Source organism: Carassius auratus, chromosome 19, assembly GCF_003368295.1.
Source record: "Carassius auratus strain Wakin chromosome 19, ASM336829v1, whole genome shotgun sequence".
Taxonomy (NCBI): Eukaryota; Metazoa; Chordata; class Actinopteri; order Cypriniformes; family Cyprinidae; genus Carassius; species Carassius auratus.
The window spans coordinates 10,372,739-10,444,827 of NC_039261.1; the positions used below are offsets into that span (position 1 = coordinate 10,372,739).

The following is a 72,089-nucleotide window of genomic DNA, read 5'->3' on the forward strand; positions in this document are numbered from 1 at the left end:
CATCAGTGAATTTTAATGAAGAGCCTGAAATATTTCAGCAATTACAGAGGAACCAATGTCATCCTGCCTTTGATAATCATTTAACAACACAGTGTAATTATAATCTATTCATACAATAAGAGCATTATTTGCTTTGTTTCTGGGCATCACATTACAGCGTGGATTTTTCCAGTATGTGTTAATTATGCAAAGAAACAGACTGCAAGAGCCGCCTGCAGCCAGAAATCAACGACTACTTAAAGCCGAGCGCATTTTAATCTGTGGCACGTCTTGAATACCGGGCTGATCCTCCTCAGCCTCGGTTGTTTGCCTGCAGTGTCTGAGATCCTTGCAGGCTTTGGGCCCGGTTCCCTCCAAGTGACTTCCTGTGACTCATTTCCTACTGAAGCGAGAGTGGCTTTGGCAAACGCAAATACAGTTAATCAGATGATGAGGATTTTTCATTTCCTGTCATGCCAGTCTGGCCGCAGAACTGCATCCATATTAATAGGCTGGGAGTGATAATTCAATAACTTAATTCCAGAGTAATAGAGAGAGAAAGTCTTTACATCTCTGTCCAGCATCTTAGACATCTCATGTTTCAGAGTATTTTAAAAGCCCTAACCGGTTTGACTGGGCCACGTAGCATGAACTTTAACAAGATGAACCAAGAAGTTGGTCATGGGTTATCAAAAGTGGTTTTTAGATTTTTGAAATTGAAATTTTTGGATTTATAATCCAAAATCACTGCTCCCAACTGTGTGTAAATGTTGTGAACATCTGAATGTTTTGTGTTCTTTTAGACAAACTGATGACACTCCCATTTCATGATACAACTCAGTTATCTTTAAGATACTGAGGTTAAACTTATTTGGCTTGCTGTCCGCAGCGGAGGAGTTTTGGAAAGCAGCTTCAGCTCGAGCTCTGATAAACCCCCAGGGTCTCAGAAGATGCTTGGAAGAAATAAGTATGAATGGCAAAATACATAAATTATGATGGAGTTACTTATGTGCATCAGCAGTTTTAGGTATCATACTGTATGCAAATTCACTGTCGTATTCAGAAGCCATTCCGGGCGGATGACGTAAGATGTCGTAGCACATGCGCCAATGAGAACTGACATACGTGGAAGTGCAGAGGAGAGAGCAAATCGAAACACCGGTCACAAGTTAAAATACAAGATGGAGGATTTGTAAAGAAGAATGTAGGAGAATTTCAATGTAAGCCAAAGTAAGGTAACTGTTTCCTTTGCTCCCGTAAACAAACGTTGGTTCTCGCGAGACTAGCACATCCTCACCGGCGCATATGGTATGCATACAACCTACAACATCATCGGGTTATAATGTTTTCTCACAAAAACACATTGATTCACTACAGGATGCCTTTATTCACACCCCGGAGTCGTGTGAGGCACTTTCTCTTATGGATGGAAGGATACCTTGAGGGTGAGTAAATCAAGGGCTAATTTTTGGGTCAACCATCCCTTTAACTGAAAGATTAGATGTTTTGACTGCATTTAGGAATTTCATAAAATCTAATTAATTAGTTACATTTAAAAATAAATTTCTGTCCAGTCCATTTTCCTTTTGCTTATGGATTACTGGTAGTCTATCATGAGCACCAGTAGATAAGCTTAACCCTTTTATTAAATAATATCTTTTAGTGGCCAATTTGGGGCAAAGTTTCAGAGGAAATGATTGGTAATTGCTGATATATGTAAACTGAGCAGTTACTGAGATGAAAATAATACACGCATTCTGGATAGTGCTTTATTTCACTGCAACTACTAGCATCAAGAGGCATGTGTTCAAATAAGCACTTTCTGTTTCCTGATGAGAGATGGGAGGGGAAAACATGCAATTGATTCACACAGTGAAAAGAGGGGGAAAAAACAGATGCAAGGAAAACACAGTGTACTCAGCAGGATCTGGCAGCATCCAGCTGTCTGTTTTCTGGATATAAATGGCTGAAATTATTAGTATCACTGTCCGCTGATAAATGGGTTATTCACAGGACCCTCATGCTAGCTGGCTTCCTCTAGATATCCGAGCATCATCAGCAGTAACATGTCACTGGTTTTTATGCGTATGAGTACAAACAGAATGTTAAACAAAAGTGCAGAAATACAATATTTGGATGAATATAACATTGCTTTGAGGGATCAGTCCAAGTATATTTCACTTTGCAACATTAAGAATATTTCAAAATGACTAAATAAATTAAAATGACACAATATATAATAGCGCCTGGTATTTGACAAATTAAAATAAAAAACTGCTTTTAGACCAATATATGTAACTTGCACAATGGAGTGCTTATTGGACTAGACTGCTTTTATATTATGCACTTTTGTGTTGCTATAAAAGGTCTAATTTCTTTGATGGGAAAGAATTGTTCATCAGAAATATTGCTACCATCCTGTTCCCTCCCACGTCAGTGCAACCTACCTTTCTGCTGAAATAATTACAAGTGCTAACTAAATCCAGAGAATCCAGGTTATGGTGAAATTTGATAATAATGCCACTAAAGTTAATATGGTATGGAGTCATATTGAGTCTGAATTTGAAACCAGTGCCCTGTGCCTATAATTGCTGGAACACACTTCTGAAAACTGTATGAATGCAAATGCATACACATATTTCAGATCTAAATTTCTAGTCTTGTTTGTTCTTTTAATTTTTGTAATGTTTTATGCTTACCTAATGATCTGGTTTCCCTCAGTAATAAGATTAAGAGTTTTCAATCTCGAGGGGCTCAAAGTGATAGAAAATACATGCAGACAAACCGAAGCACATTTATAAAATTACTGCAGGCTTTGACCTTTCTAATAATTTCTTATTTCTTATGCTAGGCTGTCAGCACTCTCCAGTTTAAGATAAGACTGTCAGACATTTGAAACTACATTTACATATACTAAATCCATACATAAACACTATATTAGTCCAAAGCAGCTCATAAATAAGGAACACATCTGCATCAGTAATTGTAGCATGATATAAGCATGATACCCAACAAGACAATGTCAAAACCAAGAACTCACCAGAACGAGAATCAACCAAAATACAGGTGTGCAGTGTGCACAATTAACGTGCAACCAGCATTTACAATGACTCAAATATTCTTTCAAAATACAAGACACAACAAATTTCAAAACAAAAGCCTGGCTTAAACTAAAAGACTTCAAGTCTCTTAAAATTCTTATTTGATACCAAGTAGTTCAAATCTATTAACATATTTACTGATGTATAGCTTAAAACTTGATGTAAAAATTATTTTTTTGGAGTACTACTTGTATACAATGCACATTTCTTAATATTAAGCCTAAAGAGAGTTTTAATGTCACTATTGATGAGGATTGTATGATCTTTGAATGATATCGATCTTTAAATGCAATATATTTAAAGTGTACCTAGTTCACCCAAAAATGAAAAATTGTGTCATCAATTACTCACCCTCATGTCGTTTCAAACCCGTAAGACCTCTTTGGAACACAAATGAAGATACTTTAGATTAATTCTGAAAGCTTTCTGACTTACCAAGGACATTAGTAAATAATCCATGTGACATCAGTGGTTCAACCATCATTTTCCAAAGCTACGAGAATACTTTTTGTATGCAAAGAAAACAAAAATAATAACTTTAAACAATATGCCACCTCCCCGTCACCCTGGAACCATTTTGGAGAATATCCACTGAATGTAAACAGCGTATGCTGTTCTATGTCAGCTGTGCCACACCAAAACAACGTATCCACATGGCGCAGCTGACACAGAATAATAATAAGTAAAGAAAATAAAGCAGCACAGCATATTTAAAAATGTGTTTTGACCACCAAATCCATATATTATAATGATTCTGAAGGATCGCACGACACTAAAGACCGGAGTAAAGACTGTTGAAAATTCAGCTTGAAATTTCAAAACAGTGTAACAGAAATGAGTCGAACCAGACAAATTAAAGAGTCTATCAAAGCTGTATGCATTGAAACACGAGCTGAATTCCTCAGGAAGTCATAAATCAGTTCTAGTGCCACAAGAACCAAGCAAGATGACCAACCAACTTGTTCACACAACAGCTTTCAACACTAACACCACTAGAACAATTGTTTACAATTTCAATTCGAAGAAGAGAAATTTGGTGTCAAATGTGTTGTTCGTAATTGAAATGCAACGCTGGACATCACATGGAAACCCATGAGTTAAACACTTACATTGACTTCCCCCCAGACTGAAATTCCTAAGGGGGGGAAGGGCTTTAAACCTCTGTCTTCACAGAAAAGTCTTTTGTCATGAGAATGGCAAAGAAACTTCTTTCGTACAGATATATGGACCAGAATTAACTCAAAAAGACTCATAAATGAATCATTCCATCGCATCACTCCATATTCATTAATGTGTAACCCACACATTTGACTATCATGTTATAATCACTTATTGTGTATGTTTTTTTTTTTAATAACTATGGCATAGCTTAACGATTTATAATTGTGTTTGGTATGTGTGTGATCGAATCTTCTTGCTTGAATTAGCCCTGACAATAATTTATTTGTCCCATGTATCGTATTCGTGTTATAGGAATCATGTCCAAAATTAGACCCTGCGAGGCAGGAAAATTCAGACCACATGCTTGGTAAGATAAACAAATGATTTATGATACCCCCGAGCCAAGACAATATTTGATTGGTCAAGACAACATTTGAGGTGTGGCCAACAGGCCACTTTAAATACCTAGGACATCGTAAAATCTTTGCTTTTAGTCTGTTTTTAGTCTCCAGCTATGCTGCTGCTATTAGCCATGTCTGTTTCTGCTAGCTTGTAGCTCCTAGCCATGCTTTGTAGTCATCACTGTTCTTTGAGCGCGGTTCCAGCGTGCCTGCCTGCTGCTACTATCAAACTTTATTTCTTTTCTTTTCCGTTTGAGAGTTTCGTGTTCGGAGTTAAGTTTTGTAACGTCGACCTCGTCTGCGCGTTTCAACTTCAACCAGCCACACGATTCTGCATCTTCAGCCAACGCCCAAGCACGGACTTCCCAAGACGACACTTCAAGGACTACTGAACTTCCAGCCAATCAGCGACAACTTTCACAGGAGAGTACGCAAGTACACTCCAGACTGTGACCTTTACTGGTGTATCTAATATAATTTTAACCTCACTGAGGAACTCAATGCGAGCGCTAATTACGTGATTGATGGTTGTTCATGTCTATGCAATTTAACGTATTGCTGTAAACTTGGGATTCCATATTTCCATTCTCTTAAACTCATCTTTTCCTAACTTTCGATCTTCCTGCAACTTGTGTAAATGTGTGAGTGCGTGCGTTTATGTGTTAGATTAGTTTATATGTCTTAGATTTATCTAATAAAGCCTTATTCATATTGAAAAGAGAAGTATCTTGTGTTTTGTGCTTACAAGTTAATGTCTTAAACTGCCGATCTTGTTACTGTGCTAATTGATAGTGTTTCACTATAGTTTGGATATTAATATCCAGCGCAGATTTGATTTTAAACGGCTTGTTCAGTGAATCGCAGGGCGTCTCATTGATCAGCCGTGAAACAGTGATTCTGTTCAAATTCCCTTTAAATTATTAAATGATTCCCTTTGAGCTAAATTGACCTGTTTCCCTTACAACAGGAATAAATTACATTTTAAAGTATATTTAAATGCAATTTTAATCATCATTTTCAGCTTGTAGTGTATCGTTTTATTGTCAGTGTTTTTCCAGTATCCAGAGTAAATTCCAGTGAGAGAAAATTGAATAGTCTGTCATAGGTGGCTTATACAGTTTAAGGTCGGAGTTATAAATCGAGCACTAATATCAGTTAATTACTGTACCATTGCATCAGACTGTACTTCACTGGAGGAATAAGGTTCAACTTCTATCACACTTGCAGTCAGTTTTCATTATTAGTCATAAATGAAAGTGAATGCAGTGCTGCCATTCCAGTGGTCATAACCTCAGACTGCTGATTAAGGCCTCGCTGACACTTAATCTGAAATTGATGTGCTGCCGCTAGACTGAGCTAAACTCCATTGCTGGTTTTTACACTGCAAATACACAAGCTTTCTATTTTATCCATGTGAGTTCATATGGCTTTTTCACAGACACGTATACGACAGGGAGAAAAGCTTAAACCCATCTGCCAGTGGTCCTGGATTTATTAATTTCCAGAAAGTGTAAATTTCCTTAATGTGAAACATCCCATAACCACAGAGACTGAGGAAGCTTAATGAACCTTACAAATTACAGCCGCTATGGCCATAGAGTTACCTGGCCATACTGATACAGTATTACACGCAGGCTAACATCCCCAGTGAGACGGTTCAAGAAAAAGCAAAGCAGATGAAATACTTTCAATATGCAAAAATGTCTCCTTCAGGCATAAACAGGTAGAAAGGCATTATACCGTTATCTGCTAAAAAATGAAGCACTGAAGTCATTACGGTGCCGCCAATGGAGTAACATTTTAATAAACTAATGTTCTCCCTTCTGCTCCTCATTGGATTTTAATGTCCACAAGTCACAACAATAATACCACTAAAAGTAACACAAACTCTGTCCCAAATAAGAAAACAACAACAAATGGCATTACATGGTTCTGTATGGAATCCATTTTTGGTAATGATGCAAAAAATTCTGCTTCGAAAGTCAGCTTTGATTTTTCCTAATAAACTGTTTATCTGCACTCACAAGTGGATATTAAATTATGTTGTGGGATAATTTAATATATTCTAAATAAACTACAAACATTTAATTATATACATTTATTTTGACCTCACATTCTTTCTTGTAAGTCTTCCCTCTCATGTCGCGTTTCCACCGAAATTACCCAGAACATTTGTACCAGGAACTTTTTTTCCCAGGAACTCCCCCCCCCCCCCAAGACCTGTTGCTTTCTGCATTTCCACCGCGGTGTAAAGTACCGGGAAGATTAGACAAATAGACTGGTGACGTAGGTTTGCGCTCGTTTCTCAATACAAAGTACGCTGATTTTGGACAGGCATCCACATTAGATCAGACTATGTGAATTCGACTCAGGAGTGTGATGTCCGCAACGACGCGAATCCGGTAATTCTGCAAACAGCAGCGTACTTCATAACTTCAGTCAGCTGACCATGGCTACTGCAATTTTCCTCTCTGTATATTTACAATAAAACGGAATAAGATATCAAATACCACTGCCTGCTTTCATTTTCATTTAAACATAATAACAGCTGAAGAAATGTACTTAGTTCAGGGATATGTGTATATACAGCCATTACAATGAAACAAAATATTATATAAATTTGCCTTTTTTATTTTCATTTTAACATATAGATAAATTGAATACAGACCTAAGATAAGCTGTTAGATTTACCCAAAACAAATTATATTTTATGTTTAACCACTAAAGAGACATCAAAGCCAGCAGCACACATTAGAAGGTCTAGCCGAGGTGAGGCTGCTTCTTGGCGGATACATAAGCATCAGTGTTGGGAAAGTTCACTTTCTACATGAACTAGTTCAAAGTTCAATTCACAAATTTTAAAATGAACTAGTTCAGTTCATAATTCAAACTACAAAATTTTGAACTAAGTTCACTAATTTCCAAAAATGAACTAGTTCATAGTTTGTTTGTTTTTCCCATATGTTGCTGTGAGCTATTATTTTTCACAATTATTGCCACAGCCCATATAGAATCACAGACAACAATTATTTTATCAGTTTTAACAATGAAGCTATGCGTCAGATTTCATCTTCATATCCAATTTTGAATCCTTATCCAACCAGGGTTTACATTAGCATTGAGGGGACAGCATTTCCCCATTGTTGCTTTAATGCTTTGTCTCCCATTCTCACCGACCTTATCATAAACATCATAAAATTCTTTTTAATGATCATGCGCCTTCTTGCTACATGCTGCTGTCGCCTTTTTTTTTAAATCGATGACACTTTACGCATGCGGTGGACGGCGGTGCGACACTGGTGGTGTTGCCAGATTGGGTGTTTTTCCGCTACATAATAAGACCCGTTTACGGTGTGTTTTAGCCGCGTTTTCGCCTGGAAGGCTCTATAGAAATATGGCACCCTATTGAACGAAGTTAACCTGAGAGAGCGTCCCTAGTTCCTGGGTAAAGTTCCTGCGGTGGAAACGCGGCATCAGTGACACAACCTGACTGAAAGGCTCATTATGCAGCTCATTACATTTATGTGTTTTATTGTCTTATTCAAGTGATTTAACATTTTTAGTTTTTCACATTTTTCACATAACATTTTTTTCTCAAAAACACAGTCATGTACATACATGCTGCTCACATATTATTATAGCCCAGTTTGTGCTGATTACAGTGAGATTAGCTATTTAGATATTTATAAGAAACAAATGTCAGGGCATGACAAAACTTCTCCAGGCCCCAAAAATACCTTTAGACTCCAGAGGGTTAATGCAAGTTAGCATTTAACAAGCGTTAATGCTGCAGAGCTGCAAAATAATAGCATTTATGTATTTATGTACTTAATAAAAAATTAAATATCTTGCAATTGTACTTTTTGTATACTAAACTGGTATACTTAAAGTCTGCTAAATTGGAACAACTAATTTTGTGCACTTCAATTGTGCTGAAGTCTAAATAAAGATGTGCTGAAGTATATCTAATTGTAATGATATTACTGCACTAAAAAAAAAAAATAAATATATATATATATATATATATATATATATATATATATATATATATATATATATATATATATATATATATATATATATATATATATATATATATATATATATAATTTTTTATTATTTTTTTGTGCCATGAAAAAGATTTTCAAGATTTGTTTTTTAATTTTTCTTTTTACTTTATTTTAAAACATCTCTAAAATAGTTGTATGCTAAGTTAATATTATTATTATTTATTATTATTATTATTATTAATATTATAAATTTAACTTTTTATTGGTGTCAGTTCTTCATTATTCAGAATTTGAGAAGCTGTTCAGTCTCAAATCACAGTTGTGCCCAAAGGTGCTCAAAGAGATGGCTTCTAAATTGCTATGGATAACCAGATTATTACTAAATTACGATATAAAGAAGCCAGAGTCCACTGAAATCGCTGGGGAAATCTGTTGCTCTATTCATAACCTCTGATTCGGTAATTACAGTAGATCAATCTTTGACACAATTAAGTGTCAGAATCCAATAGAAAATGTTTCTAGATAGAAGAAATCAATCTTTGCGTAAATATCTGACACTGCTGACAGGCCATTTCCATCAAACAGATAGGAAATAAAATGCTAAGTGAGAGGTGCGGGTGATATAACATGAAAAATATCCATTTGAGCCTCAGAAGTAACAGTTACCAAAAACACCTCCTCTCAGTGTGGACTGTCCCCTCGTCGAACGACAGAGGGAGGCACAGAGAGAGAGAGACGGGGAAGTGAGACGCTTTGACAGGCTGTCATAGAACAATGTGTCAACTCCACGGCTGCTCTCTATTGATGTTAATTACAGGTGACAGGGCTAAGTACAAGGCTTTACACATGATAACGATGACTCAAGAGGAACTTCTTCATGGTCTCCTTTACAGCAAGGCTGACAGCTGCCATTATGCATGCTGGGATTTTGTCAGGATTCACTGATGAAGATGGCCACTCAAAGAAAAAGAGGAGTCAGGACATACAGTATCGCCTGATGTACGCAGACATCAAAAAGAAATAGAAAAGAATTTATTCATCATTACAACACTTACAAAAAATAATAACAATAACATTGCCACACACCTGAATATGATGTAATATTAAAATCAGACTGGGGATCTCTTTAATATGCATTTTTATCTTCCTAAATAACAGTATCATTCAATTAAGGAGAATCGAAAATAGCCATCATTACCATTTTTTTTTTATGGAAATTGGCCTACAAAAAAATTAAATAAAACATAATTGCTCATAACACACTACAAATCAATACAATATTTCAAATGTATGTTGCTCTTAAGCAAAATAAATAAAAATCATCAAAGTACACCACTATTAATGAAATTGTAGCAAATGTAATTGTGAAGATACCCCTATAATATATGTATCTGTCCCTTTGCTATTTATTACTGAACAAAAATTGTATGACAGAAGGGGGAGATTACAGAGGTGAAATTAATAGTATGTTTATTCTCTAGGCAGTTGATATAAGTAACATTTATTTCATTTAAATTTTTTGAGATGACCATTTTAAACAGGTTTAATCTCTTTAGTGTCTCAATATTTTCTCCCAATATGGCAGCAACTTTAGGCCGCACACATTCATTGGAGTGAACTATCATTTATTTCAGTTTTTTTTTTTTTTTTTTTTAAGATTGACATTTGAGAGAAATGGAGATACTATTACTTTACTCTCCTGCTTGACAGATAATCTTAAATGTGTCTCTTTTAGATTTCAATAATCTCTCATACTATGCTGAGTTTTTCCAAAATACCTACATTTCTGATCAAAACTCAAATAGTTCAGTTCAAGTTCAAACATCATGTCAAATTGTGTTCATATTTATAATTACCTCTATACTTTTACTGTAACTCTTTTGTTTGTATTTTCATTTATTCTTTTTCTAAAAGAAACATTTAAAAGTACAATTTGTAAGATATTTGCAGTAAAATATCCAAAAACCACTAGGCTGGTGTTATACATTTAGTCCAGCTGATTACTAACAATACCGCTAATGTTATCAACTACTTGTAAATCATGAGAAAATTCCCATTCTAAACATTGACACGGGGCAGTGCAGTCGCCTGTCAATGATGTTAATTACCCTTTGTTACCGCCTTTACTGACGTAGAGACCACAAGACAACAGTGTCGACGACAAATGCGGAAGTAGTGTCTAGCGTCCAGCAAACCACTAGCTTGCTTCAAGCAGTACCTTAATTCTTCTTGCACTTTTTATGTTGGATTGTGTTACTTATTTATGGAACATAATTACTGTTTACCGTCTGCCGCTGGTTCTGTCGACAAGGACAGCTCCCATGTACTGTATGCTATTATAACGATCAACAAGATTAGTATTATGGGGCATACATGCCAAACGCAGTCACTCCGCGTGAGGATGTGTCTGATCCATAGTCTGATCGCGTCTCTGCATTGACTTTGTATGTAATCTACTTACACAAATAGTTGAACTTGCGTTTGCTATATATGCCCAATTTTTGTGTTTGAATGATTAAAGTTTATGTAGGTGCAGTGTTTTTGCATTTGGTTATTTACTGATTTATTTACACTGCCTCATTTCACATGACAAGCTAAACAATGCAAATCAATCATTATTGCAAATGATATTGGTAAGTTCAAAATAACATATAATTATAATTGATTTGAACACTTGAAACTGTGCTGTGTTATCACACCATCAAATTAAATATTCTAACATCTATGATTAAAAATTGAGTTGTTAACCTTCCATTACTTGGGTCTAATTCAATATAATAAAATTATGACATCAAACACAACATTTAAAAAACTTCACCTCATCCGTTAGATCCATGATTTATCTTTCCGTCTGATTGATGGCCGTCATCGGTTGGGTAGAAGACAACAAATCCCATCATTCCAGGCTCCTTCTTAGCGTCATCAAACCACGCGACTGTTATTGTTTTGGTACTGCGCCCTCTCGTGGCAGGTCCTACAACCTGTACCTTTAAGAAAGCAAAAAGAGAAAGCAAGAGGTAATATACAGCAAATATCTACATTAATCGAGTATGCCGTCTATTTTGTCGGAGAGAACAAATAAGAAGTGGACATTCAAAATGTGCTGAGCTAAAAAAACATTTTAGTCAAGTTTCTGATTTCTGATAGTCAAGATCACAAACAGCTTTATTTGCGCATGAAATCTACTACATGCCAACAAACAAATGAGAACATAACTGGCAAAGATCTTCCAAAAAGTACCGTTGTTTGGCAAATTAATAATTTACGGATAGTTACATACTGTACGCATTTCCATCATTTCATTATGTAAGCTTTATATTAAACCTCAGTTACTGGAATATTTATAGTGATGTAAATATTTTGCTTGTCCCTGAGCTCATTCTTTCAAATGGCATGGATATGCTAGGCATTGATATCTGGTGAGCGAGAACATGGAAGTCTGAACAGTCAAGCAGAGGACAAATGTAGCAGCTACAAAAGCAACATGCCATATAAACAAGCATCATGCAACACACAGGTGTAAATGATGTAGCTGTACTCCATCAGTGTTATCAGTCAAAGTCAATGCTACTCCAGTTACCAGGGAGAAAAACGTGGGTGCACAACCCATGTTTGACATCTGATGACCAAAGGAGGCTTAGAAGTGTGTCAGATCATTTGTACAGAAAACCTAGTAGAAAAGCATTTGCTGAAAGGTTGCTCTCAGGACAAGAGTTGTAATACCATAATGTTAATCTAAAATTCCACTTTAATTCAAAAGGATAGTTCACCCAAAAATAAACATTTGCTGAAAGTTTACTCACTCTCAGGCCAACCAAGATGTAGATGAACATACAAACAAAAAGATTTTCACAATCCATGACGTTAACTGATGGACTAAAGTTAAAAATAAAGGTGCTTCACAATGCCAAAATGGTTCCATAAAGAACATTTTAAGGGGTCATATGTTGCTAAAAAGAAAATTATTTTGTGTATTTGGTGTAATGAAATGTGTTTATGTGGTTAGGTTCAAAAACACATTATTTTCCACATAGATACATACATTATTGTTGCTCCTCTATGCCGCGTCTTTCTGAAACACATCGATTTTTACAAGGCTCATCATTCTGAAAAGTGAGGTGTGCTCTGATTGGCCAACTATCTAGTGTATTGTGATTGACCAAATGTTTCAAGTGTCTGACAGAAATGTTACACCCCTCAACATATACTGTTATGGCGTGTCCCAGCCAGAACCCTGGCACGACAGGACAAAAATAATATAAACCATTACAAACGAGGCAGTTGTTGCATCCAGTAGGAACATAATTAATGATTATAATGACTTATACTGCCTTTTTACACGGTGCGTGGCATCGCACTGCTTAAACATAAAACCATTTCTGTTTTCGTGATCTGAGAAACGACAAACAACAGGTGCTGCTCTACACTCCTCAAAACTCACGTTTTAATCATCAGTAGCAAATCCTTTACATATGTAAACCTACTTACAGACCGTGAGTAAGAAGCGCCAGACTGTCCTTGCAAAGAGTGAGGAATGGCCAGTGGTTTGAGCAGCCAGCAGCTATAACGAGGAACGGCAGGCAGATTCGACGAAGGTGCGCCAACCACATGTGACATAGACATGTGGGGGCGTGTTTAAACAAGCTGTTTTAGGGGGACATGGACAAGTGTTAACTTTTGTAAAGAATATCTCTTTGGATTTGAGACTTTAGTCTTTGCAACTTTACAGATCTTCTTTATGCACCAAGAGCTTGTAACACTCATCATATGACCCCTTTAACATCTGAAGAACTTTTCTGTTTCACAAAAGGTTCTTTGTGGAGAAAGAAGGTTCTTCAGATTTTAAAGAACATTTGACTGAATGGTTCTTTGTAGAACCAAAAATACTTCTTCTATGGCATTGCTGTGAAGAACCTTTTAAGCACCTTTATTTTTAAGAGAGATTAGTGTATCATTGTTATGTTTTAACAGCCGCTTGCACCTTTTCACTGCAGATGATCCATTGGTGATTTATTGCTAAATTTCAGTTCCAATGAAGAAACTAATTAATCAACCTCTTGGATGGCCTGAGGGTGAGTACATTTTCAGCAATTTTACAATTTTAAATGAACTTCTCCTGAAGCTTTTATACCTGAAAAAATAAAAATGTTATTGCTTAAAGGGTGTTCTTTCATAAGTCAGGAGACTTAAAGAAGCTGTCTTATAGTATGGTACATTTTGCTGGAATAATAGATTTATATTGTAGCTTTGCCTATTATTACATAGATGTTTTGATAGAGTGTTATTTAGTAGTTTTATGTGTATTAAAAGTAAAAAGAGGGAGGGGGGAGGTCTTTAAAGGGGAACACTAATTAGATTGTACTTCATTATGTTATCAATGTTTATACCAAACAAAATTCATAATCTTACAACACTTAACTTGGGCAAAGATAATTTAGAAATTGCACTCTTTAATTACACAGCCAACAAATCCATTTATCTTTAATTGAATCTTCTTAAGTGCACTGGTCCTTTTGCCCCACTAGAAATTAACGGTACTAGAAATGTTGGTTCTGTCACCGAAAGAGCTGAAAGCTGCAGTCAGGAACACAGGGAATATTAGCATTTATAGGGTTTGCTCAACACCTGGCTCTAATAAGCAACTTATGCAGTTCCATTCTTTTTGTTTTTATTTGCGTATGATGGAGAAATTAGTTCCTGTCCATCAAACCCAATGGAGCTGTCACAACCAATGAAGTAGTCCATTTGTTAGTGGACATACTTGCACACTGCATTCTACACAACTAGTAAAACGGGGGGTGAGGTGGGCTATAAATCAATATACATTGGACACAGTCCACTTCCCACCCCAGCAGTTGTCTAAAGCTGTACTCTGTGAAATCAACCGATGGAAAAAAAAGTCACAGCAACCCAAAATAAGTTGCTGGATGTGTTTCAGCATAAGGAGGTCCATCATGTGTCATTACACTGAAATGATTGACAGGGCCTCCTAAATCAGCCTAACTTGATACAATTAAAAATGGAAATACACAAAGATGAAAAGGGGTTTCCAGGCATAACTCATCTTTAAATTTATTTGTTTATTTATTTTTATGTACATTAGAATGTGTCCTTTTTTTAAATTGTTATTTTCCTGAGCAAAAAAAATAATGACTATCATGCATGATTTACAAAATAAATATGCCATTTAGTGTGACAATAGTTTATAAATAATCTTGTCAGGCATATTGAGAGCAAGAATGATTTGATGCCATATTAAAAGACTCGATTTAAAGATCATAGTCCAGCCCCAAAACACTAATTAACTGCAATTTTTTATCTTTATACTATCCTTCAAACCACTGTGTTTTACCCATTTGTCTGCAAGTCTTTGTAAGGTCATTATAATTGTTTTATTTTAAATAAATATATCTATTACTCTGAAGTATGTTTTGCCAAAAGGGGAAATAATTTGTCATTGTTCCCATAATTCAAATGTTTTTATTATTAGCCTGTGATATTGTGAATTAGTCTCTTTGAATTTGTTTTAATAATAATCCTAAGTAAATGACAACAGAAGCAGATGTTGAAAATTAATAAGCATCTCATTCTACTGTTTGATTCTCCCTGCCCTTCCTGCAAAGCTCGTCACTTTGATTCTGATGTGTCTCGAACCACATATGACTGCTTGCAGCTATATTAATCAATACTTTCTGTTTGCCAGCATAAATGGCATTATCAGGATGGGTATTTAGGGTATTTTTTTTAGCTCTTAAACTGGTTAACCTTGACATAGTGAGGGGGGCTCTGTTGAGAAATACTGGTAAATTTGATTATTCTGACTGTTGAAATCTTCAAAATACCTTTTTGCTAAGAGTGCTTCTAGCTACTGGTTCAGCAATGACTTTTTGGCAGTGCCTAACAACTCTTTTTGCTCATGGACATCCAAATAAAAATAAATAATACACTACAAAAAAAATGCATTAAAATATTCATATTAATTAGGTTTCAAAGATGTGTCAGTGCTTAACATTCCTCATTTATCTGAAATATAATTACGTAAGATGCTAAAATTGTTATCTATACTGTCATTTAGTGTAACCAATGACACTTTGGTGAAACCGAGAATTTGCATTGCACTGAATGATAAAAGCATTATTAGCTTGTATTATTGTAGGCCACCTATATCAAACAATGATCATGAGCAGTAAATTTAAATCACAATTTTTGGCAACACTACTTATTAAAATAATAAATAAAGTGAGTGGAGGTCATACACCATGAAAAGATGACAGCACATGGTCTTTAAAGCACCTTTTGATGATGTCACAGAAAGTCAAATCAATCCTCATAACTTCAAAAACGAAAAACTTGTCTGAAAATGCAAAGAAATACTTTTTTTATATATATAATTTAGAACATTGTATTACCCACGATATTGACATTTTATTTTCACACACACACACACACACACACACAAATAAATAAATAAATAAATAAAACATTGAGGTAGACATGAATTTAAATGTTTCCTATGTATATAAAATCACTTTTGTACATTTTATTTGATGTGGTTACTGAAATTGTGATTGTCTTTGACCCAAAAGTGTTTTCTCTTAGAAATGAATATGTTGTGAGAGGGATGTTACTAATATTTTCATAGCAGTTAAAACACATACACATCTCCAGCCCGGCACTGATTTGGTCAGACTCCGCTGCTGATGATTGGAAAGTCTTGACAGAGATGACATGACACTCAGACAACCAGGAAAGAGCTGTAATTTCCTCTCTTCAGCATCTTTCCCTCACTATTGCATCCTTTACCTCTTAACTGCTTACTTACAAAGGTGAAAAATAAAGAGCCACAATTTACCTCACAGAGTATCTTTTTCCCCCCAGTCAAAAGACATCTAATTGCTAATCTATAATCCTTTTAATATGCTCTTGCCTGTTTTCGATTGATCCTCTGCCAGGCGGAACAGCATGGCTGGGGGCTATATTAATCTTATTAAGGGTGGGTTTAGGATGGGGCCGCAAATCCAGACATTGCTTTTACCCATACTATACTGCACACCCCTTTCTCTCTTCCTTTCTTTACCAATCCTCAATATATCTCAATGCCAGACTCACCTTGCTTTTGTTTATGAGTTACAAACTTGACAAGCCCAGCTACAAAAGGGCTTTGTTGAGTGATGTTTTTTCATTAATATTTATGTTTACTTACAGTGAGAGTGAATGATGATAACTGGCCGATATTTCTCTCTCTCTCTCTCTCTCTCTCTCTCTCTGTGGCGCACACACACTACGCACACACACACATGCACACACACACACACACATTGCAATACATCATCATACTCCTCCTATATTATTCAGACACCCCACTCGCTCAACTGTAATGTTGCCCTTCACTTTCTAAGATGGATCTATAGGTAACACTTGACTTATATTATCAAGGTCTATTCTTGGTTATGAAGGTCTTTGTTTGAGAATGCAGACATTTCTTGTCTAACTTTGAAACAGCTTTTTGTTTGTAGTTTTAGTTAACTTTGATGAACCTGGATGCAGTCAGGCTTTACTCTTTTGAGGTAATTAGCTACACTACCAAACTGCTCAGAAAAAGTTTTTGACAACACTAAGGCTAATTAAAGGTGCAACATCTTTTAAAATATAACTACAAACTGAAAGGTTTTTTTTTTTTTTTTTTTTTTTTTTTTTTTTTTTTTTTTAAATCAGACCAGTATTTATTTGGCACAAAAACAATATACAATATAATACAGAAAATGCTGTTTAACAAGGTAAACATTGCAAATGACAACATTTAGGCAATGTGTGCCCTGCAATTTTGATATTGAAATGCATGCAATTTCATTGTATGATTAAATGTTTGGACATTAATACAAATAATATCAATAGATGTTTAGGTAAGGCCATTTACTGCACAGTGCTGTGCTGTTTAATGATGCCATAGCTGACATTATCTGATATATCTTCAGAAATGAGCTACTCTGTTCACATAACCATGTTTTATACAAATACAGCAGGGAAAAGAAATTTAAAATCTTCACAATTTATCCTTTTTTTCATCCTACTGTGGCTTAGAGTGAAGTGGTATTTTCCCCCTGGATCACTTCATTACCTCTGATCCAGAGAACCAGCTGAGAAAAAGACAAGTGAAGCCATGTGGCAAACGGACACATGGTTAATTTTGCTCAGAATCTTTCTTCAGTAAGGATTTGTTTTACAGTAAGTTGTGTGTTGTATGTTGTATAGAGTAATAAAGCTTTAAACAGTTCGATTTAGTAACCATGGAAAATTATCAAGTGCTTTAACAAACTTTTCCTGGTGCTTTAAACTATGCAAACTGCCCGAGAATTTCCGCTATGAACAAAACAAAATAATTATATTGTAAAAAAATAAACCCAAATAACGTCTTAAATCAAAGTTATGAAAAATAGCCTAAAGTTAGCTTCTGTCATTTACTGCTACGTGGTATAAAAATAATGTTTAGTTATAAAATGCAGCATGCAAAATCAATATATCTTGAAAACCCATTTATTATCATTCACTACAGACTTGAAATCGTCACAACGCGTGCGTAATCTAGAATTCAGACAAATAGCAACTTTGCACTCCTATTTTTTCCGAATCTGACCTCATAACTTCAAAACTTCATAAGCGAATTATGCACGCCCCTTCTTTCTTCAGCAATATATTTACCTGCCCCACAGAAGCAAGATAAGCAACTGTTTTGAAGACCTCTGCTCATTCCAACGATGAAAAGCTGGACCGTCTTGACTTTTATTTTCTTTCACATTTCACATTTCGCGCCCAGTGCTTGTTGCCCATAAATGGAGTGCGCTCGGTAAACGCGCAGAATGACTGAGGCAGAAAACTCGTCAAAAGCCTTCTGATTGGCTACACCTAAAACCTAATACTTTTTTTTTCTTTTTTCTTTTTTTTTAATTGAGAGTTGATCTGAATAAATAAGCTTTCCATTAATGTCTGGTTTGTTAAGGTAGGACCATATTTGGCCGAGAATTAACTATTTGAAAATCTGAAATCTGAGGGAGCAAAAAAAAAAAAATCCTTGAAAATATTGAAATATTGAGAAAATCGCCTTTAAAGTTCTCCAAGTCATTAGCCATGCATATTACTAATTTAAAAAAATAAAATAAATAAAGACATTGACAAAATATCACAATGGAATATATGAATTTTATTTAATATCCTAATTAATTTTGGCATAATAGAAACATTTATTATTTTGACCCATATAATGTATTTTTGCCTGTTGCTACAAATACACCCATGCCAATGTTTTATTTTTATATTTTTAAGTTTAATTCCAATTTTATATAACCTCTCCTCTGACAACTTAAATGACCAACTTAAATCCATATGTGTTATTTATAAAAAAAAAGTTAAATAGTCATTTCTACAACCAAATTTTAATAAACTGCCATTTTATGATGAGGAAGAGCATTTCTAATAACAGAATGAACTCTTAAATTTAAAAAGACCAAAATAAAATTGATTGCAAATGATATGGCATTTATAATTCACTTTAAACTAGCCAGTGTGTGCAGGTGAGATAAATAAATAAATAAATAAATAAATAAATAAATAAATAAATTTAAATAAGCATGGCTCTGTGATCCTATATCCGGTAATTAATTACATCACTTTTATACAGTAGTTGTAGTCCAAACTCTAAAAAAGCAGAAAGTGGCTGAAACAACGCTGGAAATATCAGTACTGTTTGAAAATGTAGGAAAATGTTGTATTGTGTCTCAAATGACACTTCCATGCATAATGCCTAATGTGGCGTGCTAACCTTCTGGCTGCTGGAGAGGGAGATGAATCCAGACAGCATGCAGAAATGGTAATGGAGGTGCTTTAGCAAAGGTTACCATCTCTCCACAGACCCAGCCCGGGCCGCTCCCTCACCTTCTTGTATAAAAATCAAAGGAAATGTTACATCTGAATAAGCTGTAAATGCACAGAAAGTTCACACAGGTGACACACAGTGCTGCAATGAAAGCCGAGAACGCATTTTGGTAGGGAACCCTGAATGTGTTTACAGCCATAAAATGTGTTTTGATTTGTCATTAGGAGTGCAGAGGCTTACAAATTGTGCTCAAAAATGTTTTATCTTAAAAATAAAAAATAAAAAAATAAAAAGAATGAAGACGAAAGAAGACTAATCTTTTTTTTTAATGCTAGAGATTGTTCTGTCCTAATAGCCCATATTTTATGTTCTTTCCTCACATTTAATAAACATAAAGCGCAACGGCTATTTTGAAATTCCAGCGCTTTCCTGAAATGACCCCCTTGTAGTCATATAATATTGTGAGGGGGGAACGTGCCCACCGCTGTGGCAAACTTTCAGGAAATGATGAGTAACAATTTTAAGGAGGAGCTGTAATGGCGCGTTCGCTTTCACAGAAGCAGAGATTCAGGAGTGATTAATGAAAACAAATTTTTCATGGCAATTAAAATGATTAAAGCCTGAGGGCCTTTTTGCTGTTACCCTGAATTGCTCCAGGAACAAGGCGGCAACAAAGCTGCGAACCAAAATTGCATTAGTAGTGGAGGAGAACTGTATTAAAATGCAAATGTACAGCTGTTAATAGTTCTTCAAAAACCAATAATCCCCCACAGTCAGTCATGTGTCAGAATGGTTAATGGAAAAATATCCCAGAGGCACACAGGGTCCTTTTCCATTCCGCTTCTGATTAAAACAGAAATTCTGCAGAAGCAAAAGCAGAGATCGGAGTGGGATGTGATCGGCTGGGATGGCTTAATGTTGGGCAGGAGACCAAAACCCATTGTTCGGAATTTCCCTGACTTTAAGGCATGCTTTGTCCCCCCTGGGACGGCTGTGAAGAACTAAGCAGGGGAAGAAAGCTACTAAATCTGATCTGAAGGTATTAAAGCTATTTATCATGAAGGTGTTTAGCGCATAATCTGTATTAAGCAATATCTGAATTAAATACACATGATAGTCAGGTCCCTCCGTGCAACAGAAACGGGCTCAGCTGAAAAAAATCATGGGGTGCGGGCGTCATAATTGAATACATAATGCATTCGGTTATCCTGTCACTTAATTATGATTCTGCCGCAGGTTGTGTTATAGAGATCGAAGCGTTCTGACCCACCAGAGGGAGAAATGCTGTTCTGTCTCTCATTCCTGCGCAGGAGGGGAGCTGCCAGTGGACCAAACTAGTTGATTAAGAACATTATCATTTAATAGGTTTTTTTTTTGGGAACCAGCAAGAACATCTATATATCATCACATAACATGAACATGATTTTTTTTTTAAGTCCAGTTTAGTGGTTTTCAGTCATAACAAAGCTGTTTCAAAGGCCTAACAATCAAAGCAGTATAAAAATATCATACATATGGATTTGATGCACTGAAATATTGATATAATGCTTAATTTTCTTTGTTAAGACAGACAGACAGAGACAGACAAACAAACAGACAGACAGACAGACAGACAGAGACAGACAAACAAACAGACAGAGACAGACAGACAGACAGACAGACAGAGACAGACAGACAGACAGACAGACAGACAGACAGACAGACAGATAGACAGACAGATAGATAGATAGATAGATAGATAGATAGATAGATAGATAGATAGATAGATAGATAGATAGATAGATAGATAGATCACACAACCTCATCTTTTATGTTGATTAGAAAGAGAAAATTTAAGGCAAACTTCTGACAGCTCCAAAATGAGTCTGTCTGCAAAACCCCTGTAGACAGGTGATGAAGACACAAACCTAGCACCCTCTTTAATTACTGATGAGTTGTGAGCCAGTTAAACTCTTTGGATTGTTCCCGCCGGAGGCTCTAATCACTTTAAAGCAGACCGCTGATCCTAACTGCTGCATTGGAGTGTTCTGTGGCAGTGAAACAGACACTATCGGTCTGCTGGTCTCACCCGATCCCATTTCCTGCCGCTGAGACATAGGGCATCTGCAAATGAAAGATCTCCCTGGTCCTGCTGGGAAATGGGGAGCGGTTTTGTTTCGAGATAGTAAAAGAGATCGATTAACATTTCTGTAGTTTTAAATGGGCTTAGATATTTCACAGTTGTAATTTAGATTTCAATATCGTTCTCTATCCCTTCTCTGACACGTACAAATGGCAAATTAAAAAGATAACAAGTAGCAAAAAAAAAAAAAAAAGATTTTCATATCACATTCTGAGAAACACACAATAACAAAGACTCCACGTGATAAAACTTTCAGTATTTTATTCATTTGTACATCTCCACCCCTTGTTCCCCTGAAAGTAAACATGATCATACAGATGATAAGTACTTCTAATATATATTTTTGACAGTTTTACAGCCCCTGTACAAGAGCATGGATTTCATGGAGTTCACATCTACATCAGCAACATCAGTTTCTTTGTCCAAAGAACCGAGAACAAGCATATATGGGATTAGGAGCTGAGAGAGAGAGAGAGAGAGAGAGAGTGTAGGGTTTTGGGTTAACAGACAATGGCATATACAGAAGCAGCTCCATCAGGATCAACTATGTACAATACAAACCATTCATACAAATTAGGCTCTAGATATAGAATTCATTACATTACAGTGTATTATAAGTGACAATGAGCAAGCCCTCCAATCATTCCTGGATCTCATTAAACTACAGAACACAGCTCAGGCCGAACAATCCGCAATTATTACAGTACAGCTTCATTGTAATAGGTAGAAAACATGCCTGTAGTTAAGGCCTGCTCATAGCCAGCATAACAAAGCCATTCTCCTCATCCTTGGGCCTTCGGGCTGGGAGTAATAACTCAAGAACATGTAGGGACTCACAGGCTGTTCAAAAGTTTGTTGGTGGAGGGAACATTGAGATTCTGATCGCGAATAATTCTCCTGTGACATCGCTTCTGAGCGAACTACCAGCTAAACGAAAAAGTCCTACTGTATCTACACCTTCGTGGCCTTTTGGCAGTTCTAATAAACATGTACATACTTGTACAAATCAACTAATTAAACAAATATTCTGAAAATCAAACACTTCCACAATTCTAAATTAAAACAGAACATTACAAGACAAACTCAGAGTTTACATGGTCATACAAGAAACACTCCAGTGGTAAAATAATATTCTAAGAACATTAAAAGATATAAAGAATAAGTTAACAATAATATGTGCTTTAACTTAAAGGATACCAACTGAGTAAACAAAATCACTGTTATGCCCTCAAATGAAAGTTTCATGAAGTACTCGTGCAAATAGCCAATTTTTTCTCTTTTCAAGTCGATTTAATAAATCCGGGCCATGAGCGCATGGTATGGGCGGGGGAACATGTATTTGTTGTGGATGGGGAGAGAGCTCCATCCTTTGCCTCTCATTGTCCTTCGTGTGGGTGATGTCAACGGCTACGTTCAGCCAGAAGGGAAGTAAGGAGTATCGCTGTGGTAGTTATAATCTGGGCAGACTTTCTGCACAAGCTTGTAGTCGGTGCTGTAGAAGGAGATGTAAATGCAAATGACTTTGAAGGGCTTCGAGCAGAGCCAGGATACGTGGCTTTGCGTCTGCTCCTGGTAACATGTCTTGGATGGGTCGAAGTTGCAGAGCGTGTTCTTGGAGCCCCTCTCCACCTTCTCGTACTCAATGCGGCAGTTGAAGGATTTGGAATCCTTGGAGTCAATGACCGACTGCTGGGCCGTCAAGTCAAACTCCACGATTTTGCTGGGCGGGACAAGGCTGACGGACACGTTGCCCTGGCCCGTGGAGTTATGGCGGAAGAAGACGCTGAAGGTGCCATTGCCATGATCGACGATCTTTCCAGTGATCAGGAGGTTGAGCTTGACCGTTTTGATGTTGGAGTGGAAATCTCCCCAGCCGAACATTTTCTTGAACTTGCCTGTCTTGACCATTGGCCGCCGTTTGGCTCGAGGCCTGGAGTCCTGCAGGTCCGTGGTATTCCTCAGCCAGTCCCACAGATCCTGCTCTGAGTAAGGCTCCGGAGTGTCATAGTGCAGGTCCAGGGCTGTTGCGTTTTCCTTCCCATGGAGAGTCTGTGATAGAAGCCGACTGATGGACAAGTCCTTACTGCTTTCTGTCCATAAATGCTTTAGTGTTGACTTGGGGCTCCCTGATTTGAGCAGCTCCGACTTCCCCGGGATAGAACCGTGGGCACTTGAAACCTAAGAAACAAGATGGAGAGGACGTTATTGAGCCATCTTAACCTTAAAGAGCTACATAAGATGCATAATGCAAAGCAAGTGAGCATTTCATCCAGTGCCGCTTGACAGGAAAAAGGAATTAAATGGATAGTACTCTTGATTCGGGAGATATTGACCCCTAACCCCCTCACAATCATGTAGTCTCCTACTCAACAGACAGATCAAATGGATTAGGATGAGAGGGGGAAAAAGATAATCGATTGAGCCTGCAAGCTTCAATTTGCAAGGTGTTAGCTGACAGGTGCTGTCTGGGAAATAGAACGAAGCGTGGCGAATGAGAAAAAGAATACAACGATCAAACTCGCCACGTAGTGAGTTCAGGGAGTGGATCTCCGCCGGCCCTCCCTGATAATACCGGTGACTATTCTTTGAGTAAAGAGCAGACTATTAACCAGCCAGTGCTCCTTGAATTGATGATTGATGAACCACTGGGTTCTCTCCATTTAGTGCAGATGAGTGGAATTAGGTCCATACAGGGCCTGGCGGAGTGCTGTGACATTGATTGCCTGATTTCTACTGTAAGACCTGACAGCAGATCCGTCTTGCAGTGGTTTTTGCATCTCGAGGGCTACCCCTGGGATCGATAGTTAGAAAATAAGGTCTCGCTACCAATCTGCCCGACTCTTCATACAGAATTGCCTCACAGCATGTGCGAGAGCGAGGGCGATGCGAGTCCATTTTAAACACAGTGCTGGGTGGGAGCAGGGCCACGTGGCTCATTTAAGGATTTCATGTTGCGTACCTGAAAGGTAATCGATGTCTGACTTGAAGAGTGGTTCAAAATGCAAATGAAGAGAAGTTTAACTTAAAAACTTGGGAATTGCATGATAGCGGTCTACTCGTGTTCAGAACTCACATTAAATATTTGTAAAAAAGTAAAGAAATAAAAACGCACAACTCAACATGCACCTGACAAGCACCGACCCTAGTGATGAAGAACCCTGGGAAGAGAGTTCAAATATGTTTCCAATGAAATTAGCGATCATTTCTCTTCCTCATGTGTTAAGTAAGAGGCCTTGCCCTGTACTAAAAGAGAGTAATATGTTTTGTGCTCTGGGGGCATGATTAAAGAAAGAGCTATTATTTATTAATGGCTAATTGCTGAAGGGGCAATACAAACATTCCAAGGCTGAGCAAGTTTCAAGGAGCTATTTGTGTGAAGTTCACTGCAGCCTGACCGACTGGGAGGGCACTTGCATTGATAAATGGATCTTTATAATGCTTGTTTTAGCTAAATATTGAGGGAAAAACATGTTTTCATGTTTATGTATTCATCATTCCAATAGATTCTAGTGTAATGCAATAAAGCACTTGCAAAACATTTTAACAAGTGTCCTGGGTTATGTAACATTCAGTCAGTATATAGTCAGCTAGTCACAATCATATTAATATTACAATTATTATATAATAATTCTTACTACCACTACTACTAAACATTTTAATAATAATAATAATAATAATAATAATAATAATAATAATAATAATGATAATGATAATGATAATGATAATAATAATAATAATAATAATAATAATAATAATAATGTAAATAATTAATTTTACATTTAATTTAAAATGTAAATGTAATTGGTTTGCTTTATTTTATTTTTTAAAATGTTTTATGTTCTTTATTTTCTTATTTTATATTTATTTATTTTTCTTTTTTCTTTTTTTGTGTTGTATTCTATGACATTCATTCAGTATGTTTTCTGTAATGCACTTTATAAACACTCTTAAAAAGATGCTATAGAAATAAAGCTTTGTATACTAAACCCTAACAGAGTAATCAGGATCTTGTATCACCCTGAAAGTTTATTTGATAATGACCAGCTAACCTGCTTACTAGAAAGTTATTACCAAATAAATGGACACGAAATAAAGTTGAAATGATTTTACTGCAAAGAGATTTGTCAAATCTCAGGCATGCCGTTTAAAGGTCCTTATACCAAAATATTTGATGGCAGAATACTCCAACTTATCAATCAGAATAAAGCATTTCAGATATGCATTCCAATTGAGTCATTAATGAGTCTAAGAATTGTTAGAATTTTTAGCTCTTTCGTTTATAAACAGCCATTTAAAAGGTAAAGGTAAATCCTGATACTAGCATTCAGCTACTGAAAAACAAACAGTGGCTTACTCTTTGCCTATGGCTAGTCTGTATCTGTCCACCTTTGGTGACCTTAAAAAGCTCACACGTGGACAGCACAAAGAGTTAAACACTGGCCAGGAGTTCTCCTGGGCATAAAGCCTGCAAACATAGGTGATGTATGAACTCATGCCTTGGTCTGTCCAGTCGGTCTTGCCATGATGGGCTTGGATCCAGCCCGACTGCTGGAGCTTTACGGAGCCAGCTGCAGTGCTCACCTGAGGCAACAGTGCATCTGGTAAACACATTTGGGGGGAGTCACGGCCAAGCCCTTCCCACCTCACCCACTGACAGCCGGCCAGCCAGGCACAAACAGCTGGGCTCCCCCAGGGCCTGTGCTGCATCAGGTCAGCAAGAGCAGCATGTGTGCACCAATCATGTGCCTGGTGTGAGTCTTAATGAGTCTGCCTGCTTTAAGAGCTTCAAGGCTGACAGATCAAATCATATTGGTTACATTCTTAATCCCAACAACAAGCTGTACAACATCGAACATTATAAATATTAAAATGCTTTTACAAATGCAAACACTGTTCATTCCAACAATACAGGATTCAGGACATGTTGTTCATCAACACAGAGAGTAGTTAAAAGCAAATTTTGAAATGCAAACGGCTATTCTGGACTATTTTTAATTTAACACACATCTGAAAACATGAAAGCCATGATGGGACAAACAAAAACCAATGCAAGACACGAGACAACAGCCTAAGATGTCCATATGAATATTATTAATATTAGGGATGATTTTAAATATCTAACATTTTAAAGATCGTTTTATTATGCAAATATTCAAACAAGTAAAGCATGGCATCTATAATATAATATAATATAATATGGTTTATTATGTCATATATAATTGTTAAAAAATATGAGTAAAACAATACATAATTTTCACACTATATAGTTCAAAGAAATGTGAGGGCAAATTAAATTCAGCAACTCACCAAATAATTTTTTTTAGAACTATGAACAGTCGCTGTTGTGCCAGTGAATAACAGAAAAGCACACACTGCAACATGGCGAGGTAACAATGTATTTAATCTTGAAATACATGCTCTAAGTCTGCACTGTAGTACCAACTAATGGCAAGAATCAGACCCTGCTTGCCTAACATAAGCCGGAGCTACATTTGGTCCTAATTAATGATAGCAGATTAAATGGAATAATTACACAGGCTAATTCTGAAAATGCAATTATGTTATTGCCGCACATTTGTGTTTCTATTTGAATGTTAATTTGCACTAATTAAGGTATTAATATGCATCAATAAGTCAACTGCAGTGTTAGCTAGCATATTATTGACAAATTGATTACATTGCCAAGGCTGTTTACTTATTAAGTAAAACATTACAATGTGCTTGTTCCAAGCATTTCTGCAGGTGTCTATATCCTTAAAACTGTCCAGTTAAATGGAAAATCATAATCAGATTTGGCTTCGGGGGGTAACATATATATATATATATATATATATATATACACATATATACATATATATACATACAGTATATACTCAAATTTCCCATACTGATGTCTGCGTTATGGAGGGTAAGTACTCTGACTGTGTGAGGTAACTTCCTTTCATAGTCGTATTGTCTCTTTGACAGAGCTAGCGTAAGAAACAGCAGGTGGACTACAGGTCAGCCGATAATGACCATTGTTATAATAGCTTTTGTAAAACAACGGTAGTAAGAGAATGAGCAAAGGGAGCAGATAAAGCCCAGAGTAGAGGAAAAACAGTCTCAACTATGACCCTGAGACCCACATTTCACCACTTACCTTTACACTACAGAAATACACTAAACGCGAAGTGAGGGGAGAATTACAAAAACACGTCGGCCTGAGATAAACGTTGCAGAGAAAACACGGTCCTTATCAATAAAACCGCTAAGTCGAGGCCAAAACCTCCACCGTGCAAAACAATATGCCATAAAAATGTTCAGCGGATCATTCCGGTGCCTCACTTTAACAACCTCCCAAACAACGTTTACAGCCTGGGAGATGAGATAAAACGGTGCATATCTTCTTCCTCCTCTGCAATTCACTGCCATCCACAACCTAGACACTTAAACAAGGCACCTCATGCTGCGGCTGTCCTGAGAGAAATGAAAAAGAAAGGCAAAAATGAAGATGGATTTCAACTAAATCCACTTCTGCTAACAAAGCACTTGCAGGCTTTGCTAGCCCCCCTTTCCTCACTGCCTGCTGCATGCGTTTGGTTTGTAGGAGTGTGAGGCATTGCACAGGCCCATTAGCGGCATAACTAAGCACTGTGCTTTAGGATGGGCCGTTGGGGCAGGGGCACGTTTGCTGCAAGAATTGGACTGCTGCTAAGCAGCCATGGAATATCAGGCTGTGACCATGCACTAGAACTACCTAATGGTGTCATAAGAAGACCATTAGACGCACCATTAAAGCAGGCTGTCATGCTCGTTGTGTATTGCCAGTGTGTGTTTGTAACAATGGCCATGGACTCCCCAGATACAGTCAAGTAGGTATTGAACCCCAGACACAGTCAAGTAGGTATTTCACATCATCTGAGATGCCCGGTGTGAAAAGCATTTCCTGCATTTACGAATGTAATTATGATAGAACCAAATGAGAATATTAAAACACATGTCTGTTTCGGCATCACAGGAACTCATTTGAAAACAATGGCAGCAGAATGCGATCATCAGTCTAGGGGTCTTTATAAAAAAACGTGTTCTTGCATTTAAAACACAAGGCGCTTCACTGAGTTGTAAACAACATGTTTTTGAAAGTTTAACAGCATTTAAATGTTCTGCTATAGTGTGGATTTACATTGGTAAACTATTTAAGTTCAGCATAAACCGGAGCATTAAATGTGTTCTGTGTGAAAAAAAGGGCAAGACTAGAAATGTGTTTAGTATAATTTGACAATCAAACGTTTATTAAGTCTAACATGTTTACACAGAAAAACAATGGAAAGCAGTGCAGTAGAGTAGAATGCAAAAATGTGCTCGTTGTGAATGCTGTCAGTTTTCAGATTCATTTTAGGTAAACATGCTGTGTGAAACCAGCAAAACCAGTTTCAGATCTAGTCACATGACTCAAATGATATGCTCAACTCTCAGTTAAAAATAATCAAAAAGCATTCGAAGCTGCTCTCCGCTGATTCATATTTGACTAATTATCTTGGTCTTTCTAGGCTTTTGTCATATTAACTGTGCTAAGACTTTTATTTATTTTCTTGACATCTTTTGGTCACTACAGGTGAAATTCACCAAATGCGAGAACAAAAAAGGCACTTGTTCATACAGGTGCAAATAAAACAGCGTACTGTATAAACAGTAGGCTATAGTAAAACATTTGAGATTCACACCTGCTATTAAATATGATTCTCAATCCAAAACAGTGACTGGGTGAATGCTCTAACAAGGTCATTTAGAATCTTAAAATGACATAGTATGAATAAAGTGAACTAGGTTCTAATTTCAGCTCAACAGATCATGAGTAAAATAAAAAAATCTCATGCAAAAACTTGCCATTGAGATTCATTATTTTATGATTTATATATAATAATATAATAATATAACGTTAATAAAGTTTTTGAGGAAAAAAAACAAATATGCAGAAATAATTATTTTCAACTCTCATTCTGAAATTCTGACCCTCTGTCTGAAATGATTAGTTTCTTAAAGGGCCAGCTAATTTAAGGCTTGCCAGTAAACAACGACTGTTAGGATTGCTTAACATTGCATAGGAAACAGTATCAGCGGCCGCTGGTTTCTGCACATTACAGTTTTGAAAACATTATTTACATAAAACCGTCATTTTCAGACAATGCATGTAGCTTCTTTCAGATCCAAAACACTTGTCTGTTTCATCTTTAAGGAAAAGTTTCATTGCAAACTGTCCATCACACTATCCATTATTTACTAAATAATCTGTAGACAAATGTATGAACAAAGAAATAATTCTCTGAAGCGATCCGGAATGCCATTAAAAAGAAACCATTGACTTATTTCTGGTGCTGAGGTCTTTTTTAAGTTTGTACAGAGACACAAATGAGTTATTTAAACTGGACACATCAAAGCGAACACTCTTTGACTCTTCCATTTGTCCTGTCGTCACGAGTAACTCAAGCGCATGGATATAATATTTCACAAATTGAACAGGCATCTGTATACTCTATCCACTGTAGACAGCGACAGTGATTATAATGGCTTCTATTTAGATTTGACATCAACATGACGCTCGCATCCAGTGTAGACAAGTGTAACCGTCAACTGACTGAACCCTCTAGTGGGCGGGGCCTATGGTGTGATTATTTATAATTATTCTTACTGTGGAGGCAAAATGTCTTATTCAAAGGTATTTGCCTGTGTGACACCACAAATCCCACAATCAGGGGCATCACAGCTCGGGGGAACAGAGTGCACAGTGACGTGACATACAGCCAAGTATGGTGACGCATACTCAGAATTTGTGCTCCGCTTTTAACTCATCCAAAGTGCACACACACACACACACACACACCATGAACACGCACCCGTAGCAATGGGCAGCCATTTATGCTGCGGCGTCCAGGAAGCAGTTGGGGGTTCGGTGCCTTGGGTATTGCAGGACCGAGACTCAAACCCACAACCTTAGGGTTAGGAGTCAAACTCTCTAACCACTATGCCATGACTTCCCAGGGCCCAGAGGCTGAGAGGGGCGCAGAACGATGTCCACTAGGAGGCCGACTGAGATCGTCAGCTAAATCCCCCTCTCCTCCTGTGATGGACCCCACAGACCAATTCAGTATTTGCAAACAGTGATGACATTTTCTGTGGGCGGAGCTTATCTGCAGGCTTTATTTTGACAATTTCAAGATTCTATCTCACAATTCTGATAAGGAAAAACAACTTGTCATTCTGTCTTTTCCCCTCAGCTCGGAAACATGAGTTTATATCCCTGACATGGCTTTTTTTTTTTTTCTCTCTGAGTTGACAAACTCGCTATCATTGAGTTAATACAAAGACCTCTTATATGTCAATAGATCAAAGCAAAAGTGATTTCTTATGTTATGACTCCTTAAAGGGACTCTTTAGAGTGTGAAATTGATTTAAATTAGTCCCTGTCAGTTGACATCGATGTCACAGCTTAAGACAGACACTCAGCAGCAGAATCGAGCACCCATGCTGTTAACCACCATTAACTAACATTATACAAATAAGAAAAAGGCTACAAAACCGTGGCTCCTTTAAAACAGTACCCCAAAATGTAACAGTGAAATTCCAACATCATCTCAATACTATTCCCAAGGAGGAACCCACAGTTCTCTTCCTGAGCAATGCAGATTTTGTTGAGCAAACTCTGCTGCTGAGCGCTGATATTTACAGTGGAAATCTTGAGCCTAATGTGGCCTGAGGCTCCATAAATCAAAGCAGGCTTCCCTTTGTCAGCACCGCAGATGGCCCCGCCGCCCAATCACCCCAATTAAGAGCCGAGAAAGCGAGAGAAGAACACAGACGCAGCAAGACGCAGAGAGGAAAAGTGAACGTGTGAGAAGAGAGCTAGAGGAAGAGAGGGCACCTGTCCCGCTGTCATATTTGGGGGGCCTCCTCTGATCAGTGATTCGGGGCCTTCCTCTTAGCCACTTCAGCGCAGAATTAATGATGGCAAACAAAAGCCAGCGCATCGCTCCTCACAGCTATTTGTGGGAGACTTCTCTCTCTACTCCTTTCCCTCTGAACTAATCCTCAATGTCACACTTAATGAGATTTTAGGTTGGAATAATAAACTGAAGCTGTGCTGCTCTTCTTCAAATGATTTCTTCTACTCCTATTCTTTATTTATTTTCCTTTTTTGCAGACCTGGATCTATACCATGCCATTAGACACCTGTGCTAGTTTCTGCTGCTACATCTGCAGCAGAAAGATAAATTGAAAGGAGCTGCATAAATGTCATATACTTTTTATAGTTTGTTACATCATGAATCTGTATAAATGATTAATAGGGTGTTCAAAAAATTAAGTTTTAATTTAGTTCCACTATTTGGATGAATGCTGTATATGCTGTATGTTTATTCTATGTGTGTCTGTTAAATTAGTTTATAACTAATTTGGTGACAAAAGTAATTGAATATCAATTTAGTTTCAATATAACATGCCGTATGTTTATGTGTATGCGTGTTTTACTAGAAGGACTCAGGTTGTTTCTGGGGCTAACAATAAAAAATGGCTTGGACCGACAAACTCAAAAGGTCTCAAAAATTTATTTTTTTACTGCAAGTAATTTTTACCATGAATTGGCAAATAATCCATTGATTTAAATGTGAAATTTAGACAGAACGTCTGAAAAAAATGTTTCCTTCTAATATGTACAGTAATAATAATAATAATTTAAAATTGTATTAATTTATTTATTATTTATTAATATTTAAAAACTAGTTTTTGTCCAGTCAATTTTGTAGTGAAATCCAGTACACAAAGTTTATTATTAACCTCCAAAATCCAATTTTAACCCTTACACAAACACATAATCTATAGATTGGTAATACACACACACACACACACACACACACATATATATATATATATATACAAAGAAAAAAATATCCTAGTATCTCTCCAAGAGAATTAAGAGGCTTCACATTTCAGAAAATATTGGGGGTTTTCTGCAGTGCCAAGTGTATTTATACATGTGTGTTTTGTTCTTTCGGGTGAAGTGGTAGGAGGGTTCAAGAGTCAGGTAAAGAAGAGTGCTCTCCAGGGAGGCTGCCATTATAATGCACGCTCGTCGCTCAAAATCAAATTAAGCCTGTAATCCAATAAACTGCCATTTCTGCCGCAAGTGACCTCACAGGACCTCATTTCAAATCCGTGACAAGCTTTAATCAATATGATTTAGTGGTTGAGGACACAAATAATTCAGCTGAGGAGAAACCAAGCGCTGTTCTGCCACTGTCTCCACACTGGAAATCTGCAGTGCTGTTTTATAGACGGCCTGTGGTGTGTTACAGTGACGCATTGATTTGCGGATGCAATGTGATGAGAAAGACAGGGGCTGCTATTATGAGACCCCCTCAAGGAGCATTTAACTGAAAGTCAGAGATCAATATGCTCATGTCCATCGGAGCGGGCCATTGACAGGACTACTTACGGGTTACAGTATCTGCCATTGCCACTTTAACCTGCCAATGGGCTCTTTGCTTCCTGATTAAAAACAGCCTGGTTTCATCTCACTCTCATCTGTTTGGTGACAGGTAAACCAGAAGCAATCATATCTAGATAATGCTATACTGGCTTCTCTGATAGAAGGCTGATGCTTTATTTGCCCATGTAAACATTATGAATACACAATGCAATCACTGATGTTTGAGCTGGATTTGTACAGGTTTTCAGTTTTTTTTATGTATTTATTTATTTTATTTTTTTTGTACTGTGCACTGAACAATATGATTAAAATTGAAATGAAGAGCAAACAACAAGATGTGCATTTGAGCCTAAATTCCCGTCACTTTGATTTGTGCCATTTCATTCAGGGGAAACATACAAGGAATGCTAATATCAAAAATGACTTTACTTTGGAAGCTAGAGTTCAAACATATCCTAGTAAAAAAAAAAAAAAAAAAAGATATTTAAATTAAATATAAAGTTCAGATCTATTCACATATTTACTGACATACTGATTTAAAAACCATAGTTTTATAACTTTATTTGGAGTACTACTTTTCTACGTTTCTTAATATTAAGCCTAAAAATTGTGGTAACGTCACAATCGATGAGTTAAAGTGTATCTTGTAAAAATACAAGATATTTAAAGTGTACCTGAAGTAGACAGTACTTGCAATAGTTCCACTTTAGCACAGTGTATCTTTACTTGGACTTCAGCTCTTCTGCACAATTAAAGTGCATCAACCACAAAATGTATTGTTCCAATTTAGTAGACTTTAAGTATACAAGTTTAGTATAACAAAAGTACAGTTATAATATATTTCAAATACTTTTTAGTACATTTATATTTCAGGAGGGCATACTAAATGTGGCTGCAAAGGCCAGACAGTTAATGGTATTTGACAATTAATTGCAAAAACACTTGCATAATCTTAAAGGAGTTTGGTTTGCAACAATGACCCTTATAGACTGTCAATTAAAATGTGATTACATACCTATAGGGACATGGTGATAAAAAAAATGAGATGTGGATTTCTATATTTTTATGCAATTAGAGCAATTATTACAACTTTATAGCTATATTCATAAAATAAATAAATAAATAAAACCAACCTTTTTACTCTGTAATACTCCATTCCAAGCAAAATGAATTCAATGCCAAAGTTACGGTCTCTGAAATGACATCGGCATATTCCAAACATGGACAATGTGCATCTGCAAAACACCTACCAAGAATAGACGGACATTCTACAGGATGCTACAACTGAATTACATCAGCAGTAGCCCTGTCTGCAGTTTGAAAGCATCTTGAGTCTAACATCAGTGCCAGAAAAGTTATACTGCATTAGGAATCATCTTCCACGCTATTTCCTGCAGGGTTTACATCTGGAGAAATCCTGCGGATGCTTCAACCCACAACGTCTGCTGTCAGCTTGTAAAACATGGTGGGGGATCCGTAATGATACGAGCAACCATTTCACGACAGTGATTAGATCCAAAGATTGCTGTGCATGCTCTTAAAATGCCTAAGGAATATGAGGCGCTCTTATAAGACCAGGTGCACCCTGTAATGCAAACACCATTTTCACATAACATTCCCATATTCTAGGAAGATAATACTTACATATTCTCAAAAGGTAGAATTGAATGCCTTCCAATGGACCTTTTTTGCATTTCCAGCTGAATCCATCTTAGTTTTGTAAACTTTTATTTTGAACAGAAACTACAAGAAACATTGTGGTGAATGGAACCTACATGTATATAACATATATAATGCCACGGACAAAAACACAAAGTATAGTGTCATAAATGTAGTTTATATCTTTGGTAGATCTGCAATGGTAATAACTGTGGAAACGCATCATCACTATCTGTGAAAAGAGTTCATCACTATATTTAAATATCAGTAAGCTTTCGCAGGAAGTTCTGGAGCATAAAGTGCCAGGAAGACTTTATCCCTCAAAGAACTAACTTCTCTTATTGATTAATGACTCAATATCTCAGCGCACAGTTCAGTGCTTGTATGATACCTACAAAGAAGACTAAAGCTGTCCTTAAGGCAAAGGATGGACTTACTTCTTATTAGGTCCTTGATCCTGATATATTACTCAGTGTCTTGGTTATAGTTTATCAGAGCCCTGAGGTTAAAACATGGAAATGAGGGCCAAGACAGGACAACTTTCCTTTCAATTCTGGTCAATTGTAAAACGGGCTGTTAATGTAATTGTACGTTAGTTTTAAACCGACTACAGCACATGATGTAATCAAAACCAGATCTTCAAGAATATCTCTGAATGCTTTATTTAATTGCTGGTACAACTATCATCATTTTAATTAAGTTGAACATAACAGATTACTTGAGTGCCTGCATTTGACTGTTGAAAAGAAATTGAGAGTCAGTGTTCTCCAGAAACATGAATATTTCATTCATCCTATAAAAGAAGGGAGGAACATAAAGCGAGGTAAAGGAAAATTCACAAGGTGTTTGGTTTAAGAGAAGGGAATCATCTACAAAGGCACTCATGAACACTCATAAACACTTTAGCAATTTCACACTGGAAGAGCCTTTCCAAAAAAAAAAATTACTCCCTAATGAAATTTAAGCAATGAATCCTGAGACAGCCAGGCTTATCACTTCTCTTCAATTACCCTCCACCAAATTGCTTTCCATTCAAGGCATGTTGCCCGATTGCACTTTCTTAAACAGAGCACAGTCTAAAGTTCATTTTCAACTGCATGAAGACTGGCTCTGGAGTACCTGACTGCGTATGAGCCCGGGTTCATAGACACTAAGGGCATGAAATGCCTCATATTAAAACCTCCTGAAATACAAGCTACATGAAAGGCTGTGGGCTAAACAAAGCCAGGCACAGACAAATTGTATGCATACATAAGTTGACTTCTGTTTCTCAGAAGCAGCTGAGATGGTATATGGTTAACAGACACTTCATGCACAGCTGCATCATGCACTCCAGCTTTACTGAAAGCCAACTTGAAAGGAATTAACATCATATCGATGTTACCTTTTAGATAATTTTTGGGATTGACAATTAGGGTTATGCTCCATTCAAAAATGAAAATCCCTGAGTGAAAAAAAAGGCTTTTAAATCCTTATTCCAATTTAAAAGTATAAAGGAATACAATAAAACAGAATTTAAAATGTTAAAACCTCAGAAGCAAAACTCTGGCCAATCTCAAATTGTGTGATAAGTGTTCAAGGACAGTAAAGATGCTTTTATAAACTTTGGGTGTCCACCAGTGGAAATCTACCATCTTGATTTATGCCAACCACAGCCTGAAAACCCACTTTTCATTCTACTAGTACAGAGATGTATCCTTAATTCCAGGTTTTGATTTTATAATAATTTATTCAATTAATAATTGTATCCATAAATTCTCTAAATATAATATAATATAATATAATATAATATAATTTAATATAATATAATATAATATAATATAATATAATATAATATAATATAATATAATATAATATAATATAATAATGTTTATATTAATTAATGTTTCAGTTTACATTGACTTTATTTTTTAATAAAATGTCTCTCTGCAACCCTAATCATATTATCATATAATATCATAAAAATGAGTTTCTAGTTCCTGAGTTTATGCAAATAAAACCAGTACTGCTGCATTTAGATCCACTTTATTCATCATTATTTACAACCAGCTGTGACAATAATAAAATATGTTAATATAACATTTTATATAATTATAAAAAATAATTTGGAAAAATTATAATTTTCATATGTTTTATACTATAATATTTTTATAAGATAGTATTACAAATAACTAAGAAAATTTTGTCTCTAATGAAAATGCATTTTCTTCAGTCAAAATGTTGAAAGGAAGGATAAAAGAAGAAAATGCTCATAAGAATCATTAATAATTACAAAGAATAATCAGTATATACCTAGTGTCAAATATGTCAAATGTCAAAAGTCAAATGTCAATTTGTTGCTCTCTGCCTTTCTGCTAATATATTCTTGAATTAAATAAAGAATATTAAGAATATTAATATTAAGAAAATAAAGAAATATTAGTTACAAAAAAAAAGTAAAAGTTCAAGACGTTTTAAAAAGTTGATCCCACTCAGCATAAATAAACATAATATATTATGATTAAAAAATATTTAATATAATAAAGTGTCTGAACCTTGACAGGATGGGCTGCAAACAGATACTTCCCATGATGCACCACAGAATGAGGAATCCATAAATGGCCAGATTACTTTCTGGGTTATTTAGAGCTGTGTTTCAATGATTCATATTCTCTCTCTCACAGACACAAACACAAACAGATGGAGGAGAAGAAAGCGCGAGAGTGTGTGCAGTGTGTGTGTGATTGAGAATGCAGGAGAGAGGGGAAGCAGAAAAGATTAATTCAAAATGACTTGCTTTTGCGCTGGTGCAAGAAAGCAGCAGCATTACAAATGAAAGTGGATTTTGTATGCTAGATTTAACCTTAAATGGTTTCGCCACGCGTCGCTATCATCTCTGACAATTTCACAGCGAGGGTCAACGCCTAGTCTCCTTTCTCCCAACAGGAAATTTCATTCTCCATAGACAAATTTTCCTCATGTACATGTCCTTAATAGCACTTCTCAGGTGACCCCTATTCCTCATGTCCTACTCTACGATAACAGAGAGAAAATGCATCTAGAACCAGAGTATATTGTGCATTTAAAGGGACAGATCACCCAAAAATGAAATTTCTGTCAATATTTCTGGACACTCACCATTCGAAACCTAAATGACTTCCATTCTTCTGCAGAAAAAAGATAAATTGAAAAAAATTGGCACGTTTTTTTTTTTTTTTTTCTACACTAAAAGTCAGTGGGGTGTAATGTTGTTTTGGACCCCTTTGTCTTTAATTACATGTGTAACATGTTTACATATTTAATAACATTGCATTGATCTGAAACTTAATCAACTTAAAAACTTAAACTTGTTTTCCATAGAGTAATGAATGTCATAAAGGTGATATCATTTTCATTTTAGGGGGAACCAACCCTTTTTAGATATGATTTCTCATATAGTGCAATGTAGCACCTACAATACATTTTGAAAGCATGTTAAAGTAGAGGAGACGCAACCTCACAGAACATTACAGTTGAAGTAGGCTGTGAATATAAAGTTGATGTGAAAGAAAAATTTGTTTTTAATAAAATCATACCAGATAGGAACATATTATTTATCTTATTTTTGCTGTTGTCTACGTTATTCCCTGTTGTGGTGGTTATTACATGTTTACAAGCTCTTAATATATGTGTGTGTTTGCGTGCATGTTTGTGTGTGTCTGTGTCAAGTGGAGATTATGAGACTAATTTCAGAAACCTCCTTCTGGGTTATACACTACTCTGATTACTATGTATTCCTTGCTGAGACTCGCTGTCCCGTTGCTCTAATGCACTTTCACAGACTAATAACACATCAAAGTAAAGCCCTGAAGATACTCAGAAAGTAGAGTGCGCCGTTCTCCATTTCCTATACCAGAGGACATCTTCGGATTCTCAGTGTGTTTGTCTATGAGCATGTACCTGCATTTATGATCAAGCACATTTGTGCAGTTTTCCTAATCTAAAATAATGTTTTTTTTTTTTTTTTTTTTAAAGAAATGTTGATGCTTTTATATTACTGTAGATACAATGTTCGTAACATCCATGTTATAGTTAAATGCACAGACATACATTTATTTTCTCTTTCTCTCTGCCTGTCTTACAGATACATGCACATATGGTTTCACTGATATTAGTAATAAATGTTTCACTTCAAATCAGCATATTAGATTTTATTTTTATTTTTGGAAAATTATCATATTTTTGATAGAGCATAAGTGTAAATATATTTAATTCTCATCTGAACTAAAGACAGATTTGCAAAAAAGTTAATTTACTCAGAAAATAATATGTAAATTAGGCAGTTTACAAACAAAATAGTGTTAAAAGAAACACCTTAATAAAAATGCCTTATTTCAAAAACACATTAAATTAACCGGGGAGCTTTTAGTTTAATAGTCTGAGCAATTACTTGGAAACTTTGAATAGTTTTCACATTTCTGCAGGCAAGCAGGAAACGGAAGACTGGTGGAGAGGTGGAAATTACAGAATAACATCAATTTAATAAGTGCTAATCAAAAAAGTTACCAAATCATAGGGCATTTCTCTAAATAAAATAGATATGATGATTAAAAAAAATTAAATTAAAGTTAAATAATAGTTAAATAATCAATATGATAAATGTGACCTTGGACCACAAAACAGTCATAAGGGTATTAGGGTTGTAAGATTTATGCATCATCTGAGAGCTTTTCACTGATGTATGATTTGTTAGGATAGGACAATATTTCGCTGAGATATAGATATTTGAAAATCTGGAATCTGAAAATGCAAAAAAAAAAAAAAAAAAAAATATTACAATACTGAGAAAATCCCCTTATAAAGTTGTCCAAATGAAGTTCTTAGCAATGCATACTACTAATCAAAAATAGAGTTTTGATATATTGATGGTAGCAAATTTACAAAATATCTTCATGGAAAGTTATCTTTATTAATATCCTAATGATTTTTGGCATTTAAAGAAAAATCGATAATTTTGACCCATACAATGTATTGTTGGCTATTGCTACAAATATACCCGTGCGACTTAAAGACTAGTTTTGTGGTCCAGGATCACAAATCATCATGTCTAGATCAATAATAATAAATAAAATATGGCAAAATATGGCAACCGAAAGTCCCATGGCCTAATCAAAAACACCAGAGTAAAAACTGCAGCCCAGTACCAGAGATGTGTGTCCACTAAAATATACCAACCAACATGAGCTAAAGGCATAATCTGAGTCTAAAGCTACTGTAACACTGATTTTGAGACATGTGTTTCATCTATTGTCTGTTTCTACTATAATTCAGAAAAGCAGTAGTCTTAAAACAATATAAAGACAATTGAAGAAGTCAGTGAGCCTCAAATGATCCAAAACTAATTTAAACAACTGTCTGAAATTTGATTTCGCATCACACCATGTGGTCTCGAAACGCTGTCACAAAGACAATTACATTTGAACACAGGCTAGCGTCATCTACATTTGCAGAAATAATGCCTTTTCCAGTAGAATCAAATTAAATCAAACTAAATAGAACTGAATGACATTCAGCCGAGACGAGGGAGTAACACATATCATAACACACAGGATGTTCAGGTGTGGGCGTGCTGTCAGTCAACGCTCTCACACACACACACACCTCGCGCTCCGCAGCCACGTCCCTCAGGAGCAGTGTAAGGAGAATCGTGCTTACCTGTCTGTCTGTGGTTGAGTGGCTGCTGCTGTGGGGCCGGGCTAATGTTTTAAGTAATGGCTTTTGAGAGCTGACAGATCGCTGGTGTTCAGGCTGCTCTGGGAGAACAGAGCACATCCATCACCTCGCCATAATGCGCCCACCCTTCAGTCACTATCACAAGGCACCGCTATTAGCTTTACAAAACCTGGGAAATACTTTGACAGAAATGACATTCCCACATGTCAATTAATTACAAGGATTTTTCTCTGTCTAATTAAGACGATGGCTGGAGGATTGTGGGCATTACAGGGTGAATCTTGCCATTCCAGATCAGAAATGCAAGAAAAAGTAATAAAAGCTTCAGGAAGTTAAGAAAATGTTCTTAAAATAAAAAACATTTTTGAACTATGAAGCTTCATCAAAAGCTGTTTTCTTCCTTTACCGTGTCAAGTGTCATGCATTTTTCTTGTTTCTTTGTCACATATCTGAATATTTAGCAAGTTTAGAAGTTTTATTATTATTATTATTACTTTTTTAATATATAGTTTACATACTAGAACAAATGTTCAGGGGGGAAAAAAAGCTGTGAATAGACCTAGTGTTTACCACAGCTGGAATTCATTTAAGTACTCCTTTAAAAATATGATAATACAAATAATAATAATAAATAACATTTGGGCTTTTTTAACTTTTTTGTGTTTTTAAACGAATATGTAAACAAATAAATAATAATAAGGTTAATTAATAAACACATTAAGCAATTGTGAAAATGAATGAATGAATAAATGAAAGATCTGCTATTCAATAATTATAAGAGGGACACTAATAATAAGAGCACTTACTAATAAATAAATCAATCAATTAATGAATGAATTATATTCAATAAATAATCGATAAGTATAAGAACACCAATAACATGCTAATGAATAAATAAATCATGGAAATAAATAAACAAATAAATTGATAAATAATAATAATACAAATAATAATAATAATAGGCTAATGATGGTGTTTGAGGAGATTCTGCCTTCTATGTAAAGCCCAGAAAAGCACTATATAAATGTAACAAATTATTATTATTATTATTATTATTATTATTATTATTATTATTATTATTTATGAATAAATGAAACAATTATGAAAATAAATAAGTCAATAAATAAAATTTTAGATTAATAATAATACATTTAATTAAATAATAAATATATTTTAACCATTCTGGAAACAAACAGACATTTTTTTGCCATCTGTGCACTCTTTCAATGGTCTCTTTCTTTTACACTTTCTCTCTCACTCTCTCTCTTTCTCTCTCTCTCTCTCTCTCTCTCTCTCTTTGCCTTTCACATAGAACAGACAGATTTTGAATGAGTAGTGTCAATCCCAGAATAAACTGAAGTGTACAGGTAGCTGTAGAATGAAACGTGATGACAACAGATAATTTGAGCATAAAATAAAAGAAGCTGGATTGTTCTAAATAAATAAATAATTTAATAATCAAACAAATAAATAAATGTTTCTAAACAGAATGAATCTTAGCCAGACACGTTTAAAACTTTCAGTGAGGAGGCCTCAGCCCCAGAATCTACTGTATTGCCTCCACGCTCAAAATCTGAAGCATATCTTCTCTTTTTTTCTCGTCAGTGATTTTTCTCGACACGTCACATTGGCTGCTTGCCCACACAGGCTGAGGAATAATTGTGACTCTGAAAATCAATAGAAGTGAAATCCAGCAGGTCTCAGTCATGTAATGCAATACTGTTATTCACTGCAGGAAGAGTGATAAGCGCTCTGATTGGTCCGTTCCTCTGGTTAGCAGTCATGATGCGTTCTCATGCACCTGCCACGCACAATCCTTCTCATCTCATCCCGTTTTACTTTCTCTCTCCACTTAATTCTACAATTAAGAATGAGGATTGTTGTGTAAAAAAAATATATTACCTATTGATTGATAGCGTTAAAATAAGTAAAACTAATTCCCAAAGCAGAAATTCAACTGTTGCTCAATAAAATAATCTAGACTGACACACACACACACACACACACACAGACAGACTGCAGTTAGTTAGCATATTATGCAGTAGAGTGATGAGCCACCTAATGCAAAGCAGCTGAACCTGACACAGAGTGTAGCTTTGTGTCAAGATTATTGTATTTATTTCCATATAGTACAGAAACTGCATCCACATGCCAGCTAATTAACTTCAATAATTACACAAAGGCAACATAAGCAACTGTAATGTCCAAACTAAATCTTCTCTTGAATTTGAATTAGCTTAAGATGTAGCACTGCAGATCTTTCCTGTGACACAGGTTTACTATTTTTCAAAACACCAAGGTTAAATAATTGTAAATATATATATTTGACTGCATTTATTTAATCAAAACAGTAAAAACAGTAATATTGGGAAATATTATAGCAAACGAAAAAATAATCTATTTTAATATATTGTAAATGTAATTTATTTATGTGATGGCAAAGCTGCATTTTCAGCAGCCATTATTACACTCCAGTCTTCAGTGTCACATGATCCTTCATATTCAGATCTGCTTAAGAAACATTTCTTATTATTATACATTTTGAAACCAGTTGTGCGTGTAATGTGTCCTTGCTCAACAACAATATAAAATTAAATAAAAACATTAATTGGCTTCACTACAGAAAACAAAAGTTATTTCCTCACTAAGAGGAAGAAGTTGGAGCACAAGAATTGGCGCGAAAAGAATGCAACATGACGTTAAGAATGCATTAATGAAAAGGAACACTTACACACCAAATATGTCAATAAAATGCTCTGTTTTTATCTCATAGACACTCATTCTACCCTCAAAAGCATCTTGAACTTGTGACAGTGCTCCACCTGTAGGCAAAAACAGGTAATTCCTTTGAAGGCAGTAATTGTCCACAAATAAAACCAGCATATGCTGAGCACTGGTTGTCATCTTACAACAAAAACGGTCATTTTATCATCTGATATTCAATCACAGGAGGAGAAAGACACTGTCTGCAGCTGAGCTGTTGTTCCTGCTTTACTGTTCATAAATCAGCCAGAAGCAACACGCTTTTATATACAGTAATACGTAAACATCTCTTGTTTTGCCATACTTCAGTTCAGCGGCATTCTTTCAGAAACGGTGGCAGACTTGCATCCAAACACAGTCTGGAAGTGCTTTTGCTGTAATCCATGACTATTGTTGTCTGACTGACGTTTATGGCTCAGAGATTTCTTTCATCTCTCTAATTCCAGCCTCTTTAATGCATGAAAGAAACTTCAGAGACCCACAGCATTTTAAGATAGAAGGGAGGTAGGCTGGGGTTATCTGGTCCTTCCTGCCTCTCCGCGGGCTTTGCATGGAGTATTTAGAAATGTTTCTTTCAGCAGACCACACAGCTCAGTGGGGATGCGATTGGGGAGGATGTTTCTATATATAGAGAGAAGGGAAAACAGCCCACTGGGGTTCAGGTCAGTCTGGGGTATAATTTTCCAGATCCAATGCCCTTCTGAGGTTGCGTCTAAAGCTGACCTCTGACCTGTGTGGGTGACTGAAATTCGGGAGCAGTTTGTGGAGAGAAGAATGGAGACTGTGGTAATAAATCAAACCAACCTTGTCCTGTCTCCACCCCGTGATGTGTCCTTAGCTTGACACTGTGTGTTTGTGTGTGTGGTTGTGTGTGTGTGTGTGTGTGTGTGTGTGTGTGTGTTTGTGTGTGTGTGTGTGTGTGTGTGTGTGTGTGTGTGTGTGTGTGTGTGTGTGTGTGTGTGTGTGGAGGGTCAGAAGAGGAACTGGTTTAAAAGTAAAATGTGCTAAAGCCTATGCAGGGCCAAAGACAGGTTAGGATAGACACTTAAAAGGCATGACTGTGGACAAATAAAGAGCACCCTAGTGCTAATTAACAAAGACATGACTGCATTTTGAATGGATGTCAGTGGAAGGGAGGTGGAAGTATGATAGAGAAACTGCTGGGAGGAAAATGCTTATCAAATATCATTTCTATGGTATACGCAAACAGTTATTGACTCTCGTACAACTCTAGGCTATTGGTTATCAATGAACACAAGATGCATGGCTATTTACAACTTCCTGTTTTGAACCGTAACACTTTCTTCAGTGGAACTGCTTTTCTTCAAAACAGCAGCTTTTCTCCAAAAAGAGCTACAGATGCTGGTATCTCCCCATAATAATAATAATAATAATCTTAATAAATATAAATAATAATACTTTATACTTTATATTTACTACGATTTAAAGTTTTATATATATATTTTTAAGGGTTTGTTCCTTTTCTTGGTGTACGAATTCAATTGGCCACGCCTCACAAAAAGTTACACTGGAATTTAAATTGCCAATGCATTCTGGGAAATAAAGTGTTAATCCTCCCTGATCCAATTTATTTATTAATACATTTTTATAACAAAATACAGTATTTATCAGTCTAAGAAATCAAATAAAAATATACACATTGATACAGATAGATAATGTGAACAATGTTTGAACCTGGTCAGTCTTGCTTCTCAAATTCTCAGCCATTCTTTCTCATCAAAAAATGAGCTTTTCCATTCATTGCCGTCAAATGGCTAGCTCATCATGGTAACTAAGAAGTGGTTTGTGTCATGGTGCTTGCTGTTAGAAAGCAGTTGGGAAAGAGCAATGCCCTTGGCACAGGTTTAAAACACTTGCTGAATTAAGGTCACCTTCAGACATCAATCCTACAAAGACGATTCATCATTCACCGCCCCCGTGCTGCTATCACCACACACACAGGCATAACTACACACCCTCAAGAGTCAAAGGTCATTCCAAATCACATTCTGACTGCCAAAGGGGTCAGTCATGCAGTGTTGGTTGCATTCCATTGCACGTTCAGCTCATCTCAGCTGTGATTACGGCACAATGTCCTCAGAAAATCCTGTTTCTCCAATTATCTGGTGCAGAACTGCTGATGGTACCATTTACCTACAGAGGTGCATTAACATAATGCAGATATCCTTAACTGCAATACGGAGGCACTTCATGAAACTCATAGAGTTGGGATAAATGGACTGTGGCACTGATGTGAACACATGTCTATTAAACAGCGGATATGAGTGTGTGCGCCATGGGAGGAGGGCAGATTACATTGCTTTGCACACTAACTATACAGCCCTGGGCTCCCTCTCTCTCTAACATACAGACCATACTCCTCTTCATCACTTCAGAGCTTAACATCACTCAGCCTTAACACACTTCACTGACACTAACTCACCACCCAAAAATCAAAGCCTATCCTGAAGGGGAAACATTCACAAATATATATATAAACAGACACACATTCCTTATTTCAGATTCAACCGGGGACTCAATTTTAATGCATTTTAATGCAACAAACTAGAACAGAGAAGCTGCGTTCGTAAGATAGGTCACACTTCAGTCGAGTGCTAACGTAATGTTTTATCATAACAGGACAATCTTGATTGTATCGCTTAAGTTCTTATTAATTTAAGGCCCTCGAGAGGGTGATTAAAGGCCATTTTTGTTTAACCCGTTTAAAGAGACTGACAGGCAGTGTGTCAAAACGTCTCCGTTGGGACCCAGGGCAGGTGACTAACGGGTTTTCTAGTGTCTTCTGAAGCATAGGTGAGGTTTAATAGACTAAGGGCTGAGGATTTTTACTTGAACTATTTCACGGCGTCTCTCCGCCGATCATTAGACACAAGAGGTTAAGCTCAGACCTTGAACATAGCTTTCCTCTGGAGTCTTAAATGGAGTGGATGTAGTTGGCTGAGCAGCTTCTACAACACACTCATCGGGGTTAAAAACCGCTGAGCCGACTGAGGAGCGTTCCATCCTCAAGTGTATTAATAACAAGGTACATCTGCGCGGCTTGTGAAGATAATGAATCTGTACATCTATACAGTTCCAGAGAACAATGTATATATATGCAGTTGTCCTAGAAATGTAAAGTGCACTTAGAAGAGCACGTCTGGACGTTTCATGCGTGTACTTTACAAACGCTGCAACTTCTTTCTAGGCATTGTGGTGTTTTAAATATACTGCCCAATCGGTGCAATGCTGGATGCTTAAAATGTGATCACTGTTTCAGACTGTGCTAATCAATTGAATTTTTTCATTGAGATGCATGTAATTTTAAAGGAAAAGGAATATAAAACCATACACTAAAAATGGTTATTTAATGCAAGTTACTTGACCAAATATGCTCCAGAAAATATATTTAAAAAAAAAAACACAATAAATGTAGTTTTACTGTAACATACTGTAAAAATTTAGTAAAAGTATTAACTACCTTATAATTTGAAGAGTAAATTAATTTAACCCTGATAGGGTTTCGTGTTTGTGTTGTGTTATTAATTGCTGGAGAGACCAATTATTTATCTTTAAATTATCACGTGACCTTAAGATATACAGATGGGGCCTTAAGTGCTCATCTATATTATTGTTATTAACAGAAGCAAACGAATTTGAACGTAAACAGTTTAGCACATTATATAATTCTAAACGCACCTTTATGTAGTTAAGAACTATAATATGTCGTATGTGCATTTTTTTACGTTAAAGTTCCGGCAACAGCTGTTTTACGGTAATGCATGCGTATTATTAATATATTTGTTTTTATTTTATTTTTATCAGGAAAAAATTAATCTAAAGGATAGCGAAAAATACTAGGCTAATAAAAGCAATGTGTTTGTACAGACACATGTAAAGACGGTCTTGTTTAACAGGCTGGTGTCGTTCGCTCACACACAGCCGCGCTGTTCTGCTGTTATCAGGGTCAGGACGAACTGACAAACACAAGAGGCTTAAACATGAAATACAGCAGCCAAGTTCAACACTAATACTCGAAGCTGCGGACAGGACGATGGAAATCCACAGCCACGGGCTTCAATTCTCTCTTAAACTGTCACATTTTAGGCCATCAAGTTATTATGCATGATGATTTAGAGAATTATTCTAAAATTCTGTTATGGAAAAGGACAACAGAACAAAGGATCCTGTGTTCAAAACGCAGAATATACGTAGTCTGTATGAACATGTATATACACATTGTTTGTGGCCTGTAAAACACAGTTGAGGTAAATACATCATAAAGGTAGCCAACATGTTAATAGAGGTTTTTTATTTATTTATTTATTTTTTTTAATAAAAAGTCAAGATGTAGATATGATGTACAAAGAGTGAGTGTGAATGATAAGCGCTGGAGGCCGGGCTGCGCTGTCCATGGTCCTGAACTGCCTTTAGAACACCAGTAGACTCGCACTTCACAAAATTAAGAGTGTGTTACTGTTGTTTGGTCTCTATAAAATACAACACGAAGAAAAGTATAAGAAAAACACACGGAGACAATCTGTTGTCATCTGATCAATCAATCTGATCAAATGAAAAATAAAGGCGCTTTTCAAACATGCCTGTAGCATATTTAAAAAGATACAACTCGATTTTAAATAGCAAATGTTTAGTTTTAAATCTCATTTGTAAATGTAAAAAAAAATAATAATAAACAATGAAGCTTAAATGACATTCATTTTGTTAAAATAATAACTGTTCTGAAATAAATCTGCTGGACATACTAATAATAACTAAAAATGTCGTGTAACCAGTTTTAAAATGATTAAAATTATACAGCACACTAACCAGGACAAAAGTTATGCGTACTTTATGAGAAGAATTGCGGTTGATATATTGATTTACAGCTGAAATTTAAGAAACAAATCAGTCTTTTGTGTTAAACAGGCCATTCTGACGAAAAATAAACAAATTAGAACGGCACAGGTGTACACATATTTGAAAACCACATCATTTGATATTTTTTTTCCTTTTCAGATGCAGATGCTCAAATTATATTTTCTTAATGTAAGTGATGATAAAAACTCTTTTTTTTTTTTTTAGTTGTGTGTACATCTGTGTGTGCGCTCAAGGCATCTCTAAAACATTTAAAACTGGAAAAACATAACATATGAATGTTTAAAACATAAATATTTATTTAATAGGCATATTTAAAAAAAAAAAAAAAAAAAAACACCACACACAAAACACTAAGTATTAGACAAATGCAAGATTAAAATGCAAAGCATATATGTAGCGGTTTTAATTTACGTACATTTAAAATGTAACAAGATTATCAAATGTAATTGTGTGGTCACAGTACATCCTTTAAATACGTCTTAGTCTATTCTCCTTTCTTGATTTATTTTCAATAAAGTAATTAGCCAATTTGTAGAATGTAGCTTGAGACATGGCTTGAGTGTGTAGTGAATAGTGGAAATCAAAGAGACTCTCATCAGGGTGCAGGGCTGTCACTGACGCTTCGTTTACGCAGCTATTTTCATTTGTTTTGGCGCCCCCGTGAGGCCGGACAGAGAAACGCATTCTCTCGCAACTGGATGTCGATTCCAGAAACAGAGAAAGGTTTTGTATGCGCTTTTTGAAATAGAATCATTTTATTAAGTAAACTCACGCCGTCCGAAAATTTTATACACAACTTAAAACGCGTTTAAAAGTCTCAAAATTACAAAAATAAAGGCATAAAAGTTTATTTTTCCCGACCCTCAAACCATAGTTATAAAGTGAAGAGCATCGCATACTGCTACAACACTCCTGTCATTCCGAAGTGCCACGGTTTCATCTGATTCTCATTTAGACACACGAGCATATTTTACATGTAAATGAGTAATACAAGTAAAAATGAGAGACACTTACCAGGTAGACAGCCGGAGTGAGGAGAAACACTGCACACCAACACGTCGCCCGCATCCTCCCTTATCTCAAACTTCCACTAATTTCCCTGCGCTGTTTCTTTTGACTGTAAGGAACATAGATCCACTTGGTATCCGCTTTAGACCTTTAGCCTAGGCAAAAATGACACTATAGACCCCATGACCACAGAATAGGCTTTAAACTTGGACACAGATAAGGGAGGGAGAGCAAATGAACGTTTACACAGGCATTAATCCAGTCAAGGAGTGAAGCACAGTCATATTTCATTAAGATGTCATGGGAGATGGTCGCTGGTCTTGCTGCCTGGAGTGACTGCGGCGTAAGTCCTCTTAGAAAGAAGGACAGAGGCTTTTCACGCGCGCTGTCACTCAGCGGTGCCTTTATATCGCGCGCTGGGAGCCACGCGCGCCGTACAACATCCGGAGAGAAGCTCAGAGGGGGTGGGACGAGAGGAGAGTGGTAAAAAAGATTAGAGAACAGGACGAGATTGGTCCGAGAGACGCCGGGATCACACGATAGCGACGACTTAAAAGAGACTCGCAGCCCACCAGAGAAGCTTCTTGCGTGATTTCGTGCGCGCCAGACGACGCAGTTCGAGGAGCGCGACACAACTCTACACGGACATTGTGCGCTTTTGTCCTGTCAAATTGAACGCAACTGTGATTTTTGAGTTCAATTTGACAAAGTATATTGTGATAGAAAAAAAAAAATAGTGTGAATTTGCGTCAAAAGAAAATAATTGTACATCTTAAATGCACCTGGTTAATTTGAATTGCATTTCAGAATCATTTCTCTCAATTTTTTAAGTTATAGGTGTTATTCTGCTGTCTGTTAGTAAAGTAACATTTACACCTTTCAGTTTCCATCCATATCACAAATACATCAAAATGACTCAAATAAGTCAATATGGACCCACATGGCACATCCATCACAGATACATACATAAATAAATAAATAAATAAATAAAAATCCACTCGTTCCCATTTTTACCAAACAATTTTTCATTTAAGCATTAGTGATTTTTCGAGCTGCTAGATCATAAAAATGTCAACTTTGATTCACGGATTAACTAAAACTTTTAAAAGATGCATAAGATTCAGAAAGATCAAAGGTGAAAGGTCATTAAAGATTGATCTGACTTATACAGTAAACATCAAAGATGGTTTGTGTATATATATATATATATATATATATATATATATATATATATATATATATATATATATATATATATATATATATATATATATATATTTATTTATTTTTTTATTTATTGTATTTCTTTAGATATTTTGACAAGTCACAAGATCTATTCAAATACTAAAACGATCAGCAATTTATAGTGTATTCTTTACCAAATCCAGGTCAAAACAGGTGATCTAGATAACATTGCTGCTTATTGTTTGATATTGGTAAGGAAGATTCAATCATATCTTATTTTGGGGGGGCCTGAGGCTCTCATGAATAGTCTTGAAATGCCTGTGTAAAAAAACTATGAACCAGCAAATGCTGACAGTGTGGATTGTTTTACACAGCTGTTGCTATGCATGCATGTAAAAAGCAACGGGGTCTATAAATCTGTGTAGGTCTCATTGCTACAGCGCGGCGGCAGTCTCAAGTGTCACTCAGGCAGTAACTCAGGCACCGGCTGAAATGGGAGGAGGCTGTGAATGGCCGTGGTGGCCTTCACAGTCATAGCATGCATCAAATGGGTCTGCAGGGATGTATCATCCAGGCCCAGCACAGCTCTACAGAGATGCAGTACAGAGCATGGGTGAGAGCACATTGCTCACAACCAGCATTTGGAGCAGAATGCAGAGCATATGGTCTACTGATGTTAAAGCCCAGGGTTAATAACTTCAAATAACCCGAGAATGCTGAAGGCCACATTACTGAGGCCTGTAAAAGACCTGCAGTATATACTTGAACTCTCTGCTCAGTCAAATCCATGACTTGAGGGTCCATTCAATGTTAAATTCATTTCTTACTCATCATTTCTGGTGATCAGCTTTTGAAACAAAGCCCTTATGTAATTTTAGCACTTGTTGAAGTCAAGTACTTTTATTGCAGGTCTTCAGATCTGAGGCACCTCAAAATGTATTTGTGACTTTACATCTCACCAAAATAATTTAATTTTTCATAACTGTGATTTTACATCTCACCAATTTTCAACTTCATATCAGAAACGTGACTTTATATCTCACAGTTGCAATTATATGTCTTACAATTACTAATTTATCTCATGTAAATGCATCTTTGTCACAAGTCTCACAAATGCAACTTCATATTTAACAAATGCAATTTAACATCTCATAAGTGCAATTTTACATCTGAAAATTGACTTTTTATCTTATAGATATAACTTTATATCTCTAAATTGCAGTTTTATTTCACTGTTGTGGCTTATCTCACAAATGTGACTTAATATCTCATAAATTCGACTTTATCTCACAATTCCAATTTTACGACTTTATATCTCATGAATGCAGTTTTTAGGTCTCAAAACTGCAGCTTTGTATCTCGCATATAACTTGGGTATCTTCCAACTCCAAAATATATCTCTGTTGTAACTTCATGTCTCACAAAAGCAACTTTACATCTTGCGAATATGAGATTACAACTGATTAAATGCAACTTAACATTTTATAGCTACATTTTTTTTTAATCTCATAATTGCGATTTGTAAATAAATCTCACAAATGCAACTTTATATTTTATAAATGTGATTTTATGTTTTATAATTGCAGCTTTGTGTCTTGCTAATACAACTATATATCAGTTGCAATTTCCTATCTCTGCTGCTATTTATCTCACAAATGCAACTTTTTATCTAACAAATTTCAATTTCTTTATCTCATAATTGCTACACAATCCCTCTCAGGATGTGACGTCTAATGCAACTTCATTCATTTCCATTTTTTTTTTTACTATTTTTCCGCTTTTAATGTGTACTAGAGGATCCATACAGGTCGGGTTATCTCAACAAATTTTGAAGTCTTAAGTTTGATAAAAACAGACAGACGGGGTTAATGCACAAGACTTTGACGCTCAAAACCGTCAGAGGGGACACCTGCTCACAATACACACTCTCCCTTCCGTCTAATCATGAGGTCAAGTGGGTTTAATTTAACACAGCCTACCTTTGGTCCTCTCTCACTCTCATTCACATTCACTCAAACCATGTAATCTACCACAGAGAACAGCAGATTATAGGGTAGAGACTTCCATTTCCGAACGGTTCAGTGGAAAAGAAGCGAGGACAGATAAAGAAAAGGAGGAAGAGGAAGATTGAGCCAGCTGAGTGACGCTGGCAATACACTGCTGTGGCATGGCTCAGCTGGCATGGCTGAATGCCTGATTGTGTGGGCAGATGTTTCAGAGAGAAGGGAGCAGACCCCATAGGGGCTGTGGTGACACAATAGGGAGGCTTTCAATTAGGCCAAACTCAGGCGCTCTTATGCCAGGTGCCAGCGGCCAGGTGTTATCTTGCACCATAAACCGTCGCTCGTGCCTTTTTATACATTACAGACATACAGTATATTCATCCCATAAGCTGCAGTACGGATTTGAAGGGGGTGCGTGTGTGTGTTTGTGAGAAACCGAGAGATAGAGAGAAAGAGAGACTTTTCATGTCGAGCTAAGTTGGTGCAGGCTGGTGGTGGCTGCCAGCATGGCTCATATGAGTGCTGGAGCGGGCGGACCCCGAAGGCACTGACAGAGACAAATGCGGGATCAGAGCACCGGTCGCAGGATGCAGCTGGCGCGCATCAAGTGCTTCCGCATGGCAATTAAACTGACGGCTGGACTCGAAGACACGGCCAGACTGATACTCATACACAAAGTCCACTGCATCTGCATCTCAGAACGCCCGTACACAATCAAGGAGGGTTTATGAATCAGATTACGGTGAATTACAAACTCGACTCTTTAAACAATAACAAATGTCTCACTGCTGCAGACGGCAAATGTTTTTATTTTTTTATTATTTCAATATGCTCTCGGGTTTTTCCATTTCATCTGCAGGGGCCTTTTGATGAAGCTTCAAAAACTTTCCTGAGAAAAAAAAAGCATTTAAGGAAGTTTTGCATCTCTGGAGTCTTTCTTAAAGGGGAAGTTCACCCATATATGTTCTAGGGTAGGGTGCTTCATGAGGCCATAAAAGAACCTTTTTGTGTGTAAACGGTTCCATAAAGAACCTTAAAGATCTGAAAACCTTTCTGTTTCACAAAAGGTTCCTTGTTGCAAAAAAAAAAAAAAAAACATCGCCATGTCCCTTTATGGGTTCTACAAAGAACAAAATCTGAAGACCATTTTTGTACATGCATTGAGAGTCACTGGGGACATTAGATCCAATTGTCCTGCACTGAATAGCAATATAAAAAAAAAAAAAAAAAGTGAGGCATTTTTACAAAATACCTTCTACAGAAAGTGTGTAATGACATGGGGCTAAATAAAACATGACAACTGTGAACTGTCTCTTTAAGCTTCACCCCAGCGTTTTAACATTTGCCACAGCGACCGCAGCGTCTTCAAATGAATCATGTGCTGTAGTTTTAATACTCCCTAAAGTGAAACTTAATGATGTAATGGAGTCGGAGCTTGATTTATCTGCTGAAGGTTATCACTGTCCCACAATCTTGGACCAAAAGCGAGCTTCCTTTCTTCAATTTGGAACTGATATTCCAGGAATGCTTTCCTGTACCTGATGTCGGTCCTGCTTAATCAAATTTGCGCTCCATTTGGATAACTCAGAGGTTGGGACAAAGTCATCGGATTGAAGTAGCCTTGCACTGGGACTTTAATTGATTAGGTCAGTCTGTAAAGCCCCTTTCACACTGCCATTCCGGCAAATACAGCGGTAAAGTGTTCCTGTAATTGTTCCCTGGTCGCTAGATTTGGCACTTTCACACAGCCAGTGATGACCCGGTATATGTGCGTGCTTTCACACACAACCCCTGAAGATCCCGTAATGACACGTGACATCAGCGCGTGACGTGTAATGTACGAGTCGACAACGCTTGGCACGTTATACTTTAACTGAAGCAAGCAAACGATCTCTGCGTCAGCGCGGAAAGTGAGGAACTAACTGATCTCTGCTTCATTACAGTTTGCACATGTGTTTTCGTCGCGAATGTTGATCTTCCTTCAAAACAGCCGGTAAAAGAGTCGCGCGATAACGCGCGTCATCATTTCGATACCGAATTAGATCTGGCTTTTGTTCACACAGCGCTCGTTCCGGATCGATTACCGCAATGTTACTATGTCCCAGACCCGGGTTCGATTCGGTAATCAATTCCGGGACGTGGTTGCTTTCACACAGAAGGCGACCAGGCAATGTTACGGGAATATTGCGGGTCCGACGTGCAGTGTGAAAGGGGCTTAAGTCTTCCTGCTTTTAGCGGAGGAATTCAATTGGAATGAGGGCCAAGAGACATGATTGTGATAATTACTGATTGGGTAATGAGGACTGAAGCCACCCAGAGGCCTCAAGCCATGATTATAATCATAGAAGCATTGTGACCTTGTTGATTAAAGCCAGATATGACTTTAACAAGCTGAGGGCAGCAGGGTGACTCTACTATTAAAACATAAGAACATCCTAGACTGTAGGCACTGTCACTTTACGTCCAACTCTATGGGACGACCTCCAAAAGTGAGGTCTACTGAATCTTTCCTCTGATTATGTGCAATTGTACTGTCCCAAATTATACAGCTGAATCATGTGATGTTAGTGAATGCAAACATCATGTCTTCAAGAAAACTTTTTTTAGGATTTGAATATTTTAAACCATCTGGAGCACTTTAATTCATTACCAAACATTTCTACATTGGTGGAAAAACATTTCTGCTTGTCGGGCATTGAAAGAATTCAGACACTGTCTTGTAGCGACTTCTAGTGGTGTACATCAACAGTGAGCAACCCAGGAAAAGATCGCAGGAGGCTGGATTTGACATTTTATATGCTTAATGACAGGTATGCTCTCATACATATATCATATTAAAATATTCTTGATGATTAATAACGTGTTACAATCTTATATCACTTGTCAGTGTAGTAAATTAACGGAATAAATCTCGCAGCCCTATTCCATCCAACATAATTCTCACCTGTGCGCGAAAGAACTCCATCCTCTACGCATTCATTATGACAAATTCATATTCATGTCCCCGTCGTTTATTTTGGATGCATCGATATATCCCTAAATTTGAAAGTTCTTCTTCACCTGTTGTTATTAGGATGGATGACGCAGTAAAGTTACACTGAAAGTTGATTGGTTTGAGTGGTTGCTGATGATCATGATTGGTTATAGATGGGCGAAAATACGCAAATTTTAACGTTGCGTCATTTGAATCTTAATTTTGATTGGTGTGTATTGAGTATTGAGAATAGTTGTGCTGCTAAATGATTTTGTGGAAATACAAGAATTTTCTAAGTATTTTATACATCATTTTATTTATATGTTATTGTTTTCAGGATTCTTTGATGAAAAGTAAAAAAGAAAAATAAACAGTTTTTCGTATTATTAAACCTTCAGACATCTTGCAGCAGTAACTGTGGCACTAAAGTAAATTTTAAGAGCATACTGGCATTTTTATGTGACAGACCCACCAGGGACCCCCCTAAATATTTTTATGTTAAACAGCTATTTGGGTTTACATTTTACCATAAACTTGCTGCCAATATCATTAGTGTCTTTGTTATTATTATTATATTGTACACTGTTGAATGTATCCACTCAAAAACAGGAAGTCAAAACTTAGATGATCTTAAAGAAAATCTCATTTGTTTGCACAAAATATTTACAATATTAAACCTCCTCAACATGATCTTACAAAGCAATGTGCATTTTTTTCTAAAACTGAATGCAACAATTGGCAAGCTAAAATCAAATGAAAACTAAAATGAGCCACATATACAGCAATGTTTTTCTTGTTTATTATCAGCAATTCATCAGACACATATAAACAACCTGTAGGAAAAGAAGAAAGCGACATTTTCACACAGTAACTTGGTTCTCCCCAGCGAAGATCAGTAACAACAGACTCTCTCTCTCTCTCTCTCTCTCTCTCTCTCTCTCTCACACACACACACACACACACACACACACTCCCACCACATACCGTCAAACACACTTTGAGAGGTTTAAATTAAACACTCTGTGTGGTAAAAAAAAAAAAAAAGTAATGGACAATTTATATATAATAAAGAAATCATTAAATAAAAGATCATTCGTTTATTTACAAATTAACAAAATAAGTATTAACACAATTAAACATTCCTTTCACCCATCGCATTTGAAAGCAAACTCAATGATATGCCATTAGAGATCAATAGCGCCCATAGTTCATTCACTGCAGATATATTTTTTGGAAAAAGTGGCCCTAAACTACTCATTTGTGCTTTTGTACCCGATTTTTAGAAGTTTGGTGACACTGATGACCATTTCAGTCATATCTTAATCCACATCTCTTCGTTAACGATTCTGTTGGTGTGTGATTACTTATACATAGGTTCATGGCATGGTGATAAATAACGTGCACTCTTATAAAATAAATAAATAAATAAATAATAATAATAAAAACAAGAATAAAAATTATTTAAAAAAAAAAAATAATAATAATAAAAAATTTTTTTTCCTGTATTCCTTTGAAAACTGAACATCACAAGCACTTATTACACGGCTCTCTGGAATAATCTAGTTCTGGTCGATCATTTATGGCAGCACTGTACACACGGATCTATATTCTTTCAGTATATCAGTGACTGTGCATCAGATTAGCGGCATTTTCAGGTCAAACGCATCTGGCGCCATCTAGTGTCTCAGTTAATGTATCACATTAAATGTCTCCAGTTTAAATAATACTGTAATGTTGCAGTGTTGTCTTCTTGATGCTAGGCTGATTGTTCCATATTTTGTAAATAACTTTTTTTTTTTATTAGCTAAGATTAACAATAAAATAAAAGTAAAGTTATTTAAATTGAAAACAATTTTCAATGTCAGTCTGTGTTTGCCAAATAACCGTGTAATAAGCAGGAAAGTGTACAGTAAGCTGGCCATTTTCACCAGTGTAATTTTAGTATTATTAATTTAACTATTAATATTTTAATTATCTTAGTTTGAGTAATTTTGGTATGTACTTGCCATTTTTAAGCGTCTATATAACTTAAATTTTTATTTCAGTTTAAGTTTTAATTTTAGCATTTGATGAGTGTTCATTGATGACAATAATAATGATGATGATGGTTATGTTATACCTGACCATGAGGGGGCAGTGTGGATACAGAAATGGGCTACAATATTTGCCTAATGTATATTAAAACATGTTTTCTAATCAATAATAATCACATTTTCCAGTTATAATACCTACAAATTCTTTAAAAAAAGATAAAAACATTTACATGAGAAGCATGTGCATTATGATGTGATTTAACAGAATAAGTTACCGTACATGATTTATGATGATACATAAATACATGACGAAATTATAAATGCCATAGAATGTTCAATTTTATCTTTTTTTTTCATTTCAAGTCAGTTGCAAAGGCAACATTCCGTTTTTTCTCTATTATTCATATTATAAATCTCCCTGTCAGGGTATATTTTGCAATAATAACCAGCTCACTGTACGTCATCCCTTTCATAAAATCTCAGCTGCAGCATTTCTTCATTCTAATGAATGAGCTGAGCTTTTTTCAACCTCAAACCAGGTTCGTATTAGGTAATAATGTCAAACGAATGTTTCCACAAGTAATCCTTCAGTATGAGAGTACTGGTTCTTCCGAATCTAGCTGATATGAAACGGCATGCTGTTATTGTGTCAGACAGTCACGTTATATAAACTGCAAACAGAACTGGTTCACACAGACACAGTAGGATCAGTAAATCAAACATCGTACTGTTAAAAGTGCTCTAATTATTAAAACAGAGCCCTTGGAATCAGAGACGAAAGACTGAAACACATGGAAAACTTCACCGACCTGGATCTCTAAGGTGAGAAGAACCATTGATTCACATACGAGTCAATCAGGCAGAGAAAGCAAACACATGGCTGATTGCAACTGTACATACAACAGGGGGTTTGTGGAGTCCACAAAAAAAACGTTTCAACGGCCCCTTTATCACAAACAGAAGGGAACCAGTAAACAAGTACGTATAAACAAACACCAGTGAGTTCCATCAGAAGAAAAAGGGCTACTTTTGTTCTCTCTTGCTCGCTTTTTTTTTTTTTTTTTCAAAAAGAAACGTGTCTAGCACAAGACTGTACATCATCTTGTTTTGCGAGAGGCAGTGTTCTATGGCAATGCAATAAGTAAATGTTCATGCTGCACTAATATAGTGCAAAATGGAGACTGGATACAGAAAAGGGGAAAGGCAGGCCAGAGTTTCTATAGGGGGCGCTAGTGAGCCCATTCAATCGGCAGTCTTTTATCATTCTGATCACACAATATTGAGCGTTTCGGGGCTGAAAATGCTATTGTTTATTTAGTTTGTCTGAACGTGCGACCGCCCAACAGACAATGTAGATATTGCAGGAGCTGACATGAAGTGCGACTAAACAGGAGGCGGGCATTCTGTGTCCTTTCTCAGCAAAAAAAAAAACTTCGCAATTTCAAAAAGGTCCTGCAACTTTCCTCCCGAAAGACTAAAGTCTATGTTACAGAAAGACGTCGATAGCAGAGAGGTGAAGGCAGACTCCCTGAAGAAGATTTTTGAAGAGTTTATGAAGGCTCTTGTGAAATAAAAGTCGAAAAAGTTGAACGTAAAAAAAAGGAGGGGGGAGAAACGTTATATAAACACAGATCGAGTCTCTCTCTCTGAGGTTCCGTTAGCGTCTTATAAAAAGCAGTCGGTGAGTTCGCGCGAGTCTCCTCGTTTGAGGCTCGTACCGATGGCCGACTGTGAAAGGAGGCGAGTGTCTGTAGTTTGAAGCAGACGTGGTTAGGCTACATGTCAGCGTCGCCGTCATAAGCCAGCGTCAGAGGCTTGAGTCTGTTGTTCATCTGTCTTCTCTGGGGCTTCTTTGGCTTTTTGCTGTAGAAAAAGAAATCGCTATTATTACAAAGCAACTACATTTTACTTTAACAGACGCAATAAGATAGCAAGCTTGTTTACCTGCACATATAAACTAGATCTATAATATTTGAAAAGATCTTACCTTCTATTATTGTACATCTAATATTGTATTACAGTGCATTAAATCTGCTACCTTACCTATTGCATCTGTTTATACATATTTTTTTTTATCATTTTGCTGTATTGAAATGCCTCACAAGGCATTTTATGTTGTTAAGATGTTCATGCACTGCTGCTGGTTGCCATGCATTAGCAAAGGCCTTATTACCATGCGATAGATGAATCTAATGTTTATATAATAACCCTCTACTGCACATTTGTCATTTAAGTGTGCAGTGTATTATTTTGTGATTTTTAATTAAATATCTAACTGGGTATTTTTCCGATAAGACATGAAGACAGATGCTAAAATCGGTTAGAAGTGATTATTAATTATTATGATTAGTAATCAGCTGCCATGCTAACTTTTACAGGAAGCATAGCTTTAGCAGTGGAGGGAACAGGGAGAAGCCAGCAGCACGTTCCAGCCAAACCAAACTTACCTTAGCGAGCACTACGACACAGAGATAGGGACACGTGTGAATACAACATCCTCTATACCTCAGTGTCAATTTAGCCTCAAAAGTCAACTATTATCAGAATAACTTTTAAATATAAGGTGAATTTCAAGGAATATATGAGAAAATGATGAGTGTTCATTGATGATGATGGTTATGTCAGACCTGACCATGAGGGGGCAGTGTGGGAACTGAAACAGGTTACAATATTTGTCTATTCATGAATATTCAAACATTTCTTTGAATATATTACTCTATTTGTATAGATACAGTGCAAAAAATCCTATCCTTAAAGTATTTTACAAACAATAACCATCTCTATTTTCCAGTTACAACAGTGCATTATGATGTGATTTAACATAAAATATTAAATATATAATAATGAAATTATAAATATATATTTTTTTATTTTCTGTATTATTTAGTTTCAAGATATATTTAATTTCATATTCCATGAGGCTTTTAATTGTAAGGCACATTTAAGATTATTTTACAGAATACTTATTTATGCTCATTTCAATACTGAGAAAATCACGTTTGAAGTTATCGAAATGAAGTTATTAGCCGTGCATGTTACTAATCAAAAATTAAGATATGATATATTGAGGATAGGAAATTTACAAAATATCTTCGTATTACTTAATATTCTAAGGATTTTTGGCATGAAAAAAAAAAAAAAAACTATAACTTTTACCCATAGGCCTACAATGTATTTTTGACCAATGCTACAAATATACCTATCATTACATATTTAATTCAGTCTGATAAAAATCCCCATGATGCATTCGAGGTTTTACAGTGACTGTGTCTTGAATAGAAGTGTATTTTGTCTGCACTAACATATTTATTCCAGTTAGTTTGAAGTATAAATTTTTAAGATAACAACAATCACTGTTTTTAAGATAAATGTATATTCTTTTAATCTTTTATTTATGTATAATTAAATAAGACTAATTAAACATTTGTTAAAAGGAATAGTTAATCCAAAAAGTTTTTTTTTTCACCCTCATGTTGTTTCAAACCATGAGTTTCTCTCTTTTATTGAATCAGATGTTGGTCACCATTGACTTCCAGAGTAGGGAAAGAAATACTATGGAAAGTCAATGGGGACCATCAGCTGTTTGAGTACCAGCATTCTTCAGAATATTTAATATGATGTTCAACATAAGAAATAAACTCTTTCAGGCTTGGAACAACATAAGGGTGAGTACATGAAACAATTATAATTTTTTTGTATAAAAATTGTATGTCGTAAAGGGTGAACTATCACTTTAAGAAGTTCTTTTTTAGCAGTGTATATAAAGCTAGACTACTAAACTCCAGTAGATCTACCTGCTCACCTCCACCAAACAGCTCCATGTGATTGGTCAGAAAGGCACATGTGACAGTGAGAAGGCACAGGTGTTGGACAGGATGGCCATTAGGGAATGGACTGAGCTGAGAGCTCTAGTTGAACTGAGTCTCAATGCGCTGACAGTCAGGACAGGTATATATCAGTTCTTGGTCGTTGGGTCCGACCCAAACCACAGAGGTAATGGAAGGGTCCGGGCTCGGAGGAGAGCGCCGGGCCAGCATACAAAAACTGATCGATATGACGGGGTTGGGGATACAAATGAGAAGTGAGATGAATGAAAAATTAAAATCTTAATCAGTATTTTTGTCTCTTTCATTTCATTTACTCAACTTTTAGAGAGTTTATAATTTTTATTTTCTTTTCTTGTGCAGATCATAAATCAAACTATATTTATGGAGGTTTAAGCTTAAAAAAAAGGAAGAATAAGAATTAATTTAATTAATAATCATTTAAAATATAATCCCTGAAATTTGTAATTCAGGTAAGGTTTTAATATTAAAGTTTTATTTTATCTTAGATTTCTTTTCAATATATTTAGTGGAAAACAAGACAAAAGTATTGATTAGGAAAATGAAGTGAAGCAGTCAAGCAGAAAGCAACTTACATGGGTTAACATAAATACATGATAAAAAAAAAGATGAACAGAATAAAGAAGATTTATGGAATGAACAAAATATCTAGTTTGCTGTTATAAAAAATGTTCTTACCAGGCTAAGTAAGTCATAGAGACAACGAACACCAGCAGTACAAAAGCTCCAGCTGCCACACCATACACCCAGGTCTTCAGTTTGCCATCTGTGCAGATACACACACACACACACACACATATCAACACAAGTACACAGCTGTACCTCGTGCAGAACATGGCCACTCTGTTCTTCCTGTTAGGAACACCCTTCCTGTGTGGCCTCAGAAAGTTTTTGCTTGAACAAAATTTCTATCGTATTATCATTTCAATCAACAAAAAAAAAAATCAAACGTGTATATAATGTTGTTATATTATACTTATATATTACAAATAAACTTATTCACTTTTAATTAAGACATGCGTGTCTAAATACTTTTCATGCCCACGGTATACGTTTTGAACATTTATTTATACACAAAAAGGGTTTAAGATGGTTAGCAGTAGTTAGTGTGAATATATTAGTCTTGGTTTTTAATATTAATGCTTGTGAACATGTCTCTAAGGTCAGAGTTATATTAAGTCATGAACTCACCGGGTCCGAAGGGTTGGAGGAACCAGGTGCGTCCGGAGCGGCCTGGCAGGTTGGCGGTGGACTGAGTGGGGTTGAGGGCTCGGATCGTCTTCACGTCAGCCTTATTGTCTCCTGCGGTGGGGATCTCAAGCACCGGTATGACCGTGCACTGGTCCAAAACTCCATCAGAAGTCATTACCTCAGTGTAACCCTCATCGCAGCCGCATACTCCAGCCTGCAGGGGGAGACATTGCACCAGTTACACACAGGAATCAGGTTTGGTTAACGACAGACAAGCAGAATACAAATGTATTACTATTATTAAATAAATTTAGATTTTTATTAACCAAGGATGCATTAAATGGTTACACTTTAATTTAAGGTGTTCTTGTGACAGTGTAATTACACATTGAATACTGGGTAATACTAATTTACTATATGGTTAGGGTCAGGGTTTGTTTTAGGGTTATTTGCATGTAATTATGCATAACTATTTGTTATTATAATAGTAAGTAAATGTAACGTGTATAATAGAGACATGTATAATGGTACAAAAGATTTCCGTTTCAAATAAACGCTGTTGTTTTGAACTTTCTATATATCAAGGAATCCTGTGCGGGAAAGGTCTTACTGTTTCCACAAAAATAATTTTAATAATATATAGTGCTGTCAAATGATTAATCACAACCAAAATAAAATATTTTGTAAATAATATATGTGTGTGTACATGTATAGGCTTAAGGAATTTTCATGCTTGTACTGTATATATTTAAAAAAAAAGTTACTTTTATATTATAAGTATATGTATATATAGTATAAATTATATAAATATATACATCTAAATATTTTTGAAATATTTACTGTATGTGTATATATTAGTATTTTTATATACATAATAAATATATACAGTACACACACATATATTATGTAAACAAAAGCTTTCATTTTGGATGCGATAAATCACAATTAATCGTTTGACAGCACTAATAATATATTCAAATAGAAAAGTTATTTTAAATAGTAATATTTCAAAATATTGCATTTTTTTTTTACTGCATTTTGGATATAAAAGGCAATCTTGATGAACAAAAGAGACTTTATTTTTCAAAAACATTAAAAACTTTTGAACAGTTGAACAGTATATATTTTTTAGTGAAGTCATTCAGAAATGGACAAGCCATTTTAAACAGAGATTCATAATATATCAGTATACAGACTATATCAATATACACAAATAACGTTTACTTGATATTAGAGGCACACTATCATAACTTTATATATATATTTTTTTTATCAGGACTTATTTTTATCAAACAGTTTTGTCTATAAATTGTTAAAACGCCTCAACATGTTTGTGGCGAGTGGGGCGGGGCCGAGAGGCGTGGGAACGAGGAGTGAGGCCAGGTGTAGTGATTGGAGATGAGCTACACCTGCGCCCCACCACCAGTATCGAGTCCCACGTAGGAGATGGAAGGATATAAAACTGGAGTGACGACCGTGAAGGACGAGAGAGGACCAGGCCTGGACAATATTTTATGTGTTTGCTTTTTATTTGTGTGCGTCAGTCGCCGTGAGGGGCTGACGCGCCGTTTTGTATTTATTTTTGAATTATTAAAGTATTTCCTTCTTCCCGATGAGTACAAAGGTTGCATATCGTTACAATGTTATAACACTTGAAGCATGTGGTCATTTCTGGGCCAGAATAAGCTGCAAAATAAACTGATGCTGTCAGTTTAAAGTGTGTCTAGAAAATCACTCATACCAGTTGTTAAAAACACAGACAGTTTTCTATTTGCGGCATTCCCTGAGCCTCTAAACAGCTGCTAATTGAATTCCCTTTCCGTCTCCGGTGACCACCGCTTGGCTTTCTCTCTACCAGTGTCACGTTGTTGTTCTTTCTTTCTGCTAACAGCTCTGTTAGATGCTAAAAATATTTCTGAAGCAATCTAGCAGTGATTTCAAAGATACTCCTCGTGTTAGTTGTGCTATTTTAGTGCTTGCTTTGTTCTGAAAAATGTCAAGATCACGCGTATCCTGAAGGCTACGAGAGCATGTTCGTGCGTGGGTGTTGATAAGATGCATCCCAGCACGTGTTGTTGCACTGACGAGACATTTGGATCTCCACGAGCATCACCGTTCTGCAGACCCGAGTGCTTGTGTGCAAACATATGTGGAGAAACCCCCAGGTTCCTGCCGTCTGCAGGGAGTCTCTTATTCCCACTGCAATATTGAGAGGATAATCAGCCCACACGCAAACACAACCCTTGTCAGATCTGTGCGATCACGGGAAATCCAGAATGCACTGGGACATTTGCATCTATAAAGATGTGCACAGAAGAGAAGGTCTGGATGTAGCAGAAGAAACTGATATGAATACTGTCGGTTTCTTCCCACAAGTAGAGGGATTCAATACACAGTGGGAGACCCGATTCAGACACGCTCACAATCTTCATTTGCATATAACATTCAGTTCATTTGCAATGGGGGAAATCTCACGCTGGAGGACAAATGTGGCAGCTCACAATGAATGTTTACATTTCACGTAGGATTATTTCCGAACGAACAACATGCATATAAAGAGGGGAGAGAGTGGCTAAACTGTTTCCAGGCAATTTTAAATACGTTTTGGCATGTGATCATATACGGTAAGCCGGAAAAAAAACTGACACATCTTACCACATTCAAACCGTACGTCTATATACACACACTGATCATTTATTTCAAAGATTTTTACAAATCAAAGGCATATGCAAGCATTCAAACACACCAACCACTCTAAAACAGTGCTGCCATCCAGAATAGTATAAAGCTCTCAACTGATAGTGACTTTTTCTCCCTAAGGTGTTTTATTTGGCCTGTACTGATCTCTACAGCACCAGCAGTGTGACTGCTTTTAATATCCTCTGACATTGGTCACGGAGCTTGATAAAGTCCACGCACTGTTATTTTTTATCAGAAGAAGACTGAACAGTAAAGTGGCTTTATTAGTTTCCATCTAAGCTTATTAAGATGGTATCTGTTGATAAGCGGATATCAAATCTTGCTATTATAGCCGGTGCATCTTGGTTCTCATGTTGTAGCATTTCTCATTATGGATTCCAGGACTCTCTCCCTCTCCTCTGGAGGAAGTCTAATCCTGTTGTATTGAATTTCCATGCAACCCTGTTTACAGTCTGCTTGCATCCCTGCATCCTTAACCTTAGCAGAAGTCCGCACATAAACATGCGCACATACTAACCTCAGTGCAGTAGGAGCGGGGTTTGTCGCAGGCTGGGTCACATGATCTGTCAGACACCGGCTCGCTTGTCAACGGGCATCCACCTGCAGGCAAAGAGTTCAAAGTTTTATATGAACATTGTTTAATGACATTGTCACACTCACACGCACAAACAGATTTTGCCCATTTTCAGTTACGGCATTGTCCTGGAGGCAGGAGGCATCAAAGACTGGAGAGCATTCTGTTGCTCTCCCATATTCATCCTCTTCTTCTCTCTCGTTGGAAATGCTAAACAGTGCCAGACATGCTTTACTCTAATTTAATTCATGCTTAAAACCTCTCAAGTTATGGTATTACTGATGTGTTAACTGATATGCATGAGACAGTAATCAAAACTCAACTAGATTTGTACATTTCTGGGGGAAATATGGACAACCTTCCTAGTATTTGAAAAAGCAAAGGTTTTCATAATTTTTGTTATGCCATGGACTCCTTAAACATGACGATCCCTTTTTGAAAAAAAAAAAAAAAAAAAAAAAACCAGCTCCTAGAACATGTTAGCTAATTTACAGTGTGAAAATTCAAAATAAAATAAATCGAAAATGATATGTAAAATATCCAGAGAAAGAGAGTTAATATTAAGATGTTATCTATTAAACATCATTTATTTTTTTTCTACCCACCATTAGTGCTGTTAGATGTGGAAATATATGTTAAAATCATTATATGTCATAAGTGTGTCTTTTTTTAATCTAACATTTTGTTTTTCACTTCATAATTAAAAAATTTTACCTTATCATTTTGACTTATTTTGTCAATTTCGACAATGTCATAATTATTTCAAAAATCTAAATGATGAATGATCTGATCTTACATTTTCTGAACCCTTTTCCCTTTGAAGGCATTACTAGGATGTTCTGGATGGTTGCTAACGTGTTCGTGGTGGTTGCTAAGGTTCTCTGAGGGGTTACTAGGGCATTTGTACGTAATTTTTCTAGCCCATTCTCAGTCTGTAAGATATACTGTTCCCTAGGTATTCAGGCTTGGGCTACTCCATCAATGTAAATCCATGGGATTTTTGCCTGTTTTATTGTCAGCCAACACAATTAAAAACAGTCCTCTTCTTGGGTCGCCTATATGTACAATCTCAGCATCCTTTCGCTCACTTTCCATCTTCCTCTCTACAAATCGCAGCCTGTGGGAATCCACTGGATCTATAAAAGCACTGAAATGGGCAGCCGGCGGCCAGTGCAGGGGTGTTATTTTCTCTAAGCTGGGATGAATCAATACATCCAATCAACAATGAGAGCAGTGAAATAGAACTGCTCCCTAAAGCCGGAACCACCCTTGACTGCCGCTGCCAGATACCACGAGAATTATTAAGGCCACAACCAGCACTAGATGTGTCATTTGTGTCCAGTTTGAATCAGAAAGCTGCTTACTGGGTGACATTTGGAAAATTGGAAATGCGGTTTCTCTTTTGTATGTTTTGATGTAAAAATCCATCATTAGCAATAAGGTAAAATATCTCTTCTTTATAGGTGCACTGTAAACTGTAAGAATCTGCAGAACCATGTTTACCAATTAGCAGCCTGCATGAATATTCATACTCCTGCACACCTTAACAGAACTCATGAATATGCATAAACAGGGACCTGGTTGCTGTAGAGGTTTTGATTACAGCCTTAGAAGTTCTGCTGCCCTGTTCTGCCAATCACAAGTGACCAGACTCATGTGTGCCATCTGGAACGAGGTCACTTTGGGCAGCTCGACATAGAGGACAAATAAATATTTGAAAATCACAGGGATTGATTCCAAGTCGCATTAAAATGGCATACAAAACTCAATGAAATCTCATATTGCAATGCATTTACGATGTTCTTCAGTGGAGTGTGAGGGGCATACTTAGCTTCCCGTGCATTTCCACGCCTGCACCAAAACAAGGAAGTACACACACAGACACATTACCGTGGGAGGACAGCTGGGATAATGGTGAATGGGATTAAATGTGGGTTTCACATTGTCATGGATTAAAAGCTTATTTCCCTAAAGTATATACACATGTATAATAGGAGATGTATAAAACACTTCAGCCTTTTCTGACAGGAAATGACAGCATAGGACATCAACTTTATCTCAAACCACAGTCTGTCATCAAACGCTCTCTGAGGAGAGAGTATTGACGCTTCTGTCATTGTGATGGTTTCATTTTTTTCTCTGAATATCGAAAACAGATACAGCGTGGCTTATCTCTGCTTCTACAATTTGTGCACCTGGGGATGCACCATTATTTTCTGAACTCTATAAATGAGGTTAAAAATATATATATAATCCAAATATTGATTTATAAAAGTTCTTATGTATTAAATATTTTATTTTATTCTGTTTTATTTTATATCTTTTAATATCATTTCATTTGAAACACACCTGTGACATTCAGTCCATCAGAGCGCTGGCACCAGACTTGTCGAGACGAGCCTTTCCATGGACTGGTCATCCATTTGTACTCATAACACTGGCCCTCTTAAACACATAAAACAGTATTAACAAAGATACATTCAAAAATGATAATAATATATAATTTGTAAAACATTATGTGGGCTTAAAAAGTATCTAACAATAAAAAAAATGTAGAAAAAGTTTCACATTGATAAGTAACACAGAATTAAACTTGAAATTATTGAAGATGAAATAGTATTTCAGTACTCAAGTATTCAGTACTCCAATACTCAAGTAATGTTTGTTTTATTTAGAATTTTGTAAACTAATTTTTTACAGGGAGACTGTATTGTTTTCCCTAAATGCATTGGTTTTTTGCTCACCTGTACATGGCCTGGGTTCCCATTCTTGTTCTGGACACTGAAGAAGGTTTTCAGGTTCCTGGGCTAGAACAGCACGAGAACGCACCTGCACTGAACCGAATCCCAGATCGTCCCCGCTGATACAGCTCAGCTGACACGGGCTCCACACTGTCCACTCTGTCAGGTAACACTCACCTGACAAAGACATAAACACTTCTATTAGAAAACTCCTAGCTGATTGATATTAGCATTTGCAAAAGTAGTTTGAAAATGCTATTTATTTAATTACTTTTTGTCATTCTGCTAATAGCAAAAATTTTATGTCAACTTGTTATAATTATTTTAATTATTGATGTAATATACGTCACAGCTATAAACATGCATTTTGCTGAAAACTGGTGCTGAGAGTTCTACAGTGTTACTGGTAGCTGAAGGCATGATTCAATTCACCAAAATGTTTAATAAACAAATAAACGTTGCAAGTGACAAAGTTTCAACCCTGCAGAAGTCCTTAGAGATTTATGAGCTCCAGGCACATATTCTGTGTGGGCCTAGTGATTCATTAATAGATTTAATCTAAAACCCCAAAGAATTCAAAGGTTTTTCCATTTTCAACCTACAGGGTCTAACAATAACAAATTCCACTTGCAGACTTTCTTTTTCTTTGTCAAGGATATTAATACGTGTGTGATCTCAGGGTGTTTTTTTCAACTGAAGTAGGTCAGTCTGTCCTGCTGTAATAGTAGTCCTAATTTGTGAATATTTCCCAGAGTATTAATTATTCATAGAGTTGCCATTCCATAAAGCCCTAATCCTATGATCGTGATTATCAGAGCACGTGCGCAGCAGAACGCCAGAGGCAGATGTGACACCTGAGTTCACCGAGTACACCCGAGTCTGTGTGTGAATAGCTGATGAAGTTACACAACCCTGGGATGAATATTCAAATACACAAAGGGCGCATCATCATCATTTAAGAAACATTTGTGTGAAAAAAGAGATCAGAAAAGAAAAAAGGAAAAAGGAAACGGGCAGATAGAGGGAGCACAACAGTAGGTCACAGCTGGAGGTTTATAGAACGGGGTGAGATGGGATGTGTGCCAGGGAGCTACACTTCAAGAATGAAGAATGAATGATGGGGTCAAAGGTCAGAGCAAGTGAAGAACTGTGCAACTTTTTAAAAAAATAAAAAAAATAAAAAATCACAACTACGCTGTAGGCGAAGCATCATGTAACTCCCACTACCACAACACAAATCTGCACTGACATGTGCTGGTGTGTAGTTACTGTCACAACCCACTACTACTGCCACAAAGGACATGTCAAAATGTTGTCTTACTGTCTGTCACTCACTGAAATAAAAAGCTTTCAAAAGCTTGTCTGAAAAAAAAGAAAATTATATATATATATATATATATATATATATATATATATATATATATATATATATATATATATATATATATATATATACATTTTTCCTTTTTTTCTTATATGTTTTCATCCATTTCCTGTGAAATTATGGTACTATAAAGGACAACAAGCTATTTAGTGTAATTCTCCAGCTTGTATGAGGTAATACAGCAAGTTATATGAGGGTGTTGAATTATAGTGGTGTGATATCCCAGTGAATATTTCACACAGTGTCTCTTAAAAGCTGCCTTGTAAATGTCCCAGAGTAGGTTTGACCAATCTAAAGGTGAGCTGCTAGACCGAGGAACACAAGATTGTGATTTTTCTCTAAAGCAAGGGTAACCAAACTTGATCCTGGAGGGCCTGTGTGTGTCCTGCAGAGTTTAGCCCTGACTTGTCTCAACACACCTCCCTGGAAGTTTCAAGTGTACCTAGTAAGATATTGATTGGCTGCTTCAGGTGTGATTCATTAGGGTTGGAGCTAAACTCTGCAATATCTTTGACAGTTACTGCAACCAAGGTTTATATTAGTGTAGTGGATTTACAACATCATGTCGTCACAGTTGTGGCATTAGCCGTTACCTGGACAGGGCACTGTGCAGGACTCCTGCAGGATGATCTGTTTGTCCCCATCCACAGTCTGCTCCAGGTCTCCACACAGTTCCTCATCCACCATACTGCCCGGATCCTTCCCCGAGCCATCAGACACAAAGCAGGACATGTTCCTGAAGCGCAGGCCCTCTCCACACCGTGCGCCCTGAGGAAACAGTGAGTTTTGCCATTAATGACTACAATTGGACACCAGCTGTGGTAAAAAAAAAATTATAAATAAAAAAACATGTTGTACTCCTAGTGGAGATTGAGGATGAACTCTACACAGCTTCTTTGGAGCTCTAGACCTCGAAAGAGCAAAACTTCTCACAGTGATACAAAATGAGTCAGGAAGAAATCCCAGCATTGTTTCTCCGTCCTCATGTTCCGCACTGTCAGCTACCGGCATTATTTTTTCATAGCTGCTGAAAATCTCTAAAAACATGAGGCACAAGTGAAGCAATGCTGCTGGAGACTGCTGAGGGCTGTCAGAAGACACTTTAGAGACAGGCAGCCGAGAACAAAGGCCAGAGTCAATATTCTCTCACAGCCTGAGGTATGAGGGGGGAAGGAGAAAGACAGAGACGGCAAGAAAGGAGAGAAGAGAGAGGCTGTGTCTTCTGTCTGCTGTCTTTAATTAAACCCCCTGTTGGGTCCTGACTAAAACCAGACTGATGACAGGAGGAAGACGACAGCACAAACGCTGCAGAAAGGCCAAAGCAGGAGAGGACTGGGGAGTATTCTAAATATACCTAAACACTGCTGCAGGTGAAATTAAGTGATGGTGGTTTACTGTTGCAAAGTGTGCCTCAAGAAACATCATGCCTGATATGTTTGAAGATATTACTTATAAAAAATAAATAAAAAAAAAACAGCATCCATGAAGTACATCTTAAAATCTAGAATTCATCTTATTGTGAATATTGAGTGATTCCTCAGCAAACTCACCTCAGATTTGCATGGAGACCAGGCGCTGTACCTCCAGCTGTAGCAGGGTTTAACAGGACAGGGCTTCCACTGTTCCAGCTGTGGGGAACATGGCCGGCCATCTCCCTGAGAGGCCTGGATCACAGTTCTCCTTCTCCAGAGCTTCCCTACAAAAAACATCGAAAGAAAAACAGATGTGTTTCACGATGCCGCACTGCATTGTTGTTCGCATTTGAAAACCCTTAGTATTCGAGGTACGCTGCGGTCACAAAATAACATTTTCTATTAGACATGACTAATGTTATTTTAAATTCACTCATACTGGAAGCACAACTCCCTGGTTTTTCTCATGCTGGCTTTAAGATGATGCTTTAACATCAAGCAAAGTGACTCCTCGAATGAAATAAAGGCTTTTACAGTAAGTGAATCATCTCATGTTACACACACACTAATCTCAGGTAACTCAATCCCCCTCCAACGGAAAGCCAAAAACAATACGTGACCTGAAAGTCTTTCTTTCTGTGTAGTAATGTTCCACCCATCTGTGAATAACTTAATCTGCCAGGCATTCTTCAAGCCTAATTCCAGGCCCTGAAACCTCTCTGAATATTCATCTCTCCCCGTCTTGATTTTCTTAAATCGATTCTGCGGGGCTGAGGAGAGGGATGGAGAGAAATGGAGTCTAGGCTCTTTCAGGCAGAATGCATCCTGCTGTTTACGAGTGGCGCCCAGGGAATGCTTGGAACAAAACTCTGCACCCCTCTTCCATAAGAACGATTATTTTGCAGGGCAAGAACTAAATAACAAAACCTTCTTAAAACTTCAG

At 36.5% G+C, this 72,089-nt stretch overlaps 2 protein-coding genes across 3 annotated transcripts in view; both read right to left on the reverse strand.

Annotated features, from left to right (window-relative positions):
* Window positions 1-21,886: 21,886 nt before the first annotated feature.
* On the reverse strand, window positions 21,887-49,682 carry LOC113119395 (neurexophilin-1-like). Its single transcript, XM_026288849.1, has 2 exons — window positions 49,111-49,682; window positions 21,887-23,822 (listed from the first exon to the last, which is right to left on the reverse strand). The coding sequence occupies exons 1-2, from the start codon at window positions 49,162-49,164 to the stop codon at window positions 23,058-23,060; spliced, it is 819 nt and encodes a 272-aa protein (XP_026144634.1). The 5' UTR covers window positions 49,165-49,682; the 3' UTR covers window positions 21,887-23,057.
* An 8,526-nt stretch (window positions 49,683-58,208) lies between these two features.
* Window positions 58,209-72,089, reverse strand: part of thsd7aa (thrombospondin, type I, domain containing 7Aa) — a 97,449-nt gene continuing 83,568 nt past the window's right edge. Inside the window, exons 20-28 of one of the 2 annotated variants that reach the window (XR_003294454.1) lie at window positions 71,285-71,430; window positions 70,328-70,502; window positions 68,354-68,527; window positions 67,959-68,054; window positions 65,553-65,635; window positions 62,336-62,549; window positions 61,823-61,910; window positions 61,102-61,343; window positions 58,209-59,162 (exon numbers count right to left, since the gene is read on the reverse strand). Coding sequence is in view for 1 of the 2 variants with exons in the window: in XM_026288852.1 (XP_026144637.1) it covers window positions 59,075-59,162; window positions 61,823-61,910; window positions 62,336-62,549; window positions 65,553-65,635; window positions 67,959-68,054; window positions 68,354-68,527; window positions 70,328-70,502; window positions 71,285-71,430 (1,064 nt within the window). In the remaining variant the exon portion in view is untranslated. The remainder of the gene's footprint in view (window positions 59,163-61,101; window positions 61,344-61,822; window positions 61,911-62,335; window positions 62,550-65,552; window positions 65,636-67,958; window positions 68,055-68,353; window positions 68,528-70,327; window positions 70,503-71,284; window positions 71,431-72,089) is intronic. The other variant, XM_026288852.1, reaches the window with a different exon arrangement.

Coding starts and splice junctions, on each gene's coding strand:
- LOC113119395 (XM_026288849.1), bottom strand. CDS start 49,164: ATGCGGGCGACGTGTTGGTGTGCAGTGTTTCTCCTCACTCCGGCTGTC. Junction 23,823..49,110: donor TCACTCCGGCTGTCTACCTG/GTAAGTGTCTCT, acceptor CTTGTTTCTTAG/GTTTCAAGTGCCCACGGTTC.